The 72,089-nt window shown below is 40.8% G+C and overlaps 1 protein-coding gene across 1 annotated transcript; it reads right to left on the bottom strand.

Moving 5' to 3' along the window:
• Positions 1-25,148: 25,148 nt before the first annotated feature.
• LOC148036131 (putative serine/threonine-protein kinase PBL7) lies at positions 25,149-62,118 on the bottom strand. The gene is made up of 5 exons (XM_087678133.1): positions 61,624-62,118; positions 60,326-60,516; positions 60,045-60,234; positions 59,563-59,954; positions 25,149-26,111 (listed from the first exon to the last, which is right to left on the bottom strand). Exons 1-5 carry the CDS (start codon positions 61,727-61,729, stop codon positions 25,623-25,625), a joined length of 1,368 nt encoding a protein of 455 aa, XP_087534259.1. The 5' UTR covers positions 61,730-62,118; the 3' UTR covers positions 25,149-25,622.
• Between the last annotated feature and the right edge of the window lie 9,971 nt (positions 62,119-72,089).

Raw genomic sequence — 72,089 nt, 5'->3', positions numbered from 1 at the left:
ATTGGCCTTTTCACCACTCAACCTTCAACCCATGAATCGAGCAGTGCCCTCTCGGGTTAATCCATGGTGCGATCATGGAGGTGATCCACCCGTGTAAAATATCCTTCCTCAATTAAATCCTTTAAGAATCAAGCACAAACAAGGCATTCAGTCCTAATATCATCTTCTAGGAAAATGTTACTTTATTCCCATGGCAACTTGTCATCACAAACCCTTGCCATGCATTTACCATAAATCACAAGCACTTGGAATAATCATCCAAACAACAACTAACAACCAGTTGAATGTAAAAGCATTTAGGATGTTGTTCGATCAACCAACAAAACCAATTGCATTCTTCCCAAACAATGCAAGAATAGTCGCAATAACATTTCCATCACATATCTGCTCTCCCCCTTGGGGTCAACGAGCGATTCTATATAAAATTTACTTAACACTTGTATGCACAATTTTTAATGTCATGATTATGCCATTCATAACCCTTGATCAATTCTTCCTTGTAATTGCTCTATCAACGAATAAGCCACATGCAACTAGGTGCAATTAACTTTCCTTGATATATGCACTTCGCAAGCTCCATCTTACAAATATGTAAGATGAAATGATATATACTCGTGCATCATAGTATGGAGCCTAACATATCTCATACGGAAATCAAAATAAGCATCTATCAATTTGGAAATACATACTTACGATCGGTACCGCAATTGGATTGATAGTGATGCCTTTGTCTGAAGCTCCATTGTTGGTTATGGGATTGCCATCCATACGTGACATTCTTCGCTTGGGGGCCATCATCCGCAATAGACTCAAGAGATTAAGAAGGCGGAATAGATTTGAGATGGAAGAGTGTAAGAGAAGATGGGTGAGTCGAGGATCCAAATAGAGGGAATTGAACTAACTCTCTTCCTTACACACACACACACACACACTCTCTCTCTCTCTCTCTCTCTCTCTCTCTCTCTCTCTCTCTCTCTCTCTCTCTCTCTGTTGGAAGGGTATCCTTCTCTCTACCTCTCTCTCATAGCCTCTCGGGGTCTCCTTATGCTTCCTTGTGCCTCTCTCATGCCTCATATTTATAGTGAATTAGAGAAGAGGGCTTGTGGCTGAGAAGTGGAGCTCTTTGTGGAGGGGGATCTTCGAAAGATCAGTGATCTGATGCTCAGATCATAAATCTAATGGTTCCATTGGCTCCGAAAGGGGAGTAAAACCCCAGGACACTTGCCAAGACACTTGGCTAGAAAGCTCTTAGTTTACTCATTCTTCTTTTATGTGTTCAAAGTGTTGTTTTCTGTCTGTGGACTACTATCGCGGTGTGCGCGATTTCGCAAATCCTCTCTTTATTTTTTTCTTTTTATAAAATCTCCAAAACTAACTAAAACATCACTTGTCTTTTCTTTTAAATGACATCTAGTTCTAGAAATCTCCATATCTTTTTTTGGATAATATCTAAAATATCTAAAATATGTTGAGATATCGAGCTCCACTCGTGATACGCCAGGGTGACCGTTGTGTATTTATGTCACCGACTTGTCAGTTGCAGACGCGGTTGGTACACCGCCCATGAATAATAGCTACATGATAGCTATCATTATCTACTCTAGTTCGTGGCTCAGTTAGTATGCCACCTTAGTTAGTTGAGTTTGGTTTGAGACCCATATAGAGGGTTCTTCTATTTCTTTGTACTAGAGTTCTTTTGGCTTACACAACTAAGAAGAGGAAAACTGTTTTCAGCCTCCACCCTTGTGTGTCTTCCCCCATTGTGCAAGCAAGAAAGCTTCAAGCGAGACTTCTTCCTTCTCTCCCACAATCTTGACATGGTATCAGAGCCTTGTTCGTGGTAAGGAGTTCAAGAAAGCAAGCCAAGCTCGCGGTGTTCTAGTAAGAGGAGCAGTGTTGCTTTCATTTTCTGTTTTGGGAGCAGATCTCTGCAGGTAGCACAGCCGAAAAGTGCAGGAGTGCATTGTCTCAGGTTGAGACGCCCTTCGCGGTGAAGCAAGAGGGCAGTATATGCTGCGGGGTAAAGGCTTTAGCCCTTGGCGACCTTGTTTTTTTTATTTGAGGCCATTTCGGGGCCTGTTTTGGAGGCGGAAGTTTTCTGCATGCACTCAGGAAAAGGCCCAGTTTTATGCTGTGCAGCCACTGTTCTACAGGTCGATGAATAGTTACTGTAAAAATTGCATTGTATGCTTGTGCGCAGAGACATTGGGAGTTACAGAATCATCCCTGTTGCCTGTTGATGCAAAATCGTCACTAGGAAGTGACTGTGTGGTCAAATACCACTTTCGCCAGTCTTGCAGATTTTCCCTTGTGAGGGTGAAGCTGTGGTTTTTGCAGTGACAGAATTTTTTGCAGTCTTCTGTAATGGCATCTGATTCTCTTTCACAGATTGTCACTGAAAAGCTTGACAAGAACAACTTCCAAGCATGGAAGTTTAGAATGACGAATTTCCTTATGGGAAAAGGATATTGGGAATTTGTTGCAGGAAATGAAGAAGAACCAGTTCTTCCTTATGTTCCCAATCAACAGCAAATGCAGGCATTTAAAGCATGGCATGAGAGAGCCAAGAAAGTTATGTATTGGCTGTCTATCAGCATTTCAGACTCTATGATTGTGCATATTCAGGATGCAAGTACGCCAAAGGAGGCATGGGATACTTTGTTAAAAATGTATAGCACAAATACGCAAGCCAGGAAAATGAAGCTCAAGCAAGAGTTGCACAATGTGCAAAGAGAAAATATGAGCATCAACGACTACCACATGAAGGTGAAGAAAATTGCAGATGCACTTGCTTCCATTGGGTCACCAGTGGAAGATGATGATTTAGTTTCTGTGACCTTGAATGGTCTAGGAAAGGATTATGCACAGTTTCGGACATCCATTTCAGTTCGTGAAAGATTTCCTGATTTTGAGGAGCTGATTGCTCTTCTAATTTCTGAGGAGCAAAGAAATGGTGGTGCATCTTCTTCAGGAGGAACTTCAAAAGAAGTTGTCTTCTACTCAAATGCTGGAAGAGGTAGAGGCAGAGGTAGAGGAGGCCGATATGGAGGCCGTGGTAAAAATCAGAATATGCAGCAAACTCAAGAAAACCAGTCTTATGGAGGAGGACGTGGTAACTCTAGAGGCAGGGGGAGCCAAAGAGGTCGTGGTGGATGGCAAAGAGGCCAAAATGCAAACAGTAATGTTGAATGCTACTACTGTGGTAAAATGGGTCATATGGCTAAAGATTGCTATAAAAAGCAGAATGACATCATGAATGGAAAACTGCAACAAGGGAATTATGCATCTTCTAGTAGACAGGGTGATGACAGAAATGAGCACTTGTTTATGGTGCAGCACATGAACAATTCTGTGACAAGTGCAGAAGAAAGCAATGATGTATGGTATGTTGACTCAGGTGCATCAAACCACATGACAGGTCATGCAGAATGGATGGAGGATGCAAGAAAAATGGAAAAACCAGGATTTGTGGAGACTGGTGATGATACTGCACATCCTATTGTGCAGATTGGAAAAATTCCCTTGTCTATGCAGGATGGGAAAAAAAAATACCTGTCCGACGTATTTCTTGTTCCGAATATCACCAAGAATCTGGTTTCTGTTGGTCAAATGGTTGAGCAGGGCTTGCAGGTCAGATTTAATCCTCATGGATGCTTTGTTGAGGATATGAAAAATAAAGGTCGCTTGATAGCAAAAGGAAAGAAGAAGGGCAGAATGTTTACATTGGATGCAGACATGTCTGAATTGAGTGCAGCAATGTTTGCACATGGGACCGGTGTAGTTGCAGATATTGATATCTGGCATAAACGCATTGGTCATGCTAATGTACAGCGACTTAAATCAATGCAGGCCCAAAATATTGTTGTAGGTTTGCCAAAATTCAAGGTTGCAGAAATGCATAAGGTATGTGAAGCCTGTCAGTTTGGAAAACAGGCAAGGAAACCATTTCCTAGACATGTTCAAGAGAGTAAGAAGCCATTGGAATTAATCCACTCTGATGTGTGGACAACTAAAGCTGCATCTCTTGGAGGCTGTCATTATTTTGTCAGTTTTATTGATGACTATAGCAGAAAAGTTTGGGTGTATTTTATGAAAAAGAAAAGTGAAGTTTTTGGGCATTTCAAAACTCTTAAAGCTATGGTTGAAAAAGAAACGGGCTTGCAGATAAAATGCCTAAGGTCAGATGGAGGGGGAGAGTACCTCTCAAATGAGTTTGCAAGGTTCCTGCAGGAGCATGGCATAAAGCAACAATATTCATGCAGTCATACCCCACAACAAAATGGAATTGCAGAAAGGAAAAATAGGCATATTGGAGAGGTATCTCGTGCCATGCTCAATGAAAAAGACTTGCCAGATTTTTATTGGGCTGAAGCAGTTGCTACAGCAGTCTACATAATGAACAGGACTCCCACTGCAACAATACATGGAATGACTCCAGAGGAGAGGTATACTGGTAGGAAACCAGATATTTCTCATTTGAAAATTTTTTGTTGCATTGCCTATGTACATGTGCCAGATGAGTTGAGATCCAAGTTGGATCCAAAAGCTGAGAAGTGTATCTTTATTGGTTACTCTCTGCAGCAAAAAGGGTATAGATGCTATAACCCTTCTACTCGTAATTTACAGTGAGCAGAGATGTTGTTTTTGATTAGATGAGTAGCTGGTATAAACCAGTAAATGTGATTGATGATGTAGATGCACAAAATGGTAATGCTGCACAGAATTCACAGCAGCAGTCACAAAATATTAGTGGACCTGGAGTGTCCTCTAGCAGTGGTTCACATTCTTCGCCATGGACAGGCAGATTGAGATCAGGAGAATCTTCTCAAAGTAATGCAGATAGTGGTATGCATGTATCATGAAAAGGAAAAGAGAAGGTTGATCAGCCCATGTTTGATGTGAATGTAGGTCACTCTTATGTGGATGGCGAATCCAGTGGCTCAGAACAGAGCATTGATGATGAGTTGGGTATTCCTTCTATTGTTACACCTGGAGTAAGGAAGACCAGGGATGTTTTGAGAGCACAAGGGAGTGAACCTACTTTGCGCAGGTCTACGAGAGCTAGGTATCCTGTGGATAGGCTGAAATATGATGGATTTACAGCCATTCAATATGCATATATGGTCAAAGTGATACAGGAACCAGAACCCACTTCTTTTGAGGAAGCCATGGGAAAAGAAAAATGGGAGAAAGCCATGGACGAAGAAATGGATGCCTTGGAAGCAAATGCTACATGGAAATTGGTACCTTTGCCTAAAGGTAAAAATACAATTGGCTGTAAGTGGGTTTATAAGGTGAAGCACAATGCAGATGGTTCTGTGAACAGATACAAGGCAAGATTAGTAGTCAAGGGGTATGCACAAACGTATGGCATTGACTATGAAGAAACATTCAGTCCGGTTGCAAGGATGGCAACCGTAAAAGCAGTCATTGCTATGGCTGCATCAAAGGGATGGTCTTTACATCAGATGGATGTAAAGAATGCCTTCTTGCATGGTGATTTGCAAGAAGAGGTCTATATGGAGCAGCCACCAGGTTATGTACATGCTGTTCATCCTGAGTTTGTTTGCAGATTGAAGAAAGCCTTGTATGGCTTGAAGCAAGCACCTAGAGCATGGTCTGACAAGATAGGACAGTATCTTGTCACTATTGGCTTTCAGATTTCCAAGGCAGATTTCTCACTTTATGTGAGAAAAACAGAGAAAGGTATTATGCTACTTGTCATTTATGTTGATGATTTGATTATGACAGGTGACAGTGATGAAGACATCCTTCATGTGAAAATGCTATTGAAGCAGAAGTTTGAGATGAAGGATTTGGGAGAGCTGCGTTATTTCTTGGGCATTGAGGTGATTAGATCACCAAGTGGGATACAGCTCTTGCAGAGGCAGTATGGATTGGACATGCTGTCCAAATATGGGATGACAGGCTGTAAGCCTATTTCAGTTCCTTTGGAGCAGAATGTGAAGCTAAGCACAGATGCAGGTGAGCTTCTAAAAGACCCTACTATGTATAGACACATAGTAGGAAGTTTGATTTATATGACTATTACCAGGCCAGATTTGAGCTATGCTGTTGGATTGGTAAGTCAGTTTATGTAGGCTCCAAGGAAACCGCATTTGGATGCGGCTAGACGCATACTCAGGTATGTGAAGTCCACATTGCAGTATGGACTATTTTATGAGACTGGGGTTCAGATACAGTTGCATGGATACACTGATGCTGATTGGGCTGGTAGCATTTCTGATAGACGATCTACCAGTGGATATGTGTTCTCTTTTGGGAGTGCTGCAGTCACTTGGAGCAGCAAAAAACAGCCTATAGTTGCCTTATCCAGCACAGAGGCTGAGTACAGGGGCGCAGCAATGGCTGCATGTGAGGTAGCTAGGTTGCATAAGCTACTTTATGATATGCATCAGCCTACAGATGGGCCAGTTGTCATTTATTGTGACAACATGAGTAGTATACACCTAGAAAATAACCCAGTCTATCATGCTAGAACAAAGCACATTGAGGTGCATTATCACTATGTGTGGGAGAGGGTTTTACTAGGTCTTATTGATCTAGTTTATGTCAGCACAGAGGATCAGGTAGCTGACATATTCACCAAGGCATTGGGCGCAGAGAAGCTGCACAAGTTCAGAGACGTGCCTGGTGTGCAGGAATTGGGATTGAGCTCGAGGGGGAGTGTTGAGATATCGAGCTCCACTCGTGATATGCCAGGGTGACCGTTGTGTATTTATGTCACCGACTTGTCAGTTGCAGACGCGGTTGGTACACCGCCCATGAATAATAGCTACATGATAGCTATCCTTATCTACTCTAGTTCGTGGCTTAGTTAGTATGCCACCTTAGTTAGTTAAGTTTGGTTTGAGACCCATATAGAGGGTTCTTCTATTTCTTTGTACTAGAGTTCTTTTGGCTTACACAACTAAGAAGAGGAAAACTGTTTTCAGCCTCCACCCTTGTGTGTCTTCCCCCATTGTGCAAGCAAGAAAGCTTCAAGCGAGACTCCTTCCTTCTCTCCCACAATCTTGACATAATATACTAGTTTTTTTTCAAAATCTAATATTTTTGGACCATCCAAACTATACACATTAATACTAGTGATTAATATAGCTCATAAGTCTCATTCACATTGTAACTTACGTGAAGGGTGGCCACGGTCCTTATCAATCCGAGAAAAATATCGAATTTACGACTCTCGATTTTTCTAAATAAAATATGTTTAATTAAATAAAAGTCCTTAATTATTACTGTTAGTTAGTTTTTACCTTAATTAGTCTTTAGTTAGTGACTTTACTAACTTATTAATTGACTAACTAACTTTCGAACTAACCAATAAACTTTTATTGTATGGAAATATTACAACATTTTGATTTCCTTGAAAAATTTTGATTGTTTTAATGCTTTAACTTTAAATTACATGCCTCAAAACACAAAATTTACTTGATTATTTCCTTACTTGATGATATTCCATGTCTCCAAAGCTGTTTCATCATTTCCTTGCCTTAATGCTCTAACTTTTCATCGCATGTCTCCAAGCACTTTGACAAGTGAATACTTCAAAAACAAATTCTCTGCCCTCAATTTGCAAACATGTGATCTAAGTACTTCTTCCATGGGCTCAACTCTCGTATTAGCTTGGGTAGTGTTATGGAGACCACTAAGAAAGACTTTGGGTACGTCTCTTTGTTTGGGCAAGAGGTCAAGTCTAAGCCTCAACCATACGTGTTACACATCACTATAGGGGGCATGATTCGGATGATTAGAAATAGATTTAAGCTTTTGCACACAAATAGAAATTTATGTAAGAGGGGATAAAGTGAATGGAACTACCATTAAGTTAGAGGACCACTAGAAAAATTGGAAACAAGGAACACACAGACACACACACACACCCCTTGCTGTTGAAATGAATACTTTTGAATGAATGGAAGTATCACTTTTGTCATCTTATCCAAAGGCATATATATCCACTTTTTGATGATGTATAATGTAGTGTTCTCATCTTACAAGACAAATTTCAGATTAGGAAACTCCCTATGACTTCCTATTCATACACTTTTTGACAATGTATAATGTAGTTTTCTCATCTTACAAGACAAATTTTGGCTTAGGAAACTCTATATGACTTCCCATCCACTCTTGCCTCACCTTGCGAAAATGAATTGGTGCTCACCAAAATATCCTAAATGTAGGTTAATTGCAGTGCCCTCTTCATGGGGACATCACTAACTTCTTAGGTATTAACAATCAATTATTTCAAAACTATCAAAGAGTATATATTACAAGAGCCACGACAAAAATGAGAGAATAGATCCAATCCATTCTCTCATCATCATTAATTTAGCTACCTTTAAATAAGCTTATGTTATAGTTATGCAAGTTTTCAAGCAGCACCCATGATCAAAATTCACCTCCCTAACAATGAGTATATACCATTGTATCCACCTTTCTAGCTACTTCAAAGTGCCATGAGTGTTGAGATATCGAGCTCCACTCGTGATATGCCAGGGTGACCGTTGTACATTTATGTCACCGACTTGCCAGTTGTAGATGCGGTTGGTACACCGCCCATGAATAATAGCTAGATGACAGCTATCCTTATCTACTCTAGTTCGTGGCTCAGTTAGTATGCCACCTTAGTTAGTTGAGTTTGGTTTGAGACCCATATATAGGGTTCTTCTATTTCTTTGTACTAGAGTTCTTTTGGCTTACACAACAAAGAAGAGGAAAACTGTTTTCAGCCTCCACCCTTGTGTGTATTTCCCCATTGTGCAAGCAAGAAAGCTACAAGTGAGACTCCTTCCTTCTCTCCCACAATCTTAACATGGTATCAGAGCCTTGTTCATGGTAAGAAGCTCAAGAAAGCAAGCCAAGCTCACGGAGTTCTGGTAAGAGGAGCAGTGTTGCTTTCATTTTCTGTTTTGGGAGCAGATCTGTGCAGGTAGTACACCCGGAAATTGCAAGAGTGCATTGTCTCAGGTTGAGACGCCCTTCGTGGTGAAGCAAGAGGACAATATATGCTGCAGGAAAGTGCTTTAGCCCTCAGCGACCCTACTTTTTTTATTTGAGGCCATTTCGGGGCCTGTTTTGGAGGCGGAAGTTTTCTGCACGCACTCAGGAAAAGGCCCAGTTTTATGCTGTGCAGCCACTGTTCTACAGGTCGGTGAAAAGTTACTGTAGAAATTGCATCGTATGCATGTGTGCAGAGACATTGGGAGTTACAGAATCATCCTTGTTGCCTGTTGATGCAAAATCATCACTAGGAAGTGACTGTGTGATTAAATACCACTTTCGTCAGTTTTGCAGATTTGCCCTTGTGAGGCTGAAGTTGTGTTCTCTGCAGTGACAGAATTTTTTGCAGTATTCTGTAATGGCGTCTGATTCTCTTTCACAAATTGTAACTGAAAAGCTTGACAAGAACAACTTCCAAGCATGGAAGTTTAGAATGACGAATTTTCTTATGGGAAAAGGATATTGGAAATTTGTTGCAGGAAATGAAGAAGAACCAGTTCTTCCTGATGTTCCCAATCAACAGTAAATGCAGGCATTCAAAGCATGGCATGAGAGAGCCAGGAAAGTTATGTACTGGCTGTCTATCAGTATTTCAGACTCTATGATTGTGCATATTCAGGATGCAAGTACGCCAAAGGAGGCATGGGATACTTTGTCAAAAATGTATAGCACAAATACACAAGCCAGGAAAATGCAGCTCAAGCAAGAGTTGCATAATGTGCAAAGAGAAAGTATGAGCATGAATGACTACCACATGAAGGTGAAGAAGATTGCAGATGCACTTGCTTCCATTGGGTCGCCAATGGAAGATGATGATTTAGTTTCTGTGACCTTGAATGGTCTAGAAAAGGATTATGCACAGTTCCGAACATCCATTTCCGTCCATGAAAGATTTCCTGATTTTGAGGAGTTGATTGCTCTTCTAATTTCTGAGGAGCAGAGAAATGGTGGTGCATCTTCTTTAGGAGGAACTTCAAAAGAAGCTGTCTTCTACTCAAATGATGGAAGAGGTAGGGGCAGAGGTAGAGGAGGCCGATTTGGAGGCCGTGAGAGAAATCAGAATATGCAGCAAACTCAAGAAAACCAGTCCTATGGAGGAGGATGTGGTAACTCTAGAGGCAAGGGGAGCCAGAGAGGTCGTGGTGGATGGCAAAGAGGCCAAAATGCAAACAGTAATGTTGAATGCTACTACTGTGGTAAAATGGGTCATATGGCTAAAGACTGTTATAAAAAGTAGAATGACATCATGAATGGAAAACTGCAACAAGGGAATTATGCATCTTCTAGTAGACAGGGTGATGACAGAAACGAGCATTTGTTTATGGTGCAGCACATGAACAATTCTGTGACAAGTGCAGAAGAAAGCAACGATGTGTGGTATGTTGACTCAGGCGCATCAAACCACATGACAGGTCATGCAGAATGGATAAAGGATGCAAGGAAAATGGAAAAACCAGGATTTGTGGAGACTGGTGATGATACTGCACATCCTATTGTGCAGATTGGAAAAATTCATTTGTCTATGCAGGATGGGAAAAAGAAATACCTGTCCGATGTATTTCATGTCCCCAATATCACCAAGAATCTGGTTTCTGTTGGTCAAATGGTTGAGCAGGGCTTGCAGGTCAGATTTAATCCTCATGGATGCTTTGTTGAGGATATGAAAAATAAAGGTCGCTTGATAGCAAAAGGAAAGAAGAAGGGCAGAATGTTTACATTGGATGCAGACATGCCTGAATTGAGTGCAGCAATGTTTGCACATGGGACTGGTGTAGTTGCAGATATTGATATCTGGCATAAACGCATTGGTCATGCTAATGTACAGCGACTTAAATCAATGCAGGCCCAAAATATTGTTGCAGGTTTGCCAAAATTCAAGGTTGCAGAAATGCATAAGGTATGTGAAGCCTGTCAGTTTGGAAAACAGGCAAGGAAACCATTTCCTAGACATGTTCAAGAGAGTAAGAAGCCATTGGAATTAATCCACTCTGATGTGTGGACAACTAAAGCTGCATCTCTTGGAGGCTGTCATTATTTTGTCAGTTTTATTGATGACTATAGCAGAAAAGTTTGGGTGTATTTTATGAAAAAGAAAAGTGAAGTTTTTGGGCATTTCAAAACTCTTAAAGCTATGGTTGAAAAAGAAACGGGCTTGCAGATAAAATGCCTAAGGTCAGATGGAGGGGGAGAGTACCTCTCAAATGAGTTTGCAAGGTTCCTGCAGGAGCATGGCATAAAGCAACAATATTCATGCAGTCATACCCCACAACAAAATGGAATTGCAGAAAGGAAAAATAGGCATATTGGAGAGGTATCTCGTGCCATGCTCAATGAAAAAGACTTGCCAGATTTTTATTGGGCTGAAGCAGTTGCTACAGCAGTCTACATAATGAACAGGACTCCCACTGCAACAATACATGGAATGACTCCAGAGGAGAGGTATACTGGTAGGAAACCAGATATTTCTCATTTGAAAATTTTTGGTTGCATTGCCTATGTACATGTGCCAGATGAGTTGAGATCCAAGTTGGATCCAAAAGCTGAGAAGTGCATCTTTATTGGTTTCTCTCTGCAGCAAAAAGGGTATAGATGCTATAACCCTTCTACTCGTAAGTTTACAGTGAGCAGAGATGTTATTTTTTATGAGATGAGTAGCTGGTATAAACTAGTAGATGTGATTGATGATGTAGATGCACAAAATGGTAATGCTGCACAGAATTCACAATAGCAGTCACAAAATATTAGTGGACCTAGAGCGTCCTCTAGCAGTGATTCACATTCTTCGCCATGGACAGGCAGATTGAGATCAGGAGAATCTTCTCAAAGCAATGCAAATAGTGGTATGCAGGTATCACAAAAAGGAAAAGAGAAGGTTGATCAGCCCATGTTTGATGTGAATGCAGGTCACTCTTATGTGGATGGTGAATCCAGTGGCTCAGAACAGAGCATTGATGATGAGTTGGGTATTCCTTCTATTGTTACACCTGGAGTAAGGAAGACCAGGGATGTTTTGAGAGCACCTGGGAGTGAACCTATTTTGCGCAGGTCTACGAGAGCTAGGTATCATGTGGATAGGCTGAAATATGATGGATTTACAGCCATTCACTATGCATATATGGTCAAAGTGATACAGGAACCAGAACCCACTTCTTTTGAGCAAGCCATGGAAAAAGAAAAATGGGAGAAAGCCATGGATGAAGAAATGGATGCCTTGGAAGCAAATGCTACATGGGAATTGGTACCTTTGCCTAAAGGTAAGAATGCAATTGGCTATAAGTGGGTTCATAAGGTGAAGCACAATGCAGATGGTTCTGTGAACAGATACAAGGCAAGATTAGTAGTCAAGGGGTATGCATAAACATATGCCATTGACTATGAAGAAACATTCAATCCGATTGCAAGGATGGCAACCGTAAGAGCAGTCATTGTTATGGCTGCATCAAAGGGATGGTCTTTACATCAGATGGATGTAAAGAATGCCTTCTTGCATGGTGATTTGCAAGAAGATGTCTATATGGAGCAGCCACCAGGTTATGTGCATGTTGTTTATCCTGAGTTTGTTTGCAGGTTGAAGAAAGCCTTGTATGGCTTGAAGCAAGCACCTAGAGCATGGTCTGACAAGATAGGACAGTATCTTGTCACTATTGGCTTTCAGATTTCCAAGGCAGATTTCTCACTTTATGTGAGAAAAACAGAGAAAGGTATTATGCTATTTTTCATTTATGTTGATGATTTGATTATGACAGGTGACAGTGATGAAGATATCCTTCATGTGAAAATGCTATTGAAGCAGAAGTTTGAGATGAAGGATTTGGGAGAGCTGCATTATTTCTTGGGCATTGAGGTGATTAGATCACCAAGTGGGATACAGCTCTTGCAGAGGCAGTATGGATTGGACATGCTGTCCAAATATGGGATGACAGGCTGTAAGCCTATTTCAGTTCCTTTGGAGCAGAATGTGAAGCTGAGCACAGATGCAGGTGAGCTTCTGGAAGACCCTACTATGTACAGATGCATAGTAGGAAGCTTGATTTATATGACTATTACCAGGCCAGATTTGAGCTATGTTGTTGGACTGCTAAGTCATTTTATGCAGGCTCCAAGGAAACCGCATTTGGATGCGGCTAGACGCATACTCAGGTATGTGAAGTCCACATTGCAGTATGGACTATTTTATGAGACTGGGATTCAGATACAGTTGCATGGATACACTGATGCTGATTGGGCTGGTAGCATTTCTGATAGACGATCTACCAGTGGATATGTGTTCTCTTTTGGGAGTGCTGCAGTCACTTGGAGCAGCAAGAAACAGCCTACAGTTGCCTTATCCAGCACAGAGGCTAAGTACAGGGGCGCAGCAATGGTTGCATGTGAGGTAGCTTGGTTGCATAAGCTACTTTATGATATGCATCAGCCTACAGATGGGCCAGTTGTCATTTATTGTGACAACATGAGTAGTATACACCTAGAAAACAACCTAGTCTATCATGCTAGAACAAAGCACATTGAGGTGCATTATCACTATGTGTGGGAGAGGGTTTTACTAGGTCTTATTGATCTAGTTTATGTCAGCACAGAGGATCAGGTAGCTGACATATTCACAAAGGCATTGGGCGCAGAGAAGCTGCACAAGTTCAGAGACGTGCTTGGTGTGCAGGAATTGGGATTGAGCTCGAGGGGGAGTGTTGAGATATCGAGCTCCACTCGTGATATGCCAGGGTGACCGTTGTACATTTATGTCACCGACTTGTCAGTTGTAGATGCGGTTGGTACACCGCCCATGAATAATAGCTACATGACAGCTATCCTTATCTACTCTAGTTCGTGGCTCAGTTAGTATGCCACCTTAGTTAGTTGAGTTTGGTTTGAGACCCATATATAGGGTTCTTCTATTTCTTTGTACTAGAGTTCTTTCGGCTTACACAACAAAGAAGAGAAAAATTGTTTTCAGCCTCCACCCTTGTGTGTATTCCCCCATTGTGCAAGCAAGAAAGCTACAAGTGAGACTCCTTCCTTCTCTCCCACAATCTTGACAATGAGCACAAAAAGGAAAAAGACTACTAAAATTACTAAATCCATCATGCTCCTAAAGTAATTTAATGGCCATGCTTTCTAAGCTCGTCTATGATGGCTCTAACACCTCCACAACCAACCCATTCTTTCTCTAGTCATTCTTTGAGTCATACTAGTGTTAAGTGTACATATGGTCCACATTTTGATTTCCTTAAAATATTTTGATTTTTCTAATGTTCCAACTTTAAATTGCATGTCTCTAAACACAAAAGTTGGTTGATTATTTACTTAGTGATATCCCTTGTCTCCAAAGTTGTTTCGTTATTTCCTTGCCTTAATGCCCTAGCTTTTCCACACGTCTCAAGCACTTTGGTAAGTGAATCCTTCAAAAACACGTTCTCTACTCCCAAGTTGCAAACATGTACTATAAGTACTTCTTCCATCGGCTCAACTCTTGGAATAGCTTGGGTAGCACTACCGAGATTACTAACAAAGACTTTGGGTATGTCTCTTTGTTTGGGCACTATTCCAAGTCTAAGTCTAAACCATAGGTGTTACCCCTCATTGTAGGGGGGCATGATGAGAATGATTAGAAATGGGTTTAAACTTGTGCACACAAATAGACATTTATATAAGAGGGGATATAGTGAATGGAATTGCCATAAGTTGTTAGACAATCGCCAAAAAAATCTGGAAACAAGGGAGAGAGAGAGAGAGAGAGAGAGAGAGAGAGAGAGAGAGACCTTGCTCTTGAAATGAATACTTTTGAATAAATGGAAATATCACTTTCTTCATCTTATCCAAAAGCATTTATATCCACTTTCTGACCATGTGTAATGTAGTGTTCTCATCTTATAAGAAAATTTTTGGCTTAGGAAACTCTATATGACTTCTCATTCACTATTCCCTCACCTTACAATAATGAAATGGTGGTCACCAATATATCCTAAGTATAGGTTAATCGAAATGCCCTGTTCATGGGACATCATTGGCTTGTTAGGTATTAACAAGCACTTAGTTCAAAACTATCAAAGAGAATATATTACAAAAGCCATGACAAAAATGAGACGATACAGCCAAACCACACTCTCATCATCCAAAAATGAGACAATACATCCAAACCATACTCTTATCATCATTGATTTAGCTACCTTTAAATAGGCTCATGTTATAGTTATGCAAGCTTTCAAGGGGTGCCTGATCGAAATCCACCTCCCTAACAACAAGTGTATACCATTATATCCACCTCCCTAGGTACACCATAATGCCATGGGCATAATAAGGAAAACAAACTACTAAAATTACTAAATGCATCATGCTCCTAAACTAACTTAATTGTCATGCTTTGTGAGCTCGTCTATGATGGTTTTACCACCTCCATAACCTGCCCATTCTATCTCTAGTCATGCTTTCAATTATGCTAGTGTTAATTGTACATATTGTCCGCATTTTGATTTCCTTGAATCAATTTGATTGTTTGAATGCTTCAACTCTAAATTGCATGTCTCCAAACACAAAAGTTGCTTGATTATTTCCTCACTTGGTGATATTCCATGTCTCTAAAGTTGTTTCATTATTTCCTTGACTTTAATGCTCTAGCTTTTTCCTCTCATGCCACCAAGTAGTTTGATAAGTGAGTCCTTCAAAAACACATACTCTACCCCCAAATTGCAAATATGCGATGTAAGTGCTTCTTCCATGGGCTCAGCTCTAGAGTTAGCTTGGGTAGTGCTACCAAGTCCACTAAGAAAGACTTTCCATGGATCTATGTGTTTGGGCAAGAGTTCAAGTCTAACCCTCAACTATAGAGGGGCATGATGAGAATGATTAGAAATAGCTTTAAGCTTGTGCACACAAATAGATGTTTCTATAGGAGGCGATATAGTGAATTGAACTACCATTAAGTTAGAGAACTGCCAAAAGAGTTGGAAACAACAAAGAGAGAGAGAGAGAGAGAGAGATTGCTCTTGAAATGAATACATTTGAATTAATGGAAACATCACTTTCTTCATCTTATCCAAAAGCATATATATCCACTTTTTGACCATCTATAATGCATTGTTCTCACCTTATAAGACAAATTTCAGCTTAGGAAACTCTATATGACTTCTCATGCACTCTCCCTCTGACCTGCAATAATGAAATGGTGGTCACCAAAATATCCCAAGTATAGGTTAATTGCAATGCCCTCTTCACAAGGACATCATTGCCTTATCACATATTAACAAGCAATTAGTTCAAAATTATCAAACAAAATATATTACAAGAGCCAGAAAAAATGACAGAATAGATCCAAAGTGCCATCGGCACAAAAAAGGAAAAATAAAAACTACTAAAATTACTAAATGTGTCATGCTTCTAAAGTAACTTAATGGCCATGCTTTCTAAGATCCTCTACAATGGCTTTACCACCTCCATTACCTACACATTCTTTCACTAGCCATGCTTTGAGTTATACTAGTGTTAATTGTACATATGGTCCACATTTTGATCCCCTTGAAGAATTCTAATTGTTTTAATGCTTCAACTTTAAATTGCATGTCTCCAAACACAATGGTTGCTTGATTATTTCCTTATTTGGTGATATTCCATGTCTCCAAAGTTGTTTTGTTATTTCCTTGCCTTAATGCTCTAACTTTTCCTCACATGTCTCCAAGCACTTTGGTAAGTGAGTCCTTCAAAAACACATTCCCTACCCCCAAGTTGCAAACATGCAATGTAAGTACTTCTTCCATGGGCTCAGCTCTTGGGTTAGCTAGGGTAGTGCTACCGATATCACTAAGAGAGACTTTAGGTACGTCTCTTGGTTTGGGCAAGAGCTCAAGTCTATAACCCTCAACTATAGGTGTTACCCCTCACTATAGGAGGGCATGATGAGAATGATTAGAAATATCTTTAAGCTTGTGCACACGAATAGACATTTATGCAAGAGGGATATAGTGAATGGAGCTACCATTAAGTTAAAGGACCACCAAAAAATTTGGAAACAAGGGGGGAGAGAGAGAGAGAGACCTTGCTCTTAAAATGAATACTTTTGAATGAATGGAAACATCACTTGTTAGAATATCAAGCTCTTTCATATGTGTTTGACCGACATGAGCTGGACACAGCTAGTCTAGCTATATTAGTCAGGTATTTTAAATAAGTCGGTACTCTAGTCTTTATGGTTGGTGTGAATGGTCCTTATGGACTTGTAAATACTTAACCTATGTCTTTTCAGAAAATGAGTTGAATGAGAGTGGAAGCATGTTGCTTGACTCTGTGTGTTGTTCTCTATCTGCATCCATGAAAGCTAACATGGTATCAGAGCCATGAATGGGCTAACTAGTGGAATGCACTGAAGAAGATGACTTGAAGGGCTAGAAAAAGAAGAGGATTGACTGTCATTTCCATCAATGGTCACACAGAGGTATGCATTGTTGAGCATTGGATTCCTATTGCTTGAAGGAGGAGTTGTGGCTTGCTGAGGAGCCTTCCAAGGCTTGATTGAGTATTAGTGTGGGCCCTATCATGATCATTATCATCGAATGGTGTTGTTGTACACTCTTGACAGACCTGCGTGTTTGCGCCTAATGAAGGCATGACTCCTGCTAAAGCCAAATCGACATGAGTGCTATATAAGAAGTCATCAAATGCTTGTGAGCATACATTGGAAGGTAGTTCAAGGTTACAAGAAGCCATTGCTTGTGTTGGAGCTCTGTTATGAGCTAAAATCAGAGTACACAGACCTAGGACAAAAGGTTGAACTGCTGTATACAGAGTATACATAGCATATGCAACACTTTGGAAGAGCCTTGAAGCTCTCTGACATGCTTTATGGACCTCATTGGAGCCTAGGAGCACTCTGGAAGACATATGTATCAGTTCTCATGCCTTTGAGCTGAAATTTCTTGAAGAAAATACTCAGATCTAGAAGTGTAAACAGGCTGGAAACCTGTCTCAAAACAGTGGGCAGCAAGCATTAGCTTCCATTGAAGCATTACATAACACTTGGCTGGCATTTGTCATATGTATGACATGGGATATGTCTGCTGGAGGTTTTATGGATTGAGTTGAGCATTAAGTGATCATGGAAGTTGAAGTCTAAGGCTGGTAATTACTGCAGTGACATTGTCTTAGTGGTTGCAAGCAGTAAATGCAATCTATGACTTGGATTCATGAAGATAGGATGCCTATAGTTACCCAAATGCTCATGTATTGAACCTAACACTTCAAAGTGAATGTCTGACATGATTTGAGGCTGTTTTGGAGCTAGATAGACTTTGGTTTACTAAGAAGTTGCTGATTGCAATCTGTAAGCAGAAGGTTTGACACTTATACCTGCTATCTATGCACTGACTTGTGCCCCGTTGGTTATGCTTGGATTGCTATATGTACTAGCAGATATCTATGAAAGTTTGGGACATGTATGCCACTCAGTTTTGGGATTGAAACCACTGCTGGTCACTCACAAAATTACAGTTTTCAGACTGCATGTATGTACCCTGGCAGTGAGGTTGCAGGAGTTCAAACCGAAGTAAATACATAGCATTTGCACTGACTGTTTTACCCACAGGTTAAGCCACTTGGTTGTGGGTTGTTTTGGATTGTCAATGGGCTGAAATACCCTATTTTTTTACTGCAATTAATTGCAAAAAACTGTCATAAACAGTTGCGGGCTGAAGTCAGTCAAGTTGACATATTGGTTTGCAGGTAGTCAAGCAGTGTCTATAAAATGGCAAATGCTAATAGAACTGATAACATAACCTAGATTGTGGGAGAAAAGCTTGATAACAACAATTATGCAATATGGAAGTTCCGCATGGAGAACTTTCTGATAGGCAAGGCATACTGGGACTTAGTGACAGGTGTTGAGGCTGAACTTGAAGTTCCAGAAAGGAACCCTACAACTGATCAAAGACGAGCGCATCGAGCTTGGACGGAAAGAGCTCGTAGAGTTTTACATTGGCTGTCATTATGTATCTCAAATGCTATGATGATGCAGATTATGAACTGTAAGAGCCCAGCAGATGCATGGAACATATTGGTCAAATACTATGGCACAACCACAAGTGCCAGGAAGATACAGTTGAAGCAGAAATTCAACAACATGGAGAGAAAGAGCAGATCCATACAGGATTATGTCACAGAGGTTAAGACCATAGCAGATCAGCTGGCATCTGTTGGTTCACATGTTGAAGATGAAGATATGGTTGCAGTGACCTTAAATGGCTTGGGTCCTGAGTACAAGTCTTTTGACACTTTAGTGTCTGTGCGGGCTGAAATGTCTAACTTTAATAAGCTGGTTGCATTATTAATTCATGAAGAGGTGAAGCTTGGCTTAGCTACAGGGTCAAGCAGTTCAAAGAATAAGGATGCAATTTTTTACTTGAATCAGCGCGGCCATGGCAGCCGTGGCAGGGGTTCTGGATCTGGTAGAGGAGACCAGCAGAATGCATCCTATGGTAATAGCAATCAACAGTCATCAAATGCAAGAGGTGGTGGAAATTTTCAAGGCAGGGGGAGATCTAACTCCCGTGGGCAGAGGCTCATGGCAGCAACAGCGTCAGTCAGATGATGCAAATAAGGATAAGGATTGTCATTACTGCGGAAAGTATGGGCATATTGCAAAGGACTGCTGGAAGAAGCAGGGAAACCAGAAAGGTAAACAGCATGGACACTATGCTACATCCAGTCAAGCAGATGACTCTGGTGATAGACTGTTTGCCATGCAATATGTCAAAGATAAGGCTGCTGAAAAATCATCTGATGATGCAGTGTGGTACATTGATTAAGGGGCATCGAACCACATGACCCCTCGCGGTGACTGGTTCACTGATATGGTGGCTGAAAAGCATGGCTATGTATGCACAGGTGATGACACGCAGTATAGCATTGAGCATAAAGGCAAAGTGCCTCTTGTGGTTCATGATGGCAGGAAGAAAAATTTGCATGATGTCTTGCATGTCCCTTCAATTACGAAGAACTTATTGTCTGTCGGTCAGATGACGCGGTCAGATGACGGAGCAGAACTTGTAGGTTAGATTCAATAAGCATGGCTGCTTTATTGAAGAGTTTGGCAATGGCTGCAAGTTGATAGCTCGTGGTCACAGGAACGGCAGAATGTTTACTCTTGATGCTTCTTTACCAAAGCTGAATTCAGCTATGTTTGCCCATGGTTCTGGCACTGTTAGGGATTTGGAAATATGGCACAAGAGAGTGGGGCATGTCAATTTGCAAAGGCTGCAAATTATGCAAAAGAAACAGCTGGTTACAAGTTTACCCAAGTTCCAATATTCAGATATTGGTCATGTATGCGAGGCTTGCCAGTTCGGTAAGCAGTCACGATTGTCGTTTATCAGGCATGTAAGACAGAGTACATGTCCATTGCAGTTAGTGCACTCTGATGTTTGGGAGCCAGCTCATAATGTATCTATGGGAGGTTCCAGATATTATGTATCTTTCATTGACAACTATAGTCGCTATACTTGGCTTTACATATTGAAAACAAAAGATGAGGTCTTTGCTGTTTTTCAGCAATTTAAAGCACAGGTTGAGAACGAGTTTGAATGCTACATCTCTTGCTTGAGATCTAATAGTGGTGGGGAGTATATATCAAATGAATTTGATGATTTCTTGGCTAAAAATGGCATTTGTAGGCAGCTCACCTGCAGCTACACTCCACAGCAGAACGGAGTAGCTGAAAGGAAGAATAGGGTTCTGATGGAAGCTGCTAGGGCCATGATGAACGAAAAGCATATGCTGCTTTATTATTGGGCAGAGGCTATTACGACAGCCGTATACATTCTGAACAGGACTCCCACTGCAGGTATTCATGAGATGACGCCGTTTGAGAGGCTGTATGGCTATAAGCCGGATGTAAGTCACATGAAAGTCTTTGGATGTCTTGCTTATGTGCATATCCCAGATGAGAAAAGGAAGAACTGGATCCAAAAGCACATAAGTGTGTTTTCATTGGGTATTCAAAGGAGAAGAAGGCATACAAATGCTATGATCCCTCTACCAAGGAGACTTTGGTGAGCAGGGATGTCATCTTTGATGAGATGGGCTCTTGGTATGGATCACCAATTGCAGTGCCATCGGATATGCCTTACATTCATGTATCTACAGTTGATTTGCAGCAGAGCACTACTATGATAGGATCTAGTAGTCAAATAGTATCCCCATGGACAGGGAGATTGAGGAGCTCACCGTCCACTGACACCAGTATGTCAGTGAGGGGGAGACATGATGTCTCGGACAGCAAAGGAAAAGAGAAAGTTATTGAGGATGCATCTGGTATGATGACACCTAGCAGAATGACTTCTGGCTATGAGTCTGCTGATACTTTAGACAACAAACTTGGTACTCCGACTGTCTATACGCTTGGCACAAGGCAGAGCAAGTATATTCCGCCTTATGAGAGAGGGGAATCGAGTAGTGCACCACAGCTTAGACGCTCGCAGAGGGTCGTATACCCTGTTGACAGGTTGACATACAATGGCTACTCCGCAAAGCATTATGCTTACATGACAAAAGTGATGGAGGTCAAAGAACCAGGTACATATGCTGAAGCAGTGAAAGATGAGAATTGGTGTGTAGCCATGGATGAAGAAATGAATGCCTTGGCTGAAAATAAGACATGGGATTTAGTGCCACTGCTTGAAGGGAAAAAGACCATTGGCTGCAAATGGGTCTACAAAATCAAATGCAAGTCAGATGGCAGTGTGGAGAGATACAAAGCCAGGCTAGTCGCAAAGGGGTATGTCCAAGAATATGGACTTGATTATGAGGAAACATTCAGCCCTGTTGCCAAGATAGCAACCATTCGCACTGTGATTGCCTTGGCTGCTGCTAAAGGCTGGAAATTGCAGCAGATGGACGTTAAGAATGCATTTCTTAATGGTGACCTAGCAGAGGATGTTTATATGGTTCAACCGGAAGGGTATGTTCACCCTGATTTTCAACATTATATATGCAGGCTGAAAAAGGCATTGTACGGGCTGAAGTAGGCTCCAAGAGCTTGGCATGCTAGGATCAGTAACTACTTGCAAAGATTGGGTTTTGCTGTTGGCAGGGCTGATCACAGCCTATTTACAAAGAAGACTGACAGTGGCTTGGTAGTGCTGGTCATATACGTTGATGATTTCATAATCACTGATGGTGATGACTTGGGCATACTGCATATAATGAAGATACTGAAATCTGAATTTGACATGAAAGACCTAGGAGAACTGAAGTATTTCTTGGGCATTGAGGTAGTTCCAGCTGACAATGGGTTATGGCTAATGCAGAAGCACTATGCCATGGAGATGCTGAAGAAGTATGGCATGGCTGAATGTAAACCGCTGGATACACCTCTTGATCAGAATATCAAGCTAGACATGAACACTGGGGCTCAAGTAGAGGATGTGACTATGTACAGGCAGATGGTTGGCAGCTTAATTTACTTGACCATCACTAGGCCTGACTTGAGCTATGTTGTAGGGCTCATAAGCCAGTTTATGCAGAAGCCTAGAAAGCCGCACTTGGATGCAGTTAGACGCATTATGAGATATGTTAAGTCCACTGTAGAGTATGGACTGTTCTATGTTAGAGATAAGCCCTTGATATTGACTGGATACACGGATGCAGATTGGGCAGGTTGCTCATATGACTGTAGATCTACGAGTGGATATGCATTTGGATTTGGTAGCGGCATGATTAGTTGGAGCAGCAAGAAGCAGCCTATGGTTGCTTTGTCGAGTACTGAGGCAGAGTACATGGATGCTGCATTGGCAACATGTGAGATTTCATGGTTGCTCAAGCTTATGGCTAATTTGGACATACAGGTAGATGCTCCAATAAAGTTACTATGTGATAATCTGAGTAGTGTACTCCTGGCTATGAATCCAATCTATCATGCCAGGACGAAACACATAGAGGTACACTACCATTTCATCAGAGAGATGGTTCTTGCAGGACAAGTTGATCTTATGCATGTAAAGACAAATGAACAGGTTGCGGATATCTTTACGAAGTCCTTGGGTAAAGATAAATTATGTGGTTTTAGGCAAATGCTTGGAGTACAGATGTTGTCTTGAGCTTGAGGGGGAGTGTTAGAATATCAAGCTCTTTCATATGTGTTTGACCTGGACACAGCTAGTCTAGCTATATTAGTCAGGTATTTTAAATAAGTCGGTACTCTAGTCTTTATAGTTTATGTGAATGGTCCTTCTGGACTTGTAAATACTTAACCTATGTCTTTTCAAAAAATGAGTTGAATGAGAGTGGAAGCATGTTGCTTCACTCTGGGTTGCTCTCTTTTCTGCATCCATGAAAATGAACATCACTTTCTTCATCTTATCCAAAAGCATATATATCCACTTAAAACAATGTATAATGTAGTATTCTCATCTTACAAGACAAATTTCTACTTAGGAAACTCTATATGACTTCCCATTTGCTCTTTCCTCGCCGTGTGCTAATGAAATGGTGCTCGCCAAAATATCTCAAGTATAGGTTAATCGTTGTGCCCTCTTCATGGGGACATAATTGACTTGTTAGTTACTAACAAGTAATTAGTTCAAAACCATCAAATAGTATATGTTACAAGGGCCATGACAAAAATGACAAAATAGATCTACATACCATCATTATCATTGATTCAACTAACTTTAAATAGGCTCATGTTATATTTATGCAAGCTTTCAAAGGGCACCCGTGATCAAAATCCACCTCCCTAGCAAGGAGTGTATACCATTATAACTACCTCCCTAACTACTTCAAGGTGCCATGAGCACAAATGCGTCGTGCTCCTAAAGTAACTTAATGGTCATGCTTTCTCAACTCCTCTATGATGGATTTACCACCTCCACAACATACCCATTCTTTATCTAGTGGCGCTTTGAGTTATGCTACTGTGAAGTGTACATTTTGATTGTTTTAGTCCTTGAAACATTTTGATTGTTTCATCGCTTCAACTTTAAATTGCATGTCTCCAAACAAAAAACTTACTTGATCATTTTCTTACTCAGTAATATTTCATGTCTCCAAAGTTGTCTAATTATTTCCTTGCCTTAATGCTCCAACTTTTCCTTGTACATCTCCAAGCACTTTCGTAGGTGAAACCCTCAAAAACACATTCTCCACCCCCGAGTTGCAAACACGCAATGTAAGTACTTCCATGGGCTGAGCTATAATATTAGCTTAGGTAGAGCTTTCAAGACCACTAAGAAAGACTTTGGCTATGTCTCTATTTGGGCAAGAGCTCTTACTCTTGAAATGAATACTTTTAAATGAATTTAAACATCACTTTCTTCATCTTATCCAAAAGCATATAACTTTTTGACCATGTACAATGTAGCACTCTCATCTTATAAGACAAATTTCAACTTAGGAAACTCTATATGACTTCGCATTTACTCTTCCCTTTGAAATGGTGCTCACCAAAATATCCTAAGTATAGGTCTGTCGAAATGCCCTCTTCATGGGGACATCACTAACTTGTTATGTATTAACAAGCAATTAATTCAAAATTATCAAAGAATATATATTACAAGTGCCAAGACAAAAACGAGAAAATAGATCCAATCCATACCCTCATCAACATTGTTTTTAATTACTTTTAAATAGACTCATGTTATAGTTTGGCAAGCTTTCAAGGGACACCCATAATCAAAATTCATCTCCCTAACAAGCATATACCATTGTATCCATCTCCCTAGCTCATTGTGAGCTAATCCATACTTGGTACTCTTTTTTTTTTTTAACCTTTGGACTTTGGACTTTTTCACTTCTATTAGCTTTTGGTCCTTACCTAAATTCCTTGGGGGGTTTCGTATAAGTAAACCTCCCTATCACGTGCATTCAAGGCCTTATTAAGTGAGTTGAACACACCTTTTTCCAATTCAACTTGTAAACCCTCCGAGCCTAATCCTCAGATTGATTAGAAGATTGGCCCTAGCACACGTTGGCTTCCATAGTGTTTTTGGGTAGTGACAGGTCGTCTAGTAGTTGGTGATGGTTGGCCTCAATATTTGTAATGTTGGGAACCCCGGCGGAGGGACACTAGAGGAATTAAAGGGAGCACTGAAGATTAAACAAGGAATTTAAAAGGGGGGGGAGAGAGAGACAGAGAGAATTAGGGAGCACTGAAGATCAAACAACGAATTTAAAAAATATCATTTCCGCAGTTCACCAAACCTCTCCCAGAGCCGTTTGAAGTTTCTGCAGTTCGCCAGAGAATGCATTAACCTACAGTTCAACGCTGTACAGCGGCATCATAGTCTGAGCTAAACATGCCGGATCACGCTTCCACCGATTTCGTAATTGCATACTTACTACTGTCCCATCTATCAGAGACATTTACTTACATCCAAAACCCATTCCTCTGGGGCAGGACCTACAAAGCACCAGCATTGCTTGGGCAACGTTACTGTTAATAGCGACATACGATCATGTGCACCTGAAAACACAGTTGGCCTTGGGATGATGCAGAAGAACCAGAAGACGGCTGTGCTAGAGAGCTCCACCTGCGATGTACACATGCTTCACGCGTGCTCAAGGCACTGCTCCAAGCTTCTGCATCCATGTGTCCAAAAGTTTGGATTATCTGACCTCACAATACCTCAATCATAAAAAGAGGGAGATGCCCTGTGTGCTCTGCGTGGTGTTCTCCCACCAGACCCCGGGCTATCCCGCAGCCCATCCCAGTAAATATCAGCATGGACCTTCCTTCCAGACCCGGGTTCGTCAACTGATCCACGAGGCCATGCATCAGGTGAATCCTGTCGGTGTGGTGATCTTAGACTGGCTTGACGTAATGCCTTTGTATTAACATCCCCAACCTTCTTTTCTCGTTCTTTCTTCTCTCTGCCAGGAGATGGTCCAAACCTGTTGCTATGAACAGAATGAATAGATGGATCATAAGTTTGGGATGCCAAGTAGGTGAGGGCTGTGACTACATCACCAATCAAAGGTCGAGTAGAAGCCTGCTCCTGGAGGCACATAGCAGCAACAGCCAGTGCCTGATACAAACCACGCATCGGATACTGACCCTGAAGCAAGGGATCAGCCATAGAAGGAAACTTTCTACGATCCTTGAAGAGTGGACGAGCCTGCACAAAAATAGGCCACAAGAAACTTTCAAAACTCAGTTCTCTTTAAATAGCATGGTACGAAATACTATGTCAGTTACCACCTTAACTGAGTAATTCTACAATGAATTTTGCACATCTTCAAGCCAACACAGAAACTCATAGCACCTATAGAGGTCTGCTATTAATGCACCATCTTTCGCTGCATATTCTAGATAATCATGTGGAGTGAACCAAGGCTAGATTCCTGAGGACGGCACTTGCATCCAACCATGAGCTGGACAGGAGAAGTGCAACTCATGTAGTCTGTATGCATCTCGCTAGTTTCTTTTGCTACAAGGAGAAACTGCCATTGAGGCTCCAACAACTGCAACCCCCCTACAGCTGTTGACAGGGGAGGAGGCTTAGATCCTGATTGCATAATGATTTCAGTAAGCATTGTACATACTTTTGAACTGTTTACTTTGGACAGTTTTCAGCCATCACCATCATCAGTGCTGTGAAAACCAAATGTATTTTAATTGACATTTTTGCTTCTTGTTATCATGTGCTTGCATCCTGTTAAGCCTGCTGGAGTTCAGGCTGCATGATGATCAATATATTTCCGACTTTAGCTCAGTTTTTGCTGAATTTTTACTCATCACAATTGTGCCTGTTGTCTATGCTTCATGGCTGCAGGTGGCTTGTCCTACTTTGTAAGAGAATGATGTGTTCCAAGGTGAACGTGAAATGTTGAAGCTATAATCATGCACTAGGGCAAAAAAGCATTTATTCCCATTCACATGTAACAAGGAAAAGCCTTGATGAGATCTAGATCTGGCAAAAGCAATGCATGACTCCAAACACGTGCACAAAAAAATGCATTAGCAGACTAAAAGATTGTGCTACCCTTCTCAACCCTAAAGTCTAGACAGTCATGTTCAGTTTTGCATCTCTGTTACTAGCCTACTATCCATAAAGTTGAGCCTTGGAGGTTAAAAATTTCAACCAAGTTGTCATCACAAGTCTAGGATTGCCTAAGGCACTTGTGCAGCTAACAGCTTCGCATGAGACTATTTACTCTTGTTTATAGCTCAATCCTAAGAGCTACAAGACAATATTCTTGGAATGCAAGTAAGGCATAATGTGCCATATTCTTCCCAGCATCTACAAAGCTCTTCCTGATAGAAGGACGAGTCTAGAGAACACTTCTACGACTTATGAAGAGGTGAGGTTGATATTCATGGTGAGAGAGGCCCCTCGTTGCATGTAGGGACAGATCCCATCTATTTAAGCTTAATAACTAGGAGATAACTAGGTTATAAATTTAGGCTTACTTGTGTAAGGAATTTGAATAAACTAATTTGGGTCACCTGAGCATTTATTGCTAGCTAACTGGTTATTTGCTGATCCAATTGAACAGCTTACCATTTTATTATTTTATTCAGCTGGCCGACTATTCCCATATTTATGGCTATTTATAGCCAAGCTCCCTCCTCAGACATATCATCAGCATATCTTGTTACTTGCAGATGCTGTTGGAGAGAGGGACCCAGTGTCACTGCCTACTCAGCCAGTGACTTATTGTTGTACTCCAGTGACTCATGTCTTGGTATATGGATTCCATTTCCTGAGCATTCTTCTAAGTTCTTCCATTGCAGTGTTCTTCTCTATCTCTACAGTCTCTCTTCCTTTTTGTGTTGTGCAGTCTATTACAGTGGCTTCACATGCTTCCATCATTGCACCCACTTTTGACCTGGTATCACAGATGTCCATGTTCAGGATTGCCATGCTGTTTTCTGCAGTTGCAAGTCTACCGTCACACTGTTGACCTTTTCCCAACCCCTGCTGCCTAGACAACCCTTGTCTGCTGCAAAACAGCCTGCTTTCCAGCCTCTACTGCCTGCATTTATCTACAGCTGTCTGTATTTTAATTTCTGCATTATAATGCTATACTACCTGCATTTAATGCTGTTACTTTGCATTACAGCATCTGTGTTTTTTATTCTACCCTGTAAGCTGGTGACTGTTATTACAGAATCTGTCAACTGCATTTGAACAGATTTTCCCTATTTTAGCAGTCGCTTTTGTGATCAGCTGTGTCTACACTGCATGTGAACTCCTAACAGTAAAATCTCTGTTGTCTTTTTTATTGTACTTCTCTCCTTTTTTTCATGAAGATGAGTGAATTAAAAGGCAATATTTACATCAAACCATCAGGTCAGCTAAACAAACACAAAACAAGCCAAACGGCCTCTTAAGTCCATAACACTCAAATATCACACAGAAAGGACAGCCAAAGTGGAGCGAACAATATCCAACCAAGGAGCAGCCATGTCAGGAAGAACCAGGTCAGCTGAAACCATAGAGGAGATCTACCATAACAATAAACCACATACCCCGACAGGCTACATGACCATGTATACCCGAGACAAAATAAAAAATGAAGGCATTTTGAGTACGCCAAATATGCCACAAAGCTGTCCATCTAAGGAAATGGAAAAGGCAGAAATGATCTGATTGCAAGGCGGACATAGAAGGCATCCTTCCCATAATCCATGAGCAAGCTGATATCCACTGTTGAGTCACTCAGGACCACACAATGTAAACAAAACTCCAAATCTGTCGAGCAACAAGGAAAGAGACGAAGAGATGAAGCAATGTTTCATCGCATGTTGTGCAAAATACACAGCAACCACAGGAGATCTTGCGAGCACGCAAGACATCCCCAGTTGGAAGACCCCCAATAAGCAACCTACATATGAAAACTTTACCCTATTAAGGAATCTTAGACTTCCACAGTTGGAGAAATCTTTCCTGCACTTCTTTTCACTATCCCGAATATGCCATCTTTTATTGGCCTTTCCAATGACCCATCTCTTGACCTCAACCATCTAATGATGAATCTAATTAGCTGACCTGTTCTCGAAATCATCAAGTAGCACAAACATACAATCCCGCCAAGGAGACGAGGGTTGTAAAGCATGCAATGGAGAGTACCTTAGAAGTTGCTCCTATAAGAACAACCAAATGTCATGATAGCCACGAGGCACCCGAAAATACTAACGAATGCGTTGGAAAGGATACAGACGAGGCTCCCCAGGAATGACACCATCATGGACTGTCTGCAACCCCAAGCAAGCCATCCAATTAAAATTATCTCACTGCAAGTCTTTATCAGGCCAATCCAACAACCTGGTGGTAGCCAGCACTTATTGCAGCGAATTCTCCTCCTTACGAAGATCAAGAGGGCGCCAAAGCCATCCGGTTAAACTCATCTCGCTGCAGGTCTTTATCAGGCTAGTCCAACAACCTAGAGGTAGCCAGCACTTCTTGTATCTAACTCTCCTCCTTGCAAAGATCAAGAGGGGGCCAAACTGCGAAACCCAAAATCTCTTGCCAAGATACAATCAAATGAGAAAGGAGAAAACATTGGGAGACCTTAATAGGCCTTGTGGAATTTAGCACATGCCACCAAGAAACTCGAATGACTATGCGATCCTGGGAAATACCAGTCTGTTCAATGAAAAATTTTGCAATATCTATCCAAGGATGACTCTGCACATATAAAGTCTCCAAAAGTGCCAATCTCAAAGAAACCATATGAAAATTAACATCCAATAAAGCTACTCTCCCCATCCTTTTGGGAGTAGTCACATGCTGCTAAGAAATCCACACCTCGCCCAAACAATTCCCTTTCTTTTTCCACAACATGAAGCCGATAGGCTAAACCAGTTCCAAAAGAGACTTCTTAGTCCAAGGAAGTAAGGGCAGAAAAAATGAGACCATTCTACTCATGATGCATTGAGTAACTTTAAGTCTCGCATGAAGAGGCTAGTCTTGAGATTTCCAATAAATAAACCGATCATGTTTACGGGATGACATCCAATCAAGCAAGGCACGAGGAGCTACATCCACACCAATAGGATAATCCAAGTGTCGGGTAACACCTCCTTTAGAAATCATAGCTCCTTGCCAACCCAATTCCTGCAAATCACTCTCTAAACAAGAAATCGGTGTAGATTTCTAAGCATTAATATGAAGCCCCAAAGCGAAAGCAAAGAGATTTCACATAACCATTGCCCGATTCAAGTTAGTTTGATCAACCTTGAGAAACATAAAGAAATCATCAGCAAAAGATTGACCCAAAAGTCGGGCAACACTAGAAAGAGACAAACCAACAATCTCGCCTTAATCAACCAACTTACCCAACAAAGAAAGCATTGGGTGAGTGACTAAGGTAAATAGCAAAGGACTAAGAGGACACCCTTGCCGAAGAGAACAAGACAAGGCAATTCCATCCGTGATCCCCCCATTAAGTATAATACATGCCACAGCACCCTGACTAATGGTATCAACAAGACAAGTCATGCGAGGACCAAAGCCCATGGTAGAAATCAACTACCTCAAGAAAGACTAGTTGACATGGTCGAATGCCTTTTCAAAATCAAGCTGAAGCATAACAACCTATTGGCTAGAGGCTTTGGTATGATCAATCCTCAGTAAAAAATTCGGAATGTTATGGATGATATTATTTTCCTTAATGAAACCATATTGATGTGGATGAACCAAGTGCGGGAATACTTTCTTCAACCTATTAGCAATGATTTTAAAAAAGATTTTATATAGAGAACCCATTCTTCATTATTTCAAGGAAGTCAGAGAAGAAACCTTGGACAACAACCGAATCGCTGCAATCTTCCAATCTAAAGGCATCAAACTAGAATTCCAAACTACCTGACATAGGCGAGTTAATGGGTCCTTAGGCTACTCAACATGGGCTGGAAATAGCTCATTAGGAAGCCCATCCCAACCACGGCTCTTCCTAAGTGGTAAATGGGACAGCACATTCTCCACTTCAGCCTCTGAGATATCAACCCCCATCAAATCAACCCATTCAGCCTTAACCTAATTACTGACCAAGTCACAAATGTATGGACAAGTAGAGAGAACAACATCAGAAAGAATCTCATGTCGACCCAACAAAGATTTCTAATAGTCAATGCACATTTGAATGATGGAGACACGTTCAGTAACCATACCACCTTGCTCATCCAACAAATGCACAAAATTTTTCCGAGCGTCTTTCTGGCGCAATCGAGCAAAGAACTAATGAGATTGACAGTCATTGTCATGCAAAGCTTCCGCTCGGGCCAATAATTTCTATTTAGCATATTCCTCCTCTTGAAGAGATTCAACTCTACATTTCAACCATTCAATGCATGTAACTAAGTCATTAGTAGTATTTCCTAACTAATACAGAGACAATGAGTGAACCAACAAAGTTTGTGAATGCCGCAATTCAGCTCAAAAAGAAGAAGCATGATGAATACCATACTGTCGAGACAACGCACGCGCATTATCCCTAAAAACAGCCTATCTTCCATACCCCCAAATAGAGCCCTCCAGCTAAAAGAAGCAATCAATTGCTGAATACACTCCAAAAACTAATGTTGCAGCAAAAAAGATTGATTGAACCGTAGAGGCAAACGAGTAAGCAAGGCCTTAAAGGCATGAACCGGCCTATGATTCACCAAGGGATAGTGATTTGACAAGACGTGTTATTGCTCTACCCACATATCAATCACTAATGGAAGAAAAAAATCACTCTAACAAATGTATATCCTATCAAGTCTGGCCCAAGTATCTGGATGCTGAAGAGAGCGATAAGTAGATCCAAATTGTGAAGGATGCATCCAAGACCACATCTCTTGTTTTAAAGACACTGCTTGCTGTCATTGCATCCCAAGCCTAACGCTCAGGCCATCCATGACCGAGTGAGGTGAAGTCACCTGGTCTATAGATACACATGCATTAAAATCACCCATAAAAAATCCTTGACGAGCTATAGAAAGACAGTGCAAGTCATCCCAAAGCTAATGACATTCTCAAGTAGTAGAAGGAGCATACACGCCCCAGCAACCACAAAACCTCACCCTCATATATGATTTCCACTATCAAAACTTGCCGCGTGCATCTTGAGAAACCAAGGATGGTTGCAAGGAAGATCGAACAACCAACATAACTCCAAATTTATGTAAAACCTATCCACTAAAAAACACTATAAAATCCTTATATACATAAGGATAGGATAACCTGCCAAAGCATGTTGTTTATGCTCCACAGCACAAAAAACATCCCAATTATTAGCAAAAACAATTCTCCACAACTGATACTACTTATTACCAGAAGAAATGTCTTTAACATTCCATAAAGCAAGTCTCATGATAAACAAAAAGAGAGAGAACTACTGAATCACCGCTTTTGTTGAGATGAGTGCGCAATGAAGTGCGAGACAGAAATGGAGCAAGAGCAATGTTGAGAGTGAGAGTGAGAGAATCCCAAGATGAGTGTACCAGTGTATGCCTTTACTTTGGTTGGTGGGGCTATTTCTTGGTGTTCAAGGTTGCAGAAAATTGTGGCACTGAGTACTACAGAGACTAAATATATTTCACCCACCAAAGCTTCCAAGGAAGCTATTTGGCTTGGCCATTTAGACAAGATTTTGGTCTTTCTTCACGTACTCCAATGCTTGATTGTGATAGCTAGAGTGCCGTATATCTGGCTAAAAATTCCATGTTTCATGCTCGTACCAAACACATAGATGATTGGTACCACTCCATTGCACACTCATCCCAACAAACTGGTATCAGAGCCGCAGTCAAAGTGTGTGTGTTTCTCGAGGCAAGTCCGAGTCAGTTCAACATGCACGCGCAAAGGAGAGTTGGGCCATTCACCTTTCAGCCAGTCGATGGTGAGTAAGCATTCATCTTGACCAAGCAACTGGTTAGTTTCATCGATCACATTTTTTTAAAGCCAAGGTGGACAGCAGGTTGGCATTGGTCATTTTTTACCAAACAGGTCAAGTAGAGACCAACAAGAGATGGCATGAACAGGAGCATGAGCAAGCGTGTTTGGCGTGAGCTAGCGACGGCTAGCAAAGACCGCGCGAGAGGAGAAAGATCAACGGCGTTACATTCCTCATCCTTTTTTTGTCGATTTTTTAATTAATTTATGCAATCTATTCCCCTTCTCACTGACAAGGTTCGCACACATAAGCACAACTCTCAGATTTGTGCATATTTATATCATATTCAGTCTAATATTTACTATCATAAAATACAAGATTGTTACTTGGTACTTGGTTGAACAATGGCCACTAATGCTTCTAGCAACAGTGACACTAAATTCCTTCTTGAAATCAAGAGGTTTGATGGCACTGGCTTTGACTTGTGGAAGGACAGGATACAAGGCATTTTGTTTCTCAACGACTGCGATGATGCTCTCTTGGAAATCAAGCCTGCAACTTTGACAAATGAGGATTGGACTAGGCTCAACAAGAAGGCCATTGCATACATTAAAACAGTTGTATCTGATGATGTACTTACAAACATTAAGAGTCTTGATATAGCTTATGCCATATGGAAAAAGTTGATAGATACTTATGAAAATACAAGTCCAATAAATCAAGTGCATCTCATATGCAAGCTTGTGAACATGGAGTTGGACGACACTAAGCCAGCATCAGAGCATTTAAGTGCTTTCACACGGATTTTGAGTCTGTTGCAAGACTCTAGCTTGCAATCCTTCAATGATAAATTGAAGGCTATTTTCTTGTTGATGACTTTGCTTAATAGTTGGGTCTTTGGTTGTTTCACTAAGCAACAACCCTGCTTTAACCTTTGATGGTGTTAGGGGCTCTATTCTCAATGAAACGATTAGAAGAAAGTCTAGTGGAGAAAGCAGTGGTTCAGCCTATCATCTTAGAGCCAGGTCAAAAAACAGGGGTAATGCAGGAAATAAAGCAAAAAGTAGGACTAAAAGCAAAGGCAAACAGCAGGATGTTACTTACTATGAGTGTGGACACAAAAGGACATAAAAAGCCCGATTATCGATACTACAAGAAAGAGCAAGAAAGAAGCAAACAGCAAGGAAAGAAAAAAAAAGGATGACAAGAAAGATGATAACAACTCTTCCTCAAAATAAGTAGGACTAAAAGCAAGGGCAAACAGTAGGATGTTACTTGCTATGAGTGTGGGCACAAAAGGGCATAAAAAGCCCGATTATCGGTACTACAAGAAAGAGCAAGAAAGAAGGAAACAACAAGGAAAGAAAAAAAAGCATGACAAGAAAGATGATGACAGCTCTTCCTCAAAATTAGTTGCAAAGGAAAATGTTGCATCTACTGTGGTCATTGAAGAGCTTTCTAACACTAGAGAGATACTTATTGCAGCCTCATGCAATGATGTAGATGTTATGGCACTAGCAATTGAAATGCACATCACCAAAAAGGAGGTGATTGATGTCTTACTTTCAGCTCATGATGGGCTGTCCCAATCATGTATAGTGGACAGCGGTGCCTCTTTTCTTGTTACTCCCTCTTTGGAGCCATTTTTTGAATACATTGCAAGTTGCCTAGGCAAGGTTTACTTGGGCAACAATTATGCATGTGAAATAGAGGGTGTAGGTACCATTCACTTGGCCCTTGAAAATGGCCAAGAGCTGATTTTACAGGATGTCACATATGTACCAAGCATAAAGAAAAGTCTATTGTCAATTGGATAGCTTGATGCAAGAGGATATTTTACAATCTTTGGTGGTGGATCTTGGAAGGTCCACAAGGGCTCTATACTGATTGTTAAAGGCAACAAAAAGAGGACTTTGCACTATTTGCATTGTAAAGCATTACCTGGCAAGCTTTTGCCTGTGGCTAAAGTACATTCACAAATGAAACTTTGGCCATATGAGCCAAAAAGGCCTTCAAGTTCTCTCCTCTTTAGGGAGATTTGATGTAAAAAGCTCCGTTCTCAACTTTTCTAATGATTGCATAAATGGAAAACATGTGAAGTCTCCTTATTACTCTAGCATCGTTAAGAAGTCCAATGCTCTTGATTTAGTACTCTGATGTGTGCACTATGCCTGTTAATTTACATGGGATGCACGGTATTTTGTCACTTTCATTGATGACTTCAGTAGAAAGTCATGGGTATATGTGTTAAAGAGCAAAAAAGGAAGTGTTGGATGCTTTCAAAAGATTTCATGCTTTTGTTACCACACAAAAAGGGCTTAAGTTAAAATCTACAAGAATGAATTATGGGGACAAGTATGTTTCTAATGAGTTTAAAAAGTTCTATGAGATGCATGGCATTAAGAGGGAATTAACAACCCCTTACAATCATGCATCAAATGGCATGGCTGAAAGATATAATCAAACACTTTGTGAGAGAGTCAAATGAATAATCTCCCGCAACACTTCTGAGGAGAGGCTCTTAAAACTGCAATTCATGAATGCAATCGCTCTCCCAATCATGCATTGGAAAATGGCAATCCTAAAGAGGTTTGGTCTGGCAAACCTACTTCATATGACCATTTGTGTGTCTTTGGTTGTGATGCCTTTATGCATGCTCTTGTAAATCAGAGGACTAAACTAGACATGAAATCCATCAAGGGCATCTTCATGGGATATGGAGATGAGGGAGAGATGGGTTATAGAGTTTGGCTTCCTCAAGACAAGAATATAGTATGCAACTGAGACGTAGTATTTAATTAGGAAAAGTTGCTGAAAAATACTATACATGGTGACCCTGACAAAAAGAAGGTCAAATTTCAACATGAACACTCAGCCATTCAGCAACCTTTAGCTGAAGATTCTGTCCCTTTTGATGCTGAAAATGAGCAGCAACCTATTGTGCTACAACCAGAAGATAATGGACAACAAATTGATGCACATGATGGATGCTGAAAACAGGTTACAGAAGCAAGAAAATGCTGAAAATAAGTCACCAGGTGATGGTGTGCACATTCTTGAGGATGTAGACCCATTGCCTAACAATACAAATCATTGGGTAAGAAGGTCTACATGGGGCAAAAGGCAGCCCCAAAGGTTTCAGCCATCTTTGGATTGCATTTATTGGCTAATGAAGGTGAGCCTCCGACACTTAGAGAGGCACAATCATGTGAGAACAAGAGAAAGTCAGAGCTTGCTATGTAGGAAGAGATGAAGTCTCTGTATGCAAATAACACATGGGAGCTTATACCTTTGCCCAAGGATAGGAAAGTTGTTCCTAATAAATGGGTTTACAAGGTTAAATGTATTGATGGGAAGCCCAACTACAAGGCACGTCTGGTTACTAAGGGCTATACACAAAAGAAAGGCATAGACTTCCACGAGGTTTTTTCACCAATGGTGAAGATGACTACACTTCGAGTTTTGTTTTCTCTCACTGCATCATCCTTGGATAAATTTAGAGTTGGATCAAATGGATGTGAAAACTACTTTTCTTCATGGTGACTTGGATGAAGAGTTGTACATGAAACAACCTGAAGGTTTTGCTATTCCAAGGAAAGTGCATTTGGTTTGTAAGTTGAAACGCGGCCTATATGCCTGAAACAAGCCCCTAGACAATGGTATAAAAAGTTTGGTACCTTTATGCTCAGCCATGGATTTAAACATAGCCATGCATATCGCTGCTTATACACTAAAACAACTGATGATGGAAGTCTTATTGTGTTGGTCTTATATGTGGATGACATGCTAATTGCAAGAAAGCATAAGAGTACTTTAATGCTCTTAAAAGGCAGCTCAGTTCAACCTTCTCAATGAAAGATTTGGGGGCAACTGAACACATTTTAGGCATGCGCATTAAAACAAATAGAGGACAACACTCATTGTTTCTCTCACAGGACAAAGTACATCAGCAAAGTACTTGACAAATTTAATATGGCTGGTGCTAAGCCTCTTGATGTGCCTTTACCGCCATATGCAAAGCTTAGCAAAGTTGATTGCCCAAAGCATGATGCAGCTACCACTACTATGAAGAGCATACCTTATGCATCAACTTGTGGTTCTTTGATGTATGCCATGGTTGCAACTCGCCCTAACATTACTCATGCAATGGGAGTTATTAGTAGATTCATGTCTAACCCTAGCAAGCCACATTGGGAAGCAATGAAATGTATCTTTAGATACTTTGCAGGGATTCTATGATTCGAACATGGCAAGAGATCTTGACAATAGAAAATCTACCAATGGGTATGTCTTTACTTTGGCTGGTGGGGCTGTTTCTTAGTGTTCAAGGTTGCACAAAATTGTGGCACTAAGTACGATAGTGGCTATATATATTTCAGCCACAAAAGGAAGCTATTTGGCTTGGCCATTAGGTTAAGGATTTTGGTCTTTCTTCATGTACTTCGGTGCTTGGTTGTGATAGCCAGAGTGCCGCATGTCTGGCTAAGAATGCATATTTCATGCTCGTACAAAACACATAGATGTTTGGTACCACGTCATTGCGCACTCATCCCAACAGCTTTCCTTTTAACATCCGTAGCTTTAGCAGCCTGAAATCTCTCCATCTCACTACGGATCACCTCCACAAGATCCGCCCTCTACAAATTAGCAATCGAAGCACGAGAAGGGAACAGTTATTGCTGAGAATGGAAAACATCCCGAGGGGGCAAAATCCTCCCATGAGGATCAAAGCACAAAGCAGAATCAGAAGCACTTTTATCAACCATACCAATTGCAAGTGCACACGAAGATTGAGGTTTCATGTAAAAACCTCTATCTCTACGTTGAAAAGTTTTAGTAACAAGATAAGGAGATGGGTGAGCAGATGTCGAACGAGATTCTAGTCGAGGATTGCATCTAACCACAGTGGCCTAGGAATCATCCTAAGGAGGGAGATCCCAACCAGGTGAATGCAATTCACGCTCAATAGCAACCTGGGAAACATCCTTATTTCCATTATCATGTCCATGCATAGCAAGAGGAGCAACATCTTGCTGTTGAGTCAAAGGCAAGGAATCACTCTTGCATATCCATATCAGGGTCCAAAGAATGCTATAAAACCTCAGGGCTACTATCACATCCAGAAATAAAATGACCCAATTGGCTACATCGAAAGCAGTGTCCAGCAAATGTCTCCCATTTAAGTTCAAAACCCAACGTCTACAACCTAGGGACCTCAAAACGAATTTTAGTAGGCCGAGGTTTCCCAATGTCCCAAAGCATACAAGCTCTGTTCCTATTACAAGAGGCCAAACAAGGCTCCACCAACACCTCGCCAAGGGATCTCAAAACCAAAGGAAGAAGTCTCCAAAGATGTACAGGAAACTTAACTACCTCCACCCAGACTGATCATGCTTGCCTAAGAACCTCCTAAAACTCAGCCATAGGCCTCCATGGGAAAATATGGACCAGCTAACGATCCAAAAACAAAGGAATACATTGCTTAATGCGAGCACACACATCCAAAGTACGAAAAAAGACCTCAAAAAACCCCTTCAATCCATCATAAATCTCTTCCATGAGAGGAACCTGCACTTGCCCAAGAATATCATCAAGACTTGCATCATCACTCACAAGCATGGTGTAAACGCCCCGAACAACGTAGTATGCTTAACAATTATGAAATTCGCTTGTTTTCAAGACTTAATATAAAAGAGAATGAACACTTAAAGTTGAAAATGCAAATTACTCACAAAATTTCAGCCATGAAAATGTAACAGTAATGGAGACAAGATTAAGGGTTGAAGATGGGCAACCCCCCTCGAAGGAATGTATTTCTGCTCAACCCAAGTCCCTTAGGGAAGAGCTCAGTTACAATCAACCTAAGAGTGAGAAGAAGTAATTCTCACTCTCACAAGATCATGCAAAGATGTACAAACACACATGCATTATCTATTATGCAATGATAAGAACTAATTTCTTTACAATATGAGAGAATAACGAGGGGAAAACAACCTTTCTCCATCGTTGATCAGCAATACATGGATAGGACTTACTTCTTGTTGCTAAAATGGAAGAAAGACCTCGAGAAGAAGGTGCTGTAATGAATTTACAGGCTTGCTGTCCTGTAAAACAACAGTGATAGAAGAGGGAATATGGAGGAATTTGATAATGGAGAAGTGGGGGATGATGATGGGGATGGATGGGGCCAGTTTCTGGCTATCTGTGGGTGTTGTACATGAGTTTACAGCAAAGAAAAATGATGCTAAATGAAGAAAAACGAGCTCTTATTTATAGGAGGGGGAAGAGCTAGTACAAAAGGGAAAAGTGGAGTAGCACAAGACAAGTGTCCAGCCACATGTCATGAGATGTGACAAGTGGTGGGACACTTGGAAACTTATGTGACAAGTGTCTTGACACTTGTCTCTTCTCTATGGCCTTCCTTTTTGGGCTGAATACTGTCAAGAATAGAAACAACAAAATTTAGTAAGCACAGTCAGAGTACAGAATTTACTATTTTTAGAATGACATCCCTATTTTTTAGGACTAGCATTTTTAGGCTAATTCGAGGCTCCTAAAACTTAGGGACCTCCTAAAATTTAGGGACCCCCCAATATGGGTGTCATATGAAAGCTTTTTCCGTGTATATCGCAAAAACGGTATCAGAATCTTCATGTGACTTTCCTATGCAAAGAAATGTGCAATTCAAGCTTTCAGCCCACACATACACATTGTACAAGTATTTCATGATCACATCATCTTGTTGATTGTAACTGTTTGTTCTGGCGGATCTAGCCCACACTTCAAGGCATCAATCCTTTCTGTGTGCGAGTCTAACCCTGATATGCGTGAGTTCTGGTCACAGGCGCCCAATCGGGCCATATAGGTGGAAGTGTGATCTATCTTTTCTTTAACCCACCGCATGGGTCCACCATAACCTGTGACCACTCATCACTGGCCAGCTCCAATGCACCTTTCTTTATATCTAATTAGTGCAAAGGAAACAAATTTAATAAATCATTATATAGACAAATTAATGAAAAAGGATACAAATTCTGTTTCTATAGAGTTGTGACACATGGACTGTAACCAAGCACGAATCCAAGCAATCAAAGGAGTCCTACCCGTAAAATAAAGGATGGCTGCCCTCTCATGGAAGCCAGCAATTTGTTGTAAAACTAGGTCAGTTCCCCTGACAACAACCACATGATCCCCTTCCGGTAAGAATCCTCTTTACTCTTATTAGCATAAACATAATCAAACATCAAGATTGACAGTGGCAAGCACGAATGAGGACTCATCAACTTGTGAGCAAGAAACACGAACACCTTGCTGAGGCAAATCTGGAGCACACAAAACCGGTTCATTAATCGTCATCTTACAGCATTTTCCCATCTCATCCCCTTCCATCAACTGACCAGTATTCTCAGCCAAAGAGCCACCATCCGCCTCAACCGATTCTTTCTCATCCCCATGACCAATATGTTGGTTAAGAAAAGCCACATCAATACCACTAGACGCCTACATAATAGCCATAATAAAAGCCCAACCTTTGTGAGTGTTGATGTGACAAGCACTGTCTAAGCTGATAACTATATAATGGCACTAGATTGGAGCTTAAATCTGAAGGTCAAACAGTGAGTAACACCTCGTCTATATATATGCCCTAGGTCAAAAACAAGTTGCTTTCATTGTACACGTAGAAGAAGAACAGAGCACCATCACTGTACAAACGCTTCTCTCTCTCTCTCTCTCTCTCTCTCTCTCTCTCTCTCTCTCTCTCTCTCTCTCTCTCTCTCTCTCTCTCTCTATATATATATATATATATATATATATATATATATATATATATATATATATATATATATATATAGCCAAGGATATGCTTGTAGGAAGGGTACAAGCAATACACAAGCCACAAAAATGGGCACACAGACCAAGGACAAACAATTGGGGCAAGCAAGTGCTCCCTCTCTCCCTCCCCATTCTGTGGCGTTGTCTCTCCAATGTTACGAGCAATTGTGCAAAATCACGACTACTGCAAGGTAACAACCTCTACCTGGAGTTGGGCACATTAGGCAAGCAGCAAGAAGGCGATAGAACAAAGTGCAGGCACAAGTCTCTGCAATCTCAAGGGCCTCTCTCTCTCTCTCTCTCTCTCTCTCTCTCTCTCTCTCTCTCTCTCTCTTTGCTTTATCTTCTAATCCTATCCTCCTGAAACGGCACCTCCCTACCACTCAACTTATGATAAAACTTCATGATCCTAACTACCTTACTATAATGTTGTTATGAAAACGTGGTTTGTGCAAAAGCAATTATGGTACGTGGTTTCACGAGCTATTGTGCAACCCGGACTGCAACTCTTCTTCCAAATGATTGGGACCACAACAAATATGAGGAAGTTGTGCTTACATAGGATATAGATTATGCTTGTGCATAATTTGCTCTTCTACGATGCATTTCTAAGGAGGTGCTTCCAACAGTTACTTCTTGCATGACAGCTTCAAAGGTGTGGGAGAAGCTATACATGTTGTACGAGGCTCCATCAACCATGCAAACTATGACCCTCTGCAATTAGCTCCAACAGATGAAGGTAAAGCCTAAAGATACTATCCTATCATCCTTACATTGTGTTACACAAGTACAATTGGCACATGCAATCTATCCTCCCACAAGCTCATCTTGTGGGGACTGTACTCTCTAAGCTCCCTCCGGAGTTTGATGGAGTGACCAAAGATTTACAAGCCCAAATATCATGAACACTATTAAGCACCATTCACATGTCGTCTACACTACTTGAGCATGAGGCATCCTTGAGGTTACGATGGAGGCCTCCATCTTGCCATGGTGGCCATGATGAGGCATTTGTAACTTCAAAGAGGGGTGGCAAGAATAAGAAGACATGGCAAGAAGAAGAAGACAGAGGCCGATACGATGTTCACAAATGCTACTAGAGAGGCATCATTTGAGACACACACAGAGCAGCTATGATTCTTCTTTATTTTTCAAAGTTAGTATGATTGACATCAACATCAGGTTTTCTTTGAGACACCTTCATGGTGGCTTGATTTGTTAGAAGGATTGTCAGCTCATGTGTGAATTTGTGCACACTAGATGGGCTGGGAATTTTAGTTTGTATTTTAGGCATTATTTTAGAGATTTTTTGTGTGGCATTTTATGCTCATCGGCCAGCATTTAAATTGGCCGACCAACTACCATATTTGGCATATTTTGGGCCTATTTATTCTGTGGCTCCTCCTCCTCCCATTCAATCATGATCATTCTTCAAGTGGTCTTCCTATTGGAGAGAGGAGTCGGTGTCATTGCCCACAAAGCCAGTGAATCACTATTGTATGCATCATTCTTGTGTTTGATATATGGATTCCATTTCCCAAGCACATCTCTGAGTTCTCTTCCTTTGCAGCATTCTTTTGTTTTCTTTCTCTTTTGTCTTGTGTCAACAATTTATCTCAGCACTTGTCTATGCTTCCATTGCTGCACCACTTTTAACATGATTACCCACTGCTTGGGTATCCATGGTCCATTTTGATGCGCATTGTTGTATGTACTATGATGAGTCACTATCATTGTATATTGTCTTGTACCAAATCACCCATGATCTGAGAGGGTGTTAGCAGATTAGTTAGCTCATGTGTGAGTCTCTACTTGTGCTACTAGACAAGGCACTATATTTCTAAGGTTGCCTAATTTATTGGCCCCTAATTTGAGCTGCCTGGCATTTATTGTGAGTGACCAGCTTATTATTTTATTCAATGTGTTCGTTCCCAAATTTATGGCTATTTATAGCAAAGCTTCCTCCTCTTCAAACATATTGTCAACATACTCTATTACTTGCAGGTCTTGTCGGAGACACAGAGCTGATACCAATGCCCACTCAACTGGTGATTCACTACTATACTCAATTGTCTCGTGACTTTGTATATGGATTCCATTTCCTAATTATAAGTTCTTTCTTTGCAATGTTCGTCTCCATCTTTGCAAACTCTCTTCTTTCTTGTGTTGTAAAGTCTATTACAACAATTTCACACCCTTCCATTGCTACACCCACTTCTAACACTTTCTTCATTAAAATGAAAGAAGTTGGGACCACAAACCTTTTTAAAAACATGAATTGTAGCTAGTTCTAAGAGAACCAAAATAACATTAGCATAACCAACTTAACCCTTGAGTTCACTTTTCTTTGTATCCTTGAAGGCGTCAAGACCATAGACCTTTTAAGAAAAATAAATTCTAGCTAATTCTAAGAAGAACTAAAATTAAGTTAGCATATGAAGCTTAACCCTAGAGTTCACTTTTTTTAAAGAACCTTGACTAAAGGTGTCTATCATATCCTTTACCGATAAACTATGAGCAAATATTATTACAAACTTCATAAAAGTAATGACAATGAACACATCTAACTTCTTAATTGAGTTTATAGTTTGGTCTCCTACTTGTGAGTCCTATATTACATCATTGAGGGACATTCAAAACCTTGTCTACTTTTCTAGTTTAAGTCAAATCACTTTTGGTCACACCATGTCATTATTGCCTACGCCTTGTACTAGGTCAACCTATCATTACAGCAACACACCCTTCGACACTTTCATCATCCAATCTTCACTCCTACAATTTGTCCAATTTTGGTCACACCACTCTGTTATTGGTCTAGTTAAGTCGTATGAGTCTCGGCTATGCTTGACATTACTAGGTATTTTTGGTATTTTATGGTAGTCATCTTACTAATTATTTATCCATTTATTGCTCGCAGAATAACTGCCATATTTGGCATGTTTTGGGCCTGTTTATTTAGTGGCTCCTCCTCCTCTCATTCAATTATTATTATTCTTCGAGTGGTCTTCCTATTGGAGAGGGGAGCCAATGCCGATGCCCACGCAACTAGTGACTCGCTATTGTATGCGTCATTCTCATGTTTGGTATATGGATTCCATTTCCTGAGCACATCTCTAACTTCTCTTCATTTGCATGTTCTTTTGTTCTTTTGTTTTCTCTCTTCTGTCTTGTGTTCAGCAGTTTATTTCAGCACTTGTCTATGCTTCCATTGTTGCACCATGGTTGACACACTCTTGGACCTTGGTCTGCAAAGGTCAATTTGGGTCATGCCATGAAACTATGTACACCTTTATTATTATAATGACACGCTATTGGACACTTCATCCATTCTTCCAATCTTCAAGCCTCAGTACCCTCGCTACCTTCTATGCAAAATTCTATATTGTTTTGTTCATCAATTTTTCAAAATCATCTCTTTTGGATTGATTTGCTCCATCTGTAACAAACCTTTTATATACCAACTATCATCAAGATATATTAGCTCAATAATTCACATCAATTTGACGCTCATAGAGCTTGAAATATAATTTATATATTCTTTGAGTATCTAAAAATACGGTTACATGTTCATCTTTTTATTCAAAGGTGCCCAATGGCTAGAATACCGTGTGTTTACAATCACATTGTCATGGATGAGATGCCTAAAGAGGGATTAAAAGTTTAGTCGGGTGGTCAAATTTACAAGAAAGCCCGGATGACTAAGACTTTTTCACCCGAGTGGTCACATTGACTAGAAGCCCACATAATGAGTGGTTTCAAAGGGCCAAGTCTCAAACCAAATGTTCACGATAAAAGCAACAAACCATGAACTAGTGAACCTTTAAATTGAAGCTTGAAGCTCTCCTAAATCTAAACTTGGTGACTTCTAAATTTTTAGGAGATTACCAATTTTAAATGTTACTCCAATGGAAATTGAGTTCACGGCAAAAGCTCTAGAATTTTGCAAGGAACACTTTTATCTTCAACAACTTTATCAAATTCTAAACCAGTTGAGATATTTTTAGAGTAGAAGATTTATAAGTTTCTTTATCTAAAAAATGACATGTGGCATCTAGAAACGGATGTGTCATTTGAAGGTGACAAGTGTTTCTACACTCATCATTTTGCTTAACACTCGTCATTTTCAACAAACACTTTGCCTTTTGTAGCCTCCTCTTTCCATTTCCTAGCACCCAAGTCTCGTACCTAGTTATGTACATATCTATCTGATACTTATCCCAAGGAGCATCTTTCAGGATCTCTAGGTGTGATCTATGGGCTACGATTCCCAATCAATGGGATATCATGTCTATGATCTAGAGTCCCAAGACATCTACATTAGCACAGAGACGTGTTTCGTGGAGTTTTCGACGGCAAGGGGGGATGAGGAGCACCCCGTTCTTGCAGATCCATGCAATGGATGATCACCACAACCAGTTCAAGTGGAGTTGTCAAAGTCTAAGACTCCCAAAGAGGCGATTGCACCACTTCCTAACTCCCAACCGATGGCTAATCTAGAGACAATATTTGAGACCGAGGGGCAAGGGAAGTATCAGCATCCTCCCTGATCAATTTGTCAAATCTCCAAGATGTAGATATTAATGGTATCCTAGAGGAGTGGCAGTGGCAAGAAGGGCCATGATGATCTCATCATAATCAAGTGTATACAGGAGACTTGTTACACACCAACTGCAAGTTGATGACACATGCCATTGCAAATAAGGAACCCACATCCGTTGAAGAGGCATTACAACATGATCATTTGTGTAGAGCCATGGAGCAAGAGAGGCTATTCGGTGAAATGGTCCATGGGAGCAGAGCTAATGTCTCAACCAACTCAATGCAAAGTGATTGGAGTGAAGTAGGCCTTTAAGACAAAGAGTTATATAGCAAGGGCATTTTGGACTAACGCGAGGATCACTCGGTGACCAAAGGATTTACTCAAAAACCTAGAGTTGATTTTGATGACACTTTCTCTTACCGTACAGATGGCCACTATTCAAACGGTTCTTGCAATTGCCTAGCCATAAGAGATGGCCCCTATTTAGACAATTCTTATGTTTTTGAACGGGGACTTAAAGGAGAAAATCTATGTGGAGCAACCTCCTCAATTTTGTAGGTCAAATGGAAAAGCATACAAAAAAAGGCTTACAGCCTGTCATCCCATATTTGGACAACATGTCTAACAACCTAAGTAAGCTTCTCGACCATGGAACGAGAAGTGTATACCTTTCTTCACAAAAGGTTGAGATATCGCAAGTAAAACTCTAATCCAAATTTGTACATCCACCCCCTAGTTGATTCAACCACGATGTTTATACTTTATGTAGAAGACTTCATTTCACAAAAAAATAATGTAACACATTAAGGATGCCCTAAATCAAAAGTTTGTGATTATCAACATGGGTCTACTACATTTCTTCCTTGGGCATGAGATTTGGCAAAGTGAGAGAGGGATTTTTCCTTTTTGACAGCAAGATGTCCAAGAGCACTTGGCCACCTTTGAGACGATAGCATGTGGTCCCATCTCTACTTCTATGGATCTAACCTAGAATATTTCAGCCTATAGATATTCTCCAACTATTGATGCTTCCAACTACCAACAACTAGTTGGTTCATTGATTTGGTTGCTTAACAACCGTAATAATCTTACTTTTCAATGGCCTACTTGCAAGGTCTATAAGCGAGCCGAAGAAAACTCATTGGTAGGCTGCTATGAGGATTCTCTCATTCCTCAAGAGTAACCCCGACCTTGACCTTTTATACTCAACAGGTTCAAGAGACACCACTATGATGTTGCATGTATATTCCAATTGCAACGGGACTAGAGATGCTGATCTTTGAAGATCAGCATCTACTTACTTGGTATATATGCTATCTCTTGAAGCAACCATAGTGGACCTATCTTCTACAAAGGTAGAATATCGAGCGACATCACCTATCTCATGGGCAAATTCTAATTGGGCTAGAGATGTCGATCTTGAAAGATTGACTATCGGTTATTGCTTTCTACTTTAGTACATGTGCTATCTCTTGCGGAAGCAAAAAGCGACTAACAGTGGCTCTAACTTCTACAAAGGCAAAATACTGAGCGGTATCAAATACCACATGTGAGGCTGTGTGGCACGAGGATATTGATCTTCTTGGAATAGCAAGAAGCAATCGACTATGGCTCTATCTTCTATGAAGACAGAATACCAAGCAACATCAACAACCACATTGGCAAATTCCAACCAAGCCGCCAGCTGAAGATGTTAATCTTTGGAGATCCACAACCGATTATTGCTTCCTACTTACTCTATGTGCTACCTATTGGAGTAGCAAGAAGCAACCAACAATGGCCTATATTCTACAAAGGTAAAATATGGAGTGGCCTGGACTACCACATGTGAGATTGTGTGGCTTTGAAGATTTTGGGGAGAGCCATAGTTTGTTGGGTGTAAAGGCCCTTTACGCTCTTTTGTGTATATATCACTTCACACACCTGAACTCAACCTAGCGATGTAAGTGTACCATACCCTAAGTATAAATACGATCTTTTATTCTTTGTGTGTACCACACTGGTACACACTTATCCGTCCATCGACTCACTCTCACTCTATCTCACTATTCAACACTCTTCAATTCTGGATCATTGAGCACCTCGATTAATGCACCCTCTCTCTCTCTCTCTCTCTCTCTCTCTCTCTCTCTCTCTCTCTCTCTCTCTGTGTGTGTGTGTGTGTTTCCGATTCAACTCTACAAATTGGTATCAGAGCTGATGGCTCACGCAAGCAGGCAATCGTGACCGGTAGCCACTGCTGCCAATGCAATCGTCACCATTGGGACCAACAAGCGTAATAGTCTGTCGAGTTGTTGAGGAGTAGGCGAGCAGGTAACAGACATTGATAGGCGAACAGTGCAACTGATGGGCGCCAAGCAACAGGGTCAAGTGCAAGCGAACGAAGCAGGCAGCTGACAGGCCTTAGTCGGCACAACGGGCAGCTAACGAGCACGGCAAGCAACAGGGGCCACGGCACAACGCGCAGCTCATGGGCACAATAGTCAACGAGAGTCACGCAGTCGAATCAAGCGCCATCAGACCTCACGTTCCATGGGTCTTCTTCTTCTTTTTTCCTTTGCAAAAACCATTATTTTTCTCAAAATCCCTTTTCAAACTCCTTCCTCTAAACGGAGGTCACGCGCTGGAGGCACAAAACTCAGATTTGTGCAAATTTGAGCCTGGAAATTTGGGGATTTTTCCATATTTGGTGCCAAACACATCTGTCAGTGACTCCTGATCCATAAATTGCAAACATTAAGTGCACGAGTCTTAGAAATTTTGGGGATTTTCAGATGCAAGTGAATTTTTTGCTTGTTTGAGCCAATTTCTTAGAAATTGTGGACTCTTGGACCCCGAAATTTGGGGCTTTTGCACAATTTGTGAAATTTCTGCAACATTAGCCCGTACTTGATGCTCGGGAAGATGTATTGATGTGATTAGACCAGATTCACTGCAGAAATTTTCGGGCTTTTCACATTGGTGATGCATTTTGAGTCGATTTGAGACTAGACAGTGAAATTTGCAGCAAATTCACTGATGAGTGGGAGTCTTTTGAGTTTTGGATGCTTCAAATGTTGAAAAAGGGCAGCTTCTCTTGGTACATGTATTGCTGAATACACACTATGCAGTGAAACAGTGGTAAATATAGCATTTGGGTCACTGCATTTGGGAATTTTGGTGATGTATTACTGAAGTGGGAGCTATCTTAAATGCAAATATATCACTTTTTGATTCATATATATGCTGTAATCAATACTTGAAACTGAAATTGCAGCTAACCATCTCCTTCTTGGACACCTTGCAAGTACAAGAGTGTGTACTTGCTGTTACAGCATTTGGGTCACTGCATTTGGGAATTTTGGTGATGTATTACTGAAGTGGGAGCTATCTTAAATGCAAATGTATCACTTTTTGATTCATATATATGTTGTAATCAATACTTGAAACTGAAATTGCAGCTAACCATCTCCTTCTTGGACACCTTGCAAGTACAAGAGTGTGTACTTGCTGTTACAATTTTGCAACCTTGCTATTGGCTGAAAGCATTCAGCCCTTTATTGTAGTTGTACTCCTCTCAATCAAGTACATCTCATGCAAAAGTTGGTCAACTTGAAGCTTGACGAGTCTAAGCATGGCTCAGAGCATTTGAATGCTTTCACTGGTATTTTGAGTCAATCACAAGATGCAAGTTTGCCAGCTTTTCATCCTAAATTGAGGGCTATCTTCTTGCTCATGACCTTGCCCGATTCATGGGAAGCATTGGTTGTATCATTGAGCAATAACCCCAACTTGACATTTGATGGTGTGTGTGGTCCTATTCTAAAAGAAAAGATTAGATGCAAGGCAAGTGGGAAAAACAATGGATCAGTCTACAATGTAAGAGGAAGAACTGAAAAAAGATATAATGCTGCAAATAAAAACAAAAATCACAGCAAAAGCAAAGAAAAACAGCAAGATGTAACTTGTTATCAATGTGGTCGCAAAGGGCATAAAAAGCCCGATTGCAGGTACTTTAAAAAGGAACAAGAACACAAGAAGCAAACTAATGCAAAAGGCAAAAAGAATGACAAAGATGGCAACTCTACCCCTAAAGAGACAGGAAAAGCAAATGTAGTATCTAGTATTGTTATTGAGGAAATAGAACATGATAAAGATGCTGATTTGTTGGTTGTATTTTCAGATCCGCTTGCTATGATAGTGGAGAACATGTATATCACTAAAACAAATGTGATAGATGCTTTGTTGTCAGCTCATGGTGGTTTGTCACAATCGTGGATTGTTGACAACGGTGCTTCCTTTCATGTAACTCCATCTCTAGAGTGTTTTCTACTTATGCAGAAGGTAATCTTGGAAAAGTAATCATGCATGTAATATTGAAGGAATGGACACCATATACCTAGCTCGAAAATGGTCAAGAATTGATCCTTCATGATATTAGGTATGTACCTGGCATCAAGAAGAGCTTACTTTTTATTAGGCAACCAGACAGCAAAGGTTACTTCACTACTTTTGGTGGTGGTACGTGGAAAATACAAAAAGGATCTATACTAGTTACTAGAGGTAGTAAAAAGGGGACTCTGTATTATCTTTACTGCAAGGCACTTCCTGGAAAGTTTGTTGCAGTTGCTGAAGTACAGTCACACATGGAGTTATGGCACAAGCATCTTGGACACGAGCCAAAAGGGTTTGCAAATACTTTCTTCACTTAGAAAAGTTGATGTGAAAAACTCAAAGCTTGACTTTTGTGATAATTGTATTCTTGGTAAACATGTAAAGAGTCCATACTCTCATGGAGCCTCTAGGAAGTATATATCTTGGATTTAGTCCATTCTGATGTTTGCACCATGCCAATAAAAACTCATAATGGTTTCCGTTATTTTATGTCTTTTATTGATGGCCATTCTAGGAATCTATGGGTCTAGTTGCTTAAGCAGAAAAGTGAGACATTGGATGCTTTTAAAAGGTTTTATACATTGGTTGATACTCAAAAGGGCTTAAAGTTAAAACGCATAAGAACAGATAATGAGGGAGAGTATGTATCTAAAGAATTCAATAAGTTTTGTGATGTCAATGGGATTAAACAAGAGCTTACAGCTTCTTACAATCCATCATCTAATGGTGTGACTGAGCAATCGCACGTTATGTAAGAAGATTCCATGCATGCTGTCCGCAGCTAATCTCTCGCAAACGTTTTGGGGAGAGGCACTTAAAACCACGGTGCATATTTGCAACCAATCTCCACACCGTGCACTTGAAAGTGGCATCCCTGAAGAGATTTGGTCTGGCAAACCTACTTAATATGACCACTTAAGGGTCTTTGGCTACGAATGCTATGTACATGTACCTATTGATAGCAGAACCAAACTTGACATGAAATCTCATGGAGGCATCTTCATGGGTTATGGAGATGAAAGTGAAATTGGCTATAGAGTTTGGATTCCAAGCATGAAAAAGGTGCTATGTAGCCGGGATGTGGTATTTAATGAGTCAAAGCTGCTAAAAAATATCACATCTAATGACTCAAACAAAAAGAAAGTTAAATTTCAGCATGATCAATTACTTGAGCAACCATCAACCACTAAAAATTCAACTCCTTTTGATGTTGATTATAACAATCAACGTATCATTATTGAGCCAGATGAAAATGGGCGGCAAGGAGATGCTGAACATCAACTTGAGCACCAAAATCAGAATGCTGAAAATGAACTACAACAGCCTGAAATTGTATTACAGCAACCTGAACATACAGTTCAGCAGCCAAACAATGAGGTCATTCACATCCCTTGAATGTGGACCCATTACCTGATAGCACAGATCATTGCGTAAGAAGGTCTACACGTGTTAGAAGACCTATACAAAGATTTGATCCTTCTTTGGACTGCATTTCGCTCACAGATGAAGGTGAGCCTCTTACCTATAAAGAGACCTTATCATGTGAATTAAAGAAAAAGTGAAAGCTAGATATGCGGGAAGAAATGAAGTCACTGTATCAGAATGATACTTGGGATTTGGTTACATCACCCAAGGATAGGAAAGCCATTCCTAATAAATGGGTCTATAAAATCAAATGTGTGGATGGCAAACCCAAATACAAAGTCAGACTTGTAGGCTAAGGGCTATACACAAAAGGAGGGCATTGATTTTCAGAAAGTGTTTTCTCCTATTGTCAAAATGACCACTCTTCGAGTGTTATTTGCCATTGTAGCATCTATGGATCTTGAACTTGATCGAATGGATATTAGAACTACATTTTTGCATGGTGATCTGTAAGAAGAGCTATACATGAAACAACCCGAAGGCTTTGTTATACAAGGAAAGGAGCATTTGGTATGTAAGCTTAAGAGAAGCTTGTATGGTTTGAAACAAGCTCCTAGACAATAGTATAAAAGTTTGATGCCTTCATGTTTTCACATGGATTTAAAAGTAGTGCAAATCACTGCTTATATATTAAGAAGGCGGATGATGGAAGCCTTACTATACTTGTGCTTCATGTGGATAATATGCTTATTGCTAGTAAGCATAAAAGCCAGATTAATGCATTGAAAAGACAACTGAATTCAATCTTTTCCATTAAGAATTTGGGTGCAACTGAACATATTTTGGACATGTGTGTAACACAAGATAGAGAGCAAAAGTCTTGCAAAGGCTCAACATGAGCATTGCAATAGACTTATGGGAGCTCATTAAAGGGTTCGCTTTGGACCTTTGAGTGGGAGGTTGTTGGGTGTAAAGGCCCTTTACACTCTCCCGTGTAGGGTGTAAGTGTACCGTACCCTAAGTATAAATACGTTCTTTTATTCTTTGTGTGTACCACACTTGTACACACCTGTCCATCGACTCACTCTCACTCTATCTCACTGTTCAACACTGTTTAGTTCTAGATCATTGAGCACCTTGATTAATGCACCTGCTCTCTGCTCTCTCTCTCTATCTGTTTCCGCTTCAACTCTACATAGTTTTCGTGCATTTCAAAAACAAGAGTCTCTGAAACTAAAAGAAACGACATTTCGGACTAAAAGAGTTTCATCCATTGAAAATTTTGGTGGAAACGACATTTCGGACTATAATCTTAACTCTTAACACGAGAATCTAAGATCCATAATTCGCATTGCACAATTTCACATAGTTATCAATTTTGGAGGCAACTTGCAAGATTCTTTAGTATTAAGGAATTTTAAATCACCCAAAATAACTTACAATATTTTGAAACAAAACAACCGACTTGTGACATGTCACATGAAACCTAAATCAAAAGTGTAACATCAAAACATCTATCATATAAGAATTGTGAGTCAAAACTTAAAAGTCAAGTTCATAAGCGTAATGTGATCCCAATTAGGATCTAGGGGCATGGTAATTTGTTGGTAGCAAGCTGCCCAATCATCAAACAAACAACACATAAGGCTGAAATAGTGTACACATGGCTGACAAGACTAAAAGCTTCTTATGTCTTGGCTGAAAATTGTAGAAATTCACGTCTGAAATCTGTAAGAAAGCAGGCTGAATGTTCACAAACAAATAACTCGTTAAGGCAAAAAGAGTGCAAACATACTTGGCAAGACAAAAAAATTCCTATACCTTGGCTGAAAATTGCAGAAATTGAGGTCTGAAATCTGCAGGAAAACGGGCTGAATGTTCAGAGCTGAAGCTTACCCTTCAAGAAGAGAGTTTTCCATGTTGCCGAGGCAACCACAGGCTGGTGTGCAGCAGTTGGAGCATGTTTGCAGCAGTTCGAGCAGGTGCAATAGTCCAAAACATGTAGGGAACAGGCAAAATAAGCAGGCAACAAAAACACGCAGTCAAAAAGGGGGTTTAACCCTGCCCGTCACCCGACCTGCCTGAAACGCCATTTCCAAAAGATGAAAATGGTCAAACGGCTGTCCTGTTTCAGCAGGTCCAAAACACCATTTCTGGAAACTATGGGGAGAGGTTGGCTATCCTCAAAGTCACACCACTCCTCTCCTCTACAGCAACCAGAGTCACATAGCCATTGCGTGAAACTCGGTGTTCAAGCACAGACAAAGCACATCGTGATCCAATATCACTACATTCAAGAGAAGATCTTGTATAGCACACTCATTGTGGAGTGCTGCAAGATGCATGATGATTTGGAGGATCTCTTTACCAACACTGTTCTCAAGCCATTCTAAGCCAACATTCCAGTTCCTTAAGCCTCATGCCGTGTCTAGGATCTAAGAGGGGGTGTTAGAGGTGACACCTCCTAGACAAGCAATGGGTAGGGTGGATAGCCTTCAAGCAAGTGAATAGTCACATGCAAGGTGAATGGGCATCAGGAAAGCAGGCTGTACTGACAGCTACAGGCAGGCAGGCAGCAAGCAATCGGCCAAGCAACCCAGCCTGCCGCATGGCAATCAATCAGTTATTGCTGTCAGTCAATAAATCAGGCCGACCTGGTTATTTCTCTCCCCCATGTGCTGTCTATTTAGGCCTGTCCCAGCCAACATGGTTATCATCTTGCATCTCTGATCTATCAATGAGTGAGGTTCTAGCTAAGTATACTCACACACCAGCCCCCTTGTACATAATTGTTCCAAATTTTCAAGCTACAACATTCCTCGTTTCTGAATTCTCTCTCTCTTTCTGTGTTCATCTCTTTCACTCAGCCGATGCATCTGCTTCCACAACATTGCACTCTAACAAGTTAATATTGGTTAATTGCTAAGTCTCCCTTGGGCAGGGTAGCAAGGCATAGTTCAAGAATTTAGAGCACACAAGTGGAGGATTGCATTCATGCTAGACCACTACATGGATTCATTGTTGGCAGCTTTTACCCTTGACAACATCCAATTTTATTTTCCCCTCCTCCCCTTTCTCCCTCCCCCCCCCCCCCTTCTCTCTCTCCCACCAAATATCCAGCCAGCCCCGCTCTCTGTTTTTTTTTTTTGTAATAGGTAATTGTATTCATCACAAAAGAGTACAAGATTACAAGGTTAAAAGATGCATGATGGCTCTTGGCCATCATCCATAGACCCAACTCTCTCTCTCCCTCTCTCTCTCTCTCTCTCTCTCTCTCTCCCCCCAAAAGTCATAGCAAAGAAGCCACAAAAATTGTTGTATGCCAAGGAACCAAGTCTTCCCTGGACAAATGATCAATGTGTTGGATGAGATCCAATTGCCAGTGCAGGAGACCTTTCAACTTAGCAAGGTCTCTCTGCACCCCAAACAAGGAATCAAAAACAAAAGCATTCCAGGTTATCCAATTATGCCAATAGCCCCAGAAACAGAGAAAATGAAACGGGATCTTTGTATACAATTGTGCCAGACTGGGGTATCTAGGTCAAGCAAAGACCCAATCAAACAGGCGCAGCAACATGCCAACCACAACCCTCCAAATGTCAAACAAAAGGGCCTTAAATTTCTGCACCAAGGGTCATGAAAGAAAATGGTGGCAAGAAGATTCCACATTGGTGAGACAAAAAAAGCAGTTGCCATTGGAAATCTAGCCTTTTGCAAGTGCCACGGCAAGAGGAAGCACACCAACCATGACACACGAAAGGAAGACTTTGCATTTGTATGGAGTCTTGTTGACCCAACCCTCCATGAGAGTCATTTTCCACCAATCTCAAGATTTATGCAAGCCCCAAACAAGATTAGCCTTGGCGGCCAGCCAATGGTAGTCTTTAATCATAAGGTGATATACTTGATTCACCGAAGCCTTTACTAGGTGGAGCGGTCCCAATATTGCCATGGTGGTCTATCTTCTGTCTTTGATGCCACTCAGGACAAGTCCCTATATCCTCCAAGGATCCAAAAAAACCTCTTAAAAGACATCAACCACCTTCGACTATCCAAAGTGGCATCAGAGACAAAAGATAGATGTATTCATGCCATGTGATTAAATTTGGGACAATCTTCTTGCTTCGCATCCCACACAATCAACTTAGACACTACCAATAATTCCATCTAAAAGGAGTTAGCAACCATGCGATCCTCTACGGGATACCATTGGACCTTTTGAAGAACTAACTTCCATGAGCAAACCAATTGAGTCACCAAGGAGAAAGAGGAGGAAAAGGGGGCATCAGCATTAAGAACATGCCACCACAAACCCCAAATAGTTGTATTGCCCTAAAGGTAGTGGCAATCCAAGGCAAGAGTGCCAAGAAAAAAGTAAGAGTGGGGGGCATCATGGACTGTGCCACTTTAAGGTGGACATGGAATATGGGAAATCCATTGCAACAATTGCTTGGGCTAACATCAACACCCAAGGGGTAGCCCAAATGCGTTCCGACACTACCACAAGGAATCACCCTTCCTTGCCATTGTGGTGACTATAAATCTAGTTCTAGTTCAATATAGCTAATGAGGGAGAATTTGGTTGCATTGATATCAAGACTAGAAGCCAACACAAAAAGATTTCATATGTCCAATGCCTTGCGGAGGTTATCTCAATCCACTTTGAGAACCATGAGTGTCAACTGCTAATGATTGGCCCACGTGTCAAAGAGCAGAGAAAGACCATTGAGTTGTCCCTTGTCCACCAAATGAGATAGCATGGAGACAATCAAATGAGTCACCAAGGCAAAGAATAAGGGACCCAAAGGGCAACCTTGTCTGACCGAACGAGCGAGGGTGAAGGGCTCAATGACCATGTGTATTAAATGAGACATGCTCTAACCTGCAACAACCATCAATTTCCACATGCAAAAATTCAATGCAATCACAGGATAGGTCAACTTTGAATAGCTTGTCACAAATGCCATCAACAAAATCAAAAAACAATATGATAATGGGCTGAATACAGTGAACCAGGAGCTGAATGAAAGAATCCAAAAGCTTGACCCCAAGATAGAGACACAAGATGAAAAATTTGCATCCTTCAATCAGCAACTAGCTGCGAAGGAGGCTACTTCATTGTTGGAGATACTCAAGAACACTCAAAAGCAACTACAAGAGGTAAAGCAATGGATCTAGGTAACCAAAAAAGGAAAGAAACCAACCAATCCTTCCTCAATAGCTATCATTAAAGGAAGGCAATCTTGAAGATGCAGGTGTGAATTCACTAGAGGGATTCCCAAGGTAATGAGGAGCTCCTTCATGGATTATACTCTATTTCCGGCCATTCCTTCATGATGTGGCCTCTTTCCTTCATCATCAAGACACCATCCCCTATAGCTAGAGGGATTCCCAAGGTAATGAGGAGCTCCTTCATGGATTATACTCTATTTCCGGCCATTCCTTCATGATGTGGCCTCTTTCCTTCATCATCAAGACACCATCCCCTATAGCTAGCATGCCCATCACCTGGCCCTTGGTCCTTAATGTTCTTTTTCAACAAAATACAGCACCTTTGATCACTCCTTGCTATCTCTCTCAATTGGATCAGAGGCTTGGCTCACCCATTCCCACAACCAGACAATACTAGAGTGATCCATTTGAGGTATATCCATTGGCTTGAGGTGCCCTCCTATTGCATCAGCCTTGTATTTGGCAAGGGAGTCGTATTCCTCAACTAGTATTCATCGTCGATAGGTTTCATCGACATTGGCACTCTTCCTACCACCCTCGAATCCATTTCATCTCCTTTGGATTTCTACCACATCTAGGATCTAATAGGGGGTGTTAGCAAAACTTGTGTTTATGTCTTCTATTTGTATAGCCATCTCTTGTTTGTGAGTCTCAATCTAAGCCAAATGAGGATATTAGAGGCTTTCACACAATCTTGGTCTGTCTATTCATCTCTCCTAGGCATGTAAGATAAAGGTACTCTCCGTCTTGTGGCTCTTCGAGCCCTTGATGTGTCCATGATAGGCAGCATGTCAAGGCACGCTAATTTCTTTCATTTGGGAAGCATTTCAATCTACTTGGGTAGTGAGAACATTTCCCATGTAGATGGGCTAGCTTGGGCAGCCTAATGGCAATTTTTCCAATCTAACCTACATCAAGGCAAGTTAGTCAATAGCTCGACAAATTGGCTAGCCTTAGGTCTATATAATCTACCCCTCTCCACACTTTCCATCAATGCTTTCAATCCTCCAACCTCCCTCATCATCATCATCATCACTGGCCTCCATTTGGCACCCTCATTGAGGCATCTCCACACTAGAAGAGGCTAATGCTTACAGACTTGTACTTCATTCTCAATCAAATTTGTTTCCTTCATTCACCCTGTGTTCATCTTATCTCCATCTTCTCTTCTCACTTCGCATTCCTGCCCTTTTCTGTTTTGCACTCTCATAGGCCCAACGCCTAGGTCTTTTCATAGTGAGACTTTTTAGACCGAAGCTAGAGTCTTCTTTGCACTCTCTTTGGTCACCCTTTCTAGGCCTAAGAGAGTTGTTAAGCTACCTAAAATGGACTTTTAAATTGTTATTTTTAATGGCATTTTTTTTGCTCATAAAAGAGCTGCCAAAAGCAATTCTTCTTTTTCAAACAATGCTCCAGCTTGTTTCAGTAGGTTAATTGGCTTAGAATGTTCTATAAAAGGGTCACTTAGTTGCACTACCGATTTCATCCCTCATTTTTTATCTTTACCATCATCAATGCTAGCTTCATCTCCCCTTTAAGTTGTTATCCACCTTTGTAGGCTACACTGCTACTCCCCATTATCTGGAGTTGCCACTCTAGCTTAGTGGTTGCCACATTGCTAAGCTTGTTGCTACTCTAATCAACTATTGCATTGTGCCTAGTTGCTTCTTGCCCATGCAATCTTTCACAACTTGGTCCATTCTGAAACGGTTCCTAGGCCCTTCGGGCTTCAAGTTCATACTCATATCCAACCTGATAGAAAAAGGTTCTTCCATATGTCGTGTCCAATGCATTGAAATATCTCATATCAAGTCCAAACACTAGTATGGCCTTCTCAAGTCAAGTCAAATCAATGACATGGTCTTCCTAATTTCCCTTAAGGCTTGCACAAGAACATAGTCAATTGCATCACCCAAGAATGTGTCCATCGTAACCCTTCAAAGGTTTATCTAAAGTAGTCCTTTTTAACAAATTTACCAATCCAAATATCGATAATCCAAGACCAAATACATGGATCGATGATTCTATGTTTAGACTTGGGTTGTGACAATGACACAAGTGCACGTGGGCACATGTGACATTGGAAGCACCATCTTGCTTGTCTAGGACTATGGAATACCAATTTTTGTCATCTCTCCTTTCAGTGTCTAGTTATATTAAAATTCATTTAACTTAAGTTTTACAAACTATAAATCCTACGTGCCAACCCTCCAACTTGATAGAGATCGATGTTAATACCAAATCTTCATCCATATTCAACGTGTTTTAAACAAACTTATGTAACTAGATTTTCTAAAAGATAATGACTAAATTGTACCTAATATTAGATTGTATTTTCTAATGATTTAGTTCTAGTTAACATTAGGCATGCTGCTAAAAGATCTAGGATGAAGATTAAAGAACAATCAACATTGGCATGAACTTCCAAGCAACTAATTTGTGTCACACATGGATCATCGAAGCATTGCACAAACACATCTTGAATACTAAGCAAAGGGACATGATACTAATGATTGTTGACGGCCTCATACTTCATAGAAGCAATCAAACCAAAAAGCAAGCTTTGTAGATAGAGGTCAAGAAGCCTCCAACTCCACTGACAGCACATGCATAGGAATCGTGCCTCAATAAGTCAAAAAGATATTGAAGGGGGACATCAAACTGCTCAATCACCCTCCGAATGTTGTGCGTGTCTGTAGAGAGCTTGCTAAGGGGGAATTTGTAACGTCTGTGATACTAGAAGAAGGTTGAACAGCAAAGAGATAACTCATATGCAACTATCAATACGTGATGCGTCTAAGCTATATGTATGTTGAGGTGATGTGTTGGCTAAGGTGTCCTTTCTTGCACTCAAACTCATACATACATGGGAGTTGAGAATGCCCTTGTAGAGGCTCTGGTAGATGTCTCATACTTCAAAGCAACTTACTCAAACCATGGTAATGCTGAAAGAATCCTAGTTTCCAAGTGGCTTGCAATGACTTAAATCTTACAGATCCTCAATTATACATGCCAAAGCCTCCCTACAGAAACAACATAATCACCCACGTGACAGCTTTAACATGATTGAAAAATCCTAAGCATTCAATTAAAAAATCAAAACAAAAGTTCTGAGCAGAAAAAATCAGAATCCTTATGTCGAAGAGAGCGAAAGAAGTAATGTGAGGCAGATGTCATGAAAATTACAAGAAACCTGAGGAATGAAGCACATGCCAAGCTGATAATCAGCACAAAACAGTAACACATATGCTAGTATGTCACAAGCAGATGGATCTAACAGCTCTAACCCATGTGAATACATTGGTCAAACAGCACTCGTACTTAGTTTCCATCAATACTTTGAAACTTTACCCTTGCAGAATATTGATATGTCCATGGAAAAAGGCATTACAAAAACATACCCAGGCCACAAGGTTGTGTTCTCCAATAACTCTAGCATTGTCAATAGCCTTCCTTCCAGTAATTAGCTCTAGCAGCACGACTCCAAAGCTGTAAACATCTGATTTCAATGTCAATTGACCGGTCATTGCATACTCTGGAGCACAGTAGCCATAGGTCCCCATTACTCGTGTAGATACATGTGTCTTGTCACCAACTGGACCAAGCTTGGCCAAACCAAAGTCAGATAACTTTGGATCATACTCCTCATCTAGAAGAATATTTGAAGATTTGAAATCACGGTAAATGACAGGGGGGTTTGCTTTGTCATGCAAGTACTCTAAACCTCGCGCTGCACCTGCCGCAATCTTCATGCGTGTATTCCAATCAAGGGGTTCTCTTTCAGGGGATAGGTCTGCAGTCCAACAACCAAGTGAGATTTGACTTCAGGAGCACTACAATTAATTCTTGTCCAAAAACAAAGGGCACAGCATGCAGAGCTCACCATGCAAGTGATCTTCCAAAGACCCCAACGGCAAGTATTCATAAACAAGAAGTCTCTGATCACCATCGGCACAATAGCCTATCAAATTAACTAGATTGGGATGATGGAGCAAACTGAGCATTAAGACTTCAACGAGGAATTCTCTGTTTCCTTGAAGACCATTACGATCAAGCTGCTTCACTGCCACAACCTGCCATTGCTTGACATAATCAGAGCAAACATATCATCAACTTACAAAAGATCAAAAGAGTAAACTCCTACACATTGTTCTAGAAGATAACCTGGTTGGTACTCTCCAATTTGCCTTTGTACACTCGACCAAAACCTCCTTCACCTATCAAGCATTCTGGTCTAAAATTTTTTGTAGCTGCAGCAAGCTCTTTGAATGTAAAAGTCTGGGCAGCGATATGGCGTGTATTACTGACATCTTTATCCTTTTTCCCATCCGAAGATGGCTTTAGTTTGAATTTTCCTGAACTCCAACAATTTTTTCAAAAGTAATAAGGTCAGCCCAATTGTTATGACTGAACCAAATAATACAGCACTGCACAATAAAGAGTAAACATCAGAACCACAATCCTCTAACCATGTCTGACAGCCCACCATTACCTTGAACGTGCGAGACATGGCATTTTAAGACTTGCTTTAAAAGTAGTGACATCACTTTAGCTAGGTGCAATTTAACTATCCCTTTTATTTAAGGCTTCAATATCAATGGCAAAGACTGGCACTTCTTGCAAAGTTTAACAATGAACATCACAATGAAAGAATCGCTATGTAACACTGCAGCATCAGGGAAGTAAACCATCAAGAAACATTATACGATACACTAAGGAGTTTTCAATGGGGATAGAATGAGAAGCTGGGCCACACTCTAAACGGTCCCTGGCTAATTTTAAAGACCGTGTCCTATAAACTTGTAATGGTCATTACAAGTACCTTAGTTATGGTTTGCGGATGCATAGGTGGCTGTTTTTTTAAATTCTTGCTTAAAAGACTAGTGATAGTCAAATATATTTTTTTGCTGATCAGATTTGATGCGCCAATTAACTTGGTGGGACGTACAATGCTTTTTTATGAGATGCTCTCCCAAACCAGAATAACATGCGATTATTTTTTGTATGGACTTTCGTCCGTTTAAAGCTGTTATTTAGGTGATTATGGCAAGTGACTGGCTTTTCTCTAACGTTGCCTTTGTAAATCTTGGTAACTGTTGTACATGCGTCATTTTCACACTGTAATGTCCAACCGTTTCCCATCCACGTCTTATGAAGGTAATGTGACAAACGTCAAGTTTTCTTCACAGAACGGCAATTAGCACGGTGATACAAATCCATTAAATAAAACAATAGATGAACTCAAGTAGCACGAATCGAGCTGTTACTTATCAGGCCTAGTTATCTGTATACAGCATGTGGTCCAAAAATAACGGTAAGAAAGTATGCACGACAGCCGGAATAAACTTCTACTATCAACAGCAATGTAGCTGCATTAGAATATATCAAACTCGGTAAAAATTCATACAATTCCAGCTGTTGGAGAGCAAATGCGCCATCAGAAGTATAGATACTTGACTAACCGTTAGAGGTTTTGTGACTGCGGCTGTCTCTTCCACTTTCATCTTTGTCAGAGTCCTCCTCCTCGTCCAGCTCCAGGGGAGGCCTAAAGCAGGAAAAGCAGCCCATGCCAAACGGGAACTTTTTACAGAGGCGAGAAACAGGTCGAGTCCCGTAATACCAGCATTATACTCTTCAGCTAGAAAGAGGCTTAGTTTTAAGGTAGAAACTTTTTTTCTGCGCCGGAACTGCAGCTCTAGGGTTTACATCTTTCTTTCTCGTGCAACTTTGGACGTGGCGAAGGTACATTGTCGAGCGGAGAGGCGTTTAAGGCATCGTAGCGGCGATCGGGGAGTGGCCGACCGAATGGAAGTGCCAGGCGGAAGCAGGAGACGCATCTGCGAGGCTTTCAGGGTCGAGCGGCCCGCGGGAGCAGCAGTGGCACCGTGGCTGTGAAGCTCCCCAAAGCTTGGGAAGAGAGAGAGAGGCCCGAGGGCGGGTGGGGGAGGTGACAGGTCCCCACCGAAAGGATCTAGCGCTGTCCTTCAGTTGCGGTTCGCTTTACATCTGGTATTTTTCTCTTTTCCATTATTAAACCTTATCCCATCTTTCACACTAAATTTGCAATTATTCAAGCTGCTCTTTGGTAGACATCTTTTATCTTTTTCTGTCGGTATAATTCAAACCATGGGATTTTTTGCCGAGCCTACATAGGATACTTGGATAAAAAGGGAGCTCAAAAAATGTGTATGTTTTGGAATTTTTACTATAAGTTCCTCTTTGTTGACTAGCCCCATCGGTACCAAAATATATCACCACGTTTGCCGCAACCGTCCCAACTTTCGAGTCTCTTCTCACCAACTCTATTCCATGCACCATTTCTAGCATCATGTACTTTTACCTCCACCTATTTTGCCAATTTGACGCCCACAAAACTAGTATCATAACACACACACACACACACACACACACTCTCTCTCTCTCTCTCTCTCTCTCTCTCTCTCTCTCTCTCTCTCTCTCTCTCTCTCTCATATCCTAGGCACATGAGAAGGTCTAATAGGCTTTCGATGGAGCACCTACCTATCAAAGGCTATATGAATCCAAGGCACATGTCTATGTGAAGTGTGCTAGCTTCTCTCAAAAATTCATTAGGGTTTCAAGCACATATTGCAATAGATGTTGGTGACTATTTGAACTACATAAGAGGTGAACATGGAGGTAAATCGATTGATGTCCCTTATTGAACCTTACCATCACCTGTTGTACATGGTGAATGTGTTAATCAAGCTCTGAAAGGGGTTTTGATTAGGGATTCGATAAGCAACACAATGGGACCTACTACACATCGGGCTTATTCTTTTGGAAGACTACTTGAGGAGGCACATGTGCCTAGGGTCTCTCTCTCTCTCTCTCTCTCTCTCTCTCTCTCTCTCTCTCTCTCTCTCTCTCTCTCTCTCTCTCTCTCTCTCTCTCTCTCTCTCTCTCTCTCTCTCTCTCTCTCTCTCTCTCTCTCTCTCTGCACCTGTGTGCATGTGTGGGTGTGGTTGATCCAATTTCAATGTTGTAGGCTTGTGTCAATTTCCATGGTCAAACCATGCATGGAGACTTTGCATTCTATGTAGGACCTAGTGACACACATGGACCAACCTTTCGTTATACAAAGATGCTTGGATGAGTCATTTCTCTTGTCTTTCCATTCTAGGGGCCTATCATTTATTCTTCTTCTTCTTCTTCAACTCCCTAATGTTGAAGTGGCAAGCCTTTTGGCCAAATAATGCACTAGTGACCTTGAAGCTTTCAAGCTTACACTATGCTTGGTTGGAATGAAACAACTTTCGTTGTAGGCGAATGGGTGTGACATGCAACACATCATGCCAAACTCACGAGCCTAGATTTGCCATTGCACCACAACCTAATGGAGGTGATAGGTCCCCACCCTAAGGATCTTTCACACTGATGGATCCAATCTTTCACACTCGTGGAAAAAAGGTGACATGTCTACTTGAAGTGTCCTCTTTTCCATTATTAAACCTTATCCCATCTTTCACCCTAAAATTGCAATTATTCAAGGTGCTATTTGGTAGATGTCTTTTATATTTTTTTAATAGAATTCAAAATAGTAAAACCTAACGTAAACACCAAACCACTAATTTTTTCATGAGCCTACATGACCTACTTAGATAATAAAAAGGGTGCTCAACAATAATATTTTGAAGGTTTTATTATAAGTTCCTCTTTGTTGGTCGGCCCCACCTATACAAAATATGTCACCACATCAATCTCTAGCATCCTTTTCCACTCTTCAACGCCCTTATTCCATGCACCATTTGTAGCATTACATACTTCTACCTCCACCTACTTGCCAATTTGACACTTACAAAGCTAGTGTGATAACTCACTCACTCACTCACACATGCATGCATGCACGCGCACACACACATGATCAATGTTGTAGGCTCATGTCAATTTCCATGATCAAGCCATGCATGGCGACATTGCATTCCCTATGCAACCCAATGACACACATGGACCAACTTCTACTTATACAAGGATACTTGGACAAGTTGGTGCATGTTTAATTGGCTTCTTTTGCCCATTTAATTGCATGAGATGGGCATTTATATTGTCTTTCCATTCTAGGAGCCTATTGTTTCTTCTTCTTCTCCCACTGTTTGGCCTCTCACCAAACAATGCATTGTTGGTTTTGAAGCTATTGGATGTTGACTATATAGCTTGGTTGGAATGGGACAACTTTCCTTGTAAGCAAATAGGCATGATGTGTAGCACATCGCGCCAAACTCACAAGCCTAGATTCGTTGTTGCATTGCAACCTAACAAATGTGATAGGTCCCCATCAAAAGGATATAGCACTGTCCTTTGGTTATGGTTTGATTTACATGTGTTTCTTCCTCTTTTCCATCATTAAACCTTATCCCATCTTTCAAAAAAGGGTTTGTAATATGCTCTCTATTTCTAGTCTCACTAATAGAATTTGGGGTAAAGCTATAAAGACAACACTGCATTTGATCAATAGGTCTCCTAACAAGCCATTGGATGGCAAGATACCATTGGAGTTATGGTCTTGCAAGAAATCTAGTTATGATCACTTATGTGTTTTTGGCTATGAGGCATTTATGCATATACCTAGGGACAAGCAGAATAAGCTTGATCCTATGTCCAAGAAACGCATCTTTCTTGGCTATGGAGATTTGGGTGAAATGGGCTATCGCTTGTGGGATCCTAAATCTAAAAGGGCAATACGAAGCCATGATGTCCTTTTTAACGAGTACAAGATGCATAAACAACCTATCAAAATGGTTGAGATCCACAGAGTGGTATTTCAAGAGGATAGGTAGCCAATATGTGAGTAAATTGTGCAACTTATTCCACATAATGCAAGGCTTGCACAACCCGCTAATGCTAAGGTTGGAGTGCCATGTGATGGTGGACATCCTCATGTCACAAGATAGATAGGTGGGACAGCCACCACTAGAGGCTCCCTTTGAGCCAGTTTTATGCAAGTCTAGGAGGGTTTCTAGAGCGCCAAATAGATACACTTTGCCTCTAGACTGTGTCATGGTCACGGATTGTTGTGAACCTTCTTGTTATGCAAATGCTATGATTAGGGATGGTTGTACTAAGTGGGAGAGGGCTATGCAATCAGAGATGGATTCTTTGGAAAGGAATGCTATTTTGGAGTTAGTTCCTTTGCTTAAAGGCAAACATGCATTGCCATTTAAGTGGGTCTATGAGATAAAGATATGTCCATTTGATGCATTGCCCAAGTACAAGGCAAGATTAGTGGCCAAAGGACTTAAGCTAAGAAGGGGATTGACTTGGATGAGATATTCTTACTAGTAGTCAAGATGACCACCCTTCATGTAGTTCTTGCCTTGATTGCTAGAGAGAATATGGAGGTGGCTCAAATGGATCTAAAGACTTCTTTCTTGCACGGGGAATTGCATGAGGATATTTACGTACAACAACCTAAGGGGTTCGACTTTAGAGGTATTGATATGATGAGGTCCTCTAACAGAAGAAGCAACTTAAAGCTTGAATTGCAAGATAGATATGGAGTAAACGCATGGAAGTGTAAGACTCAAAACTTGATTATGGCAGACCATTGCTTTTAGTTAATTGGCAAATAGGAGGCAAATGTAGGTGGTGGGGACCAACTCAAGCTAGTTCTTGAGCACCTTCTCCATCGTTCATCATTCTCTTTTACTCTTCCATGGCGATATTTGTTTGTAGATATGAGTGTTGTGTGTGTGTGTGTGTGTGTGTGTGTGTGTGTGTGTGTGTGTGTGTGTGTGTGTGTGTGTGTGTGTGTGTGTGTGTGTGTGTGTGTGTGTGTGTGTGTGTGTGTGTGTGTGTGCGTGCGTGTGTGCGCATGCGCGCGTGCATGTGCACATGTGAGAGAACATGCTTAGAAGAAGATACATCATTTTTTAGTTATCATGGCACCTATGTCGTTGGTTTCTAAATGATTGTATTAGAAATAAAAAAGGCATGCACACTTCTCTTCTTTTTCTAACACATTTTATGTTAAACCCCTCAATCTCTTGAGTTCTCTCCCCTTTTGTAACATGTAAAGCACAACATTTAAGCAAAGCCTGCATAAATAACTAAATTGGTTCCAATTGCTAATTTGAAGAATGATGAACCTAACCAAATCAATGCAAAAAACGTATGAGTACATTACTATTCATGTACTAATTGATAGAGTAAAACCTTGGAGTATCTCACATCTATTGGCTACCATTATGTCCTCTATCACTATAATTCTATAGATGTAATACACATTTAAAAACACATGCTGCAAAATGCAAATCGTGCACCTTGTACACACTTGCATGCAATCAAACACCATGTGTACATGCTTATGATTCTTATTTTACAAACAAAACCAAAGATGCATAAACATACAATCCCTTCTACACGCATACATGCAAGCACATTTTGTCGTGCACAATGGGCTTGCACTTACCTCAATAATGGCCAATGTCTCCCTCCCTCCATTTGCAACATTGTATGTTACCATGTTCATGTTACCATATGGTAGGAGATCACCAATATTATTTGTTTGAAGCAATATCCATTTGTTAGAAACCATTTTGGACCATGCATCACTACAAGCCTATAATTTGTGGGCATGTTGCACATGAGAGTTGCACCATATGGACATATATATTGAGCATGATAGAAAGTTAGCTTTTGTGATCAAGTTTGGGAATGGAACTAGGAGTTGGTTTTAAGTGAGGTTGGGGTGTTTAGAGGTAATGAAAGTAAGGAAGGAAGGAAGGAAGGAAGGAAGACATGTTAACGTCTACAAAAGGCCAATGTGGCCTATGAGACAAAACCAAAGTACATCTTTGTCCAATGTCATCTCATTATAGAAGTGAAAGAAAAATGCATCCTAGCATAAGGCTAATATCTAAAGATCTCTGTGTCTAAAAAACTAATGTATAAAATGTCTAGCCATAATAGTTCCTCTCTAAATGTCAAGATCAACACATGATCCCAACCATGATGGATCTAGGCTGCCCTACTAATGTATCAAGGGGTGCATCTCCCTTGTCTCATAATTATGGCTTTGATCTGAGTATAGGCCCCTTAGTCTCATTGGTCATGTGGTCAAGGTCACCATGCTTGACAAAGTGCTATGGCCCTATCTAGTGTGATAGCTAGTAGTGCTTGTAGGGTCCCATCTATGAAATAAATCCGTCATTGCTCTTTGCCTAGACCCCTTTGGGTGAGCTGGTCTCTTATCTTGTAGTAGTATTGTGCACTGCCTTTGGAGCTCCAAGAGGAAAAGCCCTAGACATCTCTAGTCCTCATACTCCATGACATGACGAATAGGTCCAAAGCCATCATAGAAAAGGCAGTGAAAACTTCCATATATGAAAGCTTGGAATGGTAGGTAGCAATGGAGGCAACATCAGTAACATACTATTCAACCATGTGGTGGGCTACTAGCTCTTGAACAATAATGGCATCCTTATGTTCTATCATGTGTGTGTGTGTGTGTGTGTGTGTGTGTGTGTGTGTGTGTGTGTGTGTGTGTGTCCCGTACGAGCCAAGTTATAACTCACACATTAGCCATGCAACCAATGACATTCCATTTTGCAATGGTATACACACACACACACTCAGATTTATTGCGATCTATTAATTTGAGAGGATAGGGGGGTCGAGGTTGAGGACCAAGGTCTACTTTAGGGAGAGGCATTGTATGCAACATATGGGCCCCATAGAGAGGATGAAAAAGTCCACTTCTTTACCTTATAACTCACCTTTCTCATAGCGACTACATGTGGCATGCAGCCATGATGGTGATTGTCATCCTACAATCAAGGTTATTGAGGTTGCATTTGAGCATCCTTACTAGACTACCTAAAAACCCTTGCACAAATATTGACAACTCTCTCTCTCTCTCTCTCTCTCTCTCTCTCTCTCTCTCTCTCTCTCTCTCTCTCCATAATGCACATGCCTACAAACAAAGATTGCCATGGAAGAACAAAAGAGAATACTGATCATGGAGGAGGTGCCAAACAACTAGCTCAAGCTAGCCCACCCACCATCTCTATTTGCCAATGAACAAAAAGTAACGGTGCATAATAATTGAGTTGTCATAGGTACACTTCCATGAATTTACTCCACATTTGTCTAGCACTTCAAGCTACAAACAAGTTGGGAAACTCTTCCTTTACACCTCCTCCTTCTTCTGCTAAAGGACCTCAACATATTAACACCTCTAAAACTATGGTTCCCATTGAGCTTTGAGGCCATTGTAGGGTGCAAAAATTAATTGGAGAGAGAGAGAGAGAGAGAGAGAGAGAGAGAGAGAGAGAGAGAGAACTTAGAAGAAGATGCATAGTTTCTTGGCTATCATAGCACATATTCTTTGAACTTTTTAGGCATCTTCAAGCCATTGTCACTTCCTTCATCTTGAATGACTCTTGTTTAGTGCACATCACTTATAGCATTTTGGGAGACAATGTATGCTATTATTAGTAAATTAATTTGTTATATAGGTGTACTAGACTCAATATCTTTGGGAATGGAAGTAGACCAAGCATAGGAATCAAGAGTTAATTTGATTTCCGTACAAAGAAAATATTTAGACATTTAGCTTGGGAAACTTTTCTTAATACACCATGTAGGATCCATTTCATTTTCAACACTTGGGAGATAGCTTCAAATTTTTAAAAAAACCTAACTCGAGAACTACCAAGAATAGTAAGTTCGAATGATGTGATGGAAGTTGCCAAGGGCATTAGAAGTTATTGGAAGCATCAACATAAGTTGCCCTTAAATAGCAACAACCATATATAGTAATTAGTAAAATAGTAAGTGATGATTGATAGAGCTAAAAGTAACAAGACAAAAGTCAAATTGAGATCTAGAAAATTAACGAAGTAAATTTAATATACATTTAAGGACTTGGTGTCTTAAATTTGTATCTTATACATTTTTCATGTTCATGCACTATATTTTTGGGTGTAATGAATAGTCTATAAAAATCACTTGGCTCAGTGAATAGGATTCAAGCAAAGAATAGAGAGTACACAACAAATTGGAGAATATTTGAGATATCTTTATTTGGAAATAATTGATATAATGATGGTTGTGACCACTTGAGCACTTCCACTATGAAGCTTAGATGGAGATCTAAATAGATTTTAAGCGAAGAGCTTAAGGCTCTAACAAGATGAACTCTAACTAGGTGAAAGGTGAGGCCATGGTTTTGATGGGGTCCCCCTTCGTGTAGCTCGCAAAGGTGGTCAGGTTGGCCTAATGAACATATTTATTTACATTCACTAGTAAGTTAGGAAATATTTGAGGGAATATATTCTTTACCCCTTGGGTCAAGGGCACTACATTGAACAACTACCAAGGGGGACTAGCTGCACCTTGGGACCCCCTAGTTGGCTACTTTTGTATGCCCTAGGACCCAAAATATGGGCCCCTTGTAACTCCCACACCTTACAACTCAATATAGTGTGCGTTGAGTCACTACCAAAACTACTCCATCTAACCCAAAGGCTAGATCCACGAATGCCATCTTTTTGACACTCAATCATACATACCTCATCTAATATATAAGTTAGGATCCAATTGAGCTCGCATATGACTTCTTCTCCTAATGGAGACCTTATAAACTTGAGCATCGTGGATCGTTGGTGGCACCTTATGAAGGTAGGGTATCTAACACCCCCCTTGATGTCCAATTGCAAACTACATTCTCTACCCAGTGTTGAGTATTCGAAGATGAACTCAAAGCAAATTCTTTACAAGGATAGTGGACTAGTTCCACTATCCCATTTATTAAGTCATGCACATAGTGATATTGAATCTCTATATGTTTGATATGTGCATGGAACGTTGGAATCTTAGCAGTGGCAATGCAAATTTGGTTTGTTTCATCGGTATCACTAGCAACCATCGAAACCCTATGGACCACTTATAAAGTCAAGCGTTTCAAGTGAGTGGCAATGGGCTACCTCTCACATAGTTGTGTATGCTCTCACACAAGGATGCAGTGAACTTACTGTTGAATCTGTTCATTGTAGTCCTCTTCCTTGAATCCTTGAATAGCTCCATGATTCAAGGTGCTTGCTCAAGCAAGCTCAATCTCCATGCCCCAAGCTTCAACCTCCATAGTCGATGCACGAGAAAAGAGAAGAGAAGAAGGAGAAGATAATAAGAGGAGAAGAAGAGCTTCTCCATGGTCCCTCACTCTCACACACTCACACCGTCCCTCTCTCACACTCCCTCTCCCCCTCTCATGCAAAAGAAGGAAGAAAGAGCAAGAACAAGAAGAGAGACACACACCAAGAATGAGCTTATCCATTTACTTTTTGGCTTTTATACATGCCCTTCTTTCCTTGGGCACCCACCCCATTTCCATAACCGGTTGTTTGGGCTTGGTCCTCTTTTACACTATTTTTTCCTATTCTTTCCTATTCTCATGACTCCTTTATATGCGCCTTTTCATTTACAACTTGAACAAGAGAGAGATTGGCGCTCTTTTACAAATGATGAAAATGCTCTTTTTCTCTTGTGCACCTTGTTCTTGATTTTAAAATTTTTGCTATACTTCTCGGTCTTCTTTTTCATCGAATTGTCTTCTTATGCTCCTTCTTAAGCCTTCTTTGCACCATGTCTCATTCCAAGGGTTAACACATTACCCCTCTCCCTGAGTGCTAGTCCCATGGTACTGGATAGTATGGATTGGAGAGGTTGAGGGTAGTTTGGGAAATGGTACTTGGAGCTTTTGGAAAATTGGTCATGTAGGATAAGCTTTTGACGTATGATAAGAGATTGTTGGTGTTGAAGATATATTGATTGATTAAAGAGGCCCTCTGGAGTTGTTAACTAGCTACAAAGCTACAAAATGTACCTATAAGGGAAGCATAGGTACACTACCTAGGGGGTGTGTTTGCTCTACTATATAGTGCATTGTGCAAGTGGTGGTGGAGCTGGGAGATGGATCAAGCAAGCCTAAGGTGTTGTCCCACACTTGAGGACCCAATTTGTGAAAGGAGGAGGTATTGTGCATGACTCAAGGATATAGGTCTATCACAATGTCCTACCCTTGATATTCCCTAAAGTGCATGAAGTGGGGAGAAGCTAGGGATTTGATGGTCCCTAGATGCAGTGTTCGTGGCACTCATATTTGTATCCTTTTCTCTTGCAAGAACATACTTAGGTGGAGGTTTAAGTGACTTACTTAGAAAGGATCGGCTTAGCATATAGCCGTTTAAGTTAACTCTCGCTTTCAAAGGTGTAATGGACAAAAATGGGTGCTTACACCTCAACTATCATTCATGTCATCGAGTAGGTTCATACAAAAATATGGCAATAGGGTAGCTCTCATCATGAATCTAGTCATAACACAACTATCTATGTCTACATTTATATTTAAAAAAAGGAATGGTAGTTGCTCTTCCTCAGTAGTGGGCTTTTGCTTAAGAAGGATTCTTAGGAGACGTAGATAGTTAAAAGTGGTGATAAATGCCAGATCTAGACATGAAGCAAACTCCTTGAGGAAGTGTGCAATAGATGGACAAATATATTTTTCAGTGAAGGTCATGCACTCCTCAGGGGTCGTGGCATTAACATTGTAAAATCATGGGAAATCCTACCTTTTATGCATCCCCATATCAAAATCTACTCCGCATCTCCTTGGGTAGGGCATGTAGGTTGGATTATCCCTCTATATGGCAATGTATTATAAAAAAGCCATCCATGCATTCATCTTGGCATCCCATGTGTTCCTTCTCCACTTTGGCTAAGATTCATAGCCCTTAATTGTTCTAGGCTCATCCATCACTTTATCCTCCCACTATTGGGCCAGTTTCCTCTGCCACAATGTTGGTTGGCTTGCCCTTTCTTCTAGCCACCTTTTGCCTAACCGCATTAAAAGCTTGATCACCTCCTCCACCACCCTCAAGTGATTGGGGGTTAAGAGAAGGTAAATTCAAAT

This window comes from Lygodium microphyllum, chromosome 5, assembly GCF_053477565.2.
Source record: "Lygodium microphyllum isolate KBCC chromosome 5, Lygodium_microphyllum_v1.1.10, whole genome shotgun sequence".
NCBI classification, from domain to species: Eukaryota; Viridiplantae; Streptophyta; class Polypodiopsida; order Schizaeales; family Lygodiaceae; genus Lygodium; species Lygodium microphyllum.
Note: the sequence above shows the minus strand (reverse complement) of the source record. Positions and strands in the feature narration are given on the sequence as shown.

Coding starts and splice junctions, on each gene's coding strand:
- LOC148036131 (XM_087678133.1), bottom strand. CDS start 61,729: ATGGGCTGCTTTTCCTGCTTTAGGCCTCCCCTGGAGCTGGACGAGGAG. Junction 60,235..60,325: donor AATTGGAGAGTACCAACCAG/GTTATCTTCTAG, acceptor AAGCAATGGCAG/GTTGTGGCAGTGAAGCAGCT. Junction 59,955..60,044: donor TTTGGAAGATCACTTGCATG/GTGAGCTCTGCA, acceptor GTTGGACTGCAG/ACCTATCCCCTGAAAGAGAA.